Source organism: Uloborus diversus, chromosome 10 (genome assembly GCF_026930045.1).
Source record: "Uloborus diversus isolate 005 chromosome 10, Udiv.v.3.1, whole genome shotgun sequence".
NCBI lineage: Eukaryota > Metazoa > Arthropoda > Arachnida > Araneae > Uloboridae > Uloborus > Uloborus diversus.
The window spans coordinates 113,965,038-114,037,126 of NC_072740.1; the positions used below are offsets into that span (position 1 = coordinate 113,965,038).

General features: G+C 33.7%; 1 protein-coding gene across 1 annotated transcript; it reads right to left on the reverse strand.

Annotated features, from left to right (window-relative positions):
- Window positions 1–5,675: 5,675 nt before the first annotated feature.
- Window positions 5,676–48,693, reverse strand: LOC129231786 (uncharacterized). The gene is made up of 5 exons (XM_054866152.1): window positions 48,607–48,693; window positions 27,971–28,077; window positions 19,245–19,438; window positions 8,006–8,376; window positions 5,676–5,840 (listed from the first exon to the last, which is right to left on the reverse strand). The coding sequence occupies exons 3-5, from the start codon at window positions 19,380–19,382 to the stop codon at window positions 5,729–5,731; spliced, it is 621 nt and encodes a 206-aa protein (XP_054722127.1). The 5' UTR covers window positions 19,383–19,438; window positions 27,971–28,077; window positions 48,607–48,693; the 3' UTR covers window positions 5,676–5,728.
- Between the last annotated feature and the right edge of the window lie 23,396 nt (window positions 48,694–72,089).

The window sequence follows — 72,089 nt, forward strand, 5'->3', positions numbered from 1 at the left end:
TGTACTTGGCAGGCATCTTTGATCCACCATTTTGGATGGAAGCTCACATACAAACTTAGGAGACTTTTTAGGATTTACTCCACATGCTATGAGAAACTCAATTCTGAAAATATTTTTTAAATACAAATTTGTGGTGCAAAGAATCTTAAATTTACGCAGAATTCTATTCATTTTCAATTTTGAACTATTCAAAAAAGAAAAAAGGGAGACAAATCATGATTTTTGTTTTAAGAAGTGTTAGGAAAGTGTTTTGTTACCATATAAAGTCCTGAAAAAACTGGGGGGAGGGGGGGGGTGCATCGCAGCTATAAATCCACTCATGTGGGTAGACTATAAGTTTTATTTTGGATAAAATTAATTATTGGTACAACCCAAAGAATATCTTTACAGATAACACATTTTTTAACATTTTTGAATGCATCTTAAAATATCATAAATTTGTATATCATAGGCCTAATTTTTCTCTCTTGAATTCAATTTGTATTGCTTTTAAATGTCTTTTTGTCCTTAAGCAGATTATTTGAGTCATCCAGAAAATGAAGGCTACTTTTTCAAGTTTTGCCAAAATTTGAAGTTTCTGAAAGATTAGTCAATCTGCATTAAGAACCACTATTGTAAATACATTGTTCCCCTCACCCCTTACACAAGCTGATAAGCAAAGAAACAAGTTGAAGGGGAAACAAAACTTTTTCTTTTTTGGTGTGGCTGCATTTTTATGCATAAAATGGAAACGAAACTCTTGTAAAAACTTCGATTTCAAAGGAATACATTCAAGATATAGGCAACTTTGTATTGAAAATACTAAATTATTTTGGGACCAAATGAAAACTTCAAGATAAAGGAATATTCAAGTTATAAAGCTTCGAGTTATTGAGAGTAGACTGCATATGGATCATTCGCCAGTGATATATTTATCATAATTACTATATCATGTCAATCAAATTTAAAATGAAATAGGGATTTTTCTGATATGTAAATATGTAAGCTAATTGGTAGCTGCAAGGAATATACAAAACTCTGCAAAAGAAAAAGCAAATAAAAATGAGCGCATTCACTTAAAATTTCGTCCATTCCCTAGTCCCCACCAAAAAAAGTAACTGCAAACATTTCTTACTAAAATACGGAAAAAACATAAATAAGTTATTAAAATAAGTTGATATACGGTAGCATATATTAAAATAACTTCCAACCTTCAAAACAACTGAAATCTGCTGCAATTTTCGGCAAGGCACGTGCTCATTGAGCATGTGATGTGGAAAGTTTCCAAAAAAAGATTCTTACCAAAAGAGTTATTAATTAGAAAAATTCTTTTAAGTAAAACTTTTGAGCAAGCCAACAACTTCAGTACACTAAATTTAACACCAATTTAAAAAAAAAATGATTTTTTTGCAGCACACAAATAAATACAGGGAAAATGGAGTATTTTGCAGCTGCCCTTTTCTGGCATCAGGGACGTAGCCAGGGGGGGGGGGTCCCAGGGGGTCCGGACCCCCCCCTTTCCTGATAGGTCACTGTTCCCCTGCACTTACATAAACAGAATTTTCCAAAAAAAAAATTAAATAAAAAATTCTTTTGTCTTAAATATTTTCAGTAAGCGACAACTTTCTCACGTTCAGTTTAGTTCAGAACAACAGAACCTCTGGAAGTAGGGGGGGGGGGTGCGACAGAAGTCTTCAACCCGTGGTACTAGTCCTGCGTGGTACGCGTCGCAGACCTGCCCGAAGAAGATATTTTATCTTAGTCCCCTGCCTCGCAAGAAAATCGCCAGCAACTATCCGAAAAAGGAGACATTATCGTAGTACCCCTCCCCGCAAGGAAATCGCCGGCAGCTCGTAAGCAAACATTTATTGTTAACGAAAGCTTGATGAGAGTCATCAATGATGAAAATGTCGGAGACAGGAAATTTGTAGGAATGTTTTTGCCGGGAAGGTCATACAAAGAGGAAAGCGACAGTGGGGTCAGCCGCCCTTGTAATATAGCACCGTCTTTTTAGAAGGTGCCTAAGGCTCCTAGAGTCGTGGATAGTGCAGAACTCTGTTAGGTCGCAAATTCATTTTCTCTATCACTGCCATTGGTTGCACGAATGTTTTCCTCCAAAGTTAAAGGGAAAAATCAGGAGCAAAATCATAAACACATAAGAAAAAATTAGCCAACTCCCACTGGGTAAGTTGTATTGCAGTTTTTTTTTTCTTTTTTTTTCAACAATAGGAGCAATTTTATGCATTCTCATTTATGCGTTTCTCATTTATTTAAAAATTTATTCAGACAAAAATAGCATCGAATATCATTTCATTTTTTAACCAATCAATTCAATTTATTTCATTTATAATTTTCATTCGTAACAATGATGAATTACTTATATCATTGTGTCCCGGAAGCTCGCAACTTTTAGCATTCATCTAATGCTCTAAACCTAGTTATTTTACTAACAATACGGAAATATAAAAATTTTAAATTTCTACCCTTTTTCTTTGGAGGTAATATTTGCCCTATTTGTGATAATACGGCAGCACTAAAATTAGATCCCAAATTAGATATACTGTAAAAAAGCTAATCATCCTTCGGGGACAAATATAAAACGTTTAGAGGTAGTTTGAAGCCTCAATTAGCAAACATTTTGCTCTAAGTCATCAGATGTTATAATCTAAAGGTTTAAAAGAAGACAAATCTCTTGTAAAACCTCTAAGAAAAGTTGTAAATGCCTTTCTACAACATGGTTGTAGATTGCCTTTCTACAACCATGAAACTAATGTCTGGAAATTCGTTCTGAATATTAGTTCATTTTCATCACAAGGTAAAGGATTTTTTTTCTTTCACTCTTTCTGAGCAAATATGTACCGAAAAGAACTAGAATTTTTGCGAATGTGTTATCTCTTGCGTTTTTATATATGATTTATAAAAAAGGAAAAAAAAATATGTATCTGGAGGTAGTAAAAAAAAGATGAATAAATAAAGGTTAATACTAATATAACAGAATTGATTTCAGTGATATCAAAGTTTAAAAAAACAAAGAAATTGAATTTAAAAAAAAAGTTTGGATGTGTTTGATTTTTTTAGTTTTAAGTTTGGAATAATTAACATATGTGTAAAGATGTTATAAGTTTAAAGATACATATATATTTCACAATGAAATTATTTTAAATCATTATTTTAAAATACTAACTGAATTGTGTTCACGAGGTCAAAAGGAAAAGTTATTAATTAGTTTAACTGAAAATATATATTTTCTTCTATCTTCTAGTTCCATTTTTCGAATAAAATACTATATAATATTCATGCATATGCTTCATTTAGCAAATTTTTTGATAGCTATTTACTGACTTCTTTGTATTTAAGAATAATTTAATAAGTATCTGTACATTCATGGTTAAAAAGCACAGTAGACTCCGAATGCAAGAATAATAGTTGTTGTTCTTATCCTCATATATATAAGAGCCAATGATCGAGTAACGCTCTTGACCTCATCAACAATGAAACTCCCTCCACGCCGTGATAATTTGATAACATGTTTTGGTAATGTTTAAAATGCAGGGAAAGGCTTTATTGTAACAAGGCTGAACTGGATCCAGTAACTTAACTGTTTTACTGGTGAGACTGTCATTTCACGGCACTAAAGAAGCGAAAAAGTGGTCAACAATGAACGTTATCTACTGAAGCTTAGGGTTAATCCACTGGAGTTAGGGTTTAAAATATCAACTATCAAAATGTCACCAAACAGGCAATTTCTTTGTTCAAATGTGGAATCAATTTTCATCCATCATATCTTGACGGGCGATTTTCTAGTTATTATATAATTTCAAAATATCAATTTAAATCATATCTAGATTTTTATTTTACAACTTTTCTTAGAGTTTTTACAAGAGATTTGTCTTCTTTTAAACATTTAGATTATAACATTTGAAGACTTAGAGCAAAATGTTTGCTAATTGAGTTTTCAAACTACCTAAATATAAACCTTTTATATTTGTCACCGAAATATGATTAGCTTTTTACAGTATATCTAATTTTGGTGCTGCCGTATTATCACAAATAGGGCAAAGATTACCTCTTAAAGGATCGAAATCGGATGACTACCGCCAAATGTAGAAATTTAAAATTTTTATATTTCCATATTGTTAGTAAAATAACTAGGTTTAGAGTGTCAAATTTTGTTGTGATGATTCATTACTGTTACTATCGGTCATTTCCCTACAGTTGTTGTTTAAATTGAAATTTTAAATTTAGAATGGAACATTTTGCACATAAGTTGTTTTGAATCAGCTTAATAAACTAAATCAAATTCATAGTTCTGTTCATTTGTTTTCCTGAAGAGGGGTAAAGACTATACATAAAAATACTATGTATATACAATGTGTTTGTAAGTGTATTTATTCATTTTCCTAAGTTCTAAAAGTAATACTTCCTCTTATCATCTTTAAATGACTCTGCATGCGAAACTCCTAAAATAGAAAATGTCCGAGAAAAATGTTTAATATCTTTGATGGCCTAAAAAATAGTATTTATAAACAAATTATCATTCAAATTTTCTTCAAAATTTTGACAAAGAAATTTTATTGTTTAACTTAATTCACCGTAAATACCATAACTGATCCTTAGATATCAATTTTAGCAATACATCACAAGAAAATACTTATTAACGAGCAACGACACTTTCTATGTATTTTAGTTGTTTGAACAGCTTTAATAATGTTTTCCTAAGCTTTTATATGAAAATACTATAAAAAAAGATGAAGATTAGAAGTATCATTCCATTTCTTATCATTGAATGAATTCTAAAAATTTAAATGGATTAAGAAACATTTCGAGCTTTTCTTTAATGAGCCTTGGCGATATTTTCATTCATAGAGGCATTAAATGCAGTCCAAAATCCAATCCGAAACAGTCAGGAGTGGGGAATTATGGAGCATTTATTGAGTTAGACAGTTGATAATGTAGTTAAAATAAATATGAGCGTTTTTTTTTTTTTTTTTTTGAAAGCAAATATATTGCAAAGCTTTAATTATCATATTTATATTACATCATTACTTAATTAATCTAATTATCATACTTATTAATTGTAGTTTTGATTGGAATAGTATCAATTTATACAATTAACAGTTAATGCTTCTGATTTAGCATGCTTCCATTTTTAAAGTTCGTGCAACCTTGGCCCCCCCCCCCCCCTTAACAAAATCCTAGCTACGTGCCGGCTGGCATACTTACATGCTTAGGAAAAAAAAGACACAGAATCGCCCATAAATGTAGCTTTGTCACAAATTGGTGCAGAAAACCGATTTTGGCACTCTCTAGCATAATTGTCATAGAATTCCTATCCATGGGAAGAAAATTGGTTTCAGTCTATATTCTTATGCACTATACTGTGTTCCACTTTCCCCTGCCATTGGTGGATGACTATAAACGGACACTATCTATTGAGGAAAAAACATAACTTTTTGACAGTCGATTGAAAAAACTAAAAAGGAGATGGACGTAAAAAACGAGTCTCCAGTTTAAAACAGTAGAGTTGGCAAATGTGTAACAGATATCTTCCTAGTTCTTGCATGCTTAAAACTTTTTTTAATTTAATTTTATGTAACTGAAAATATCAAGTTCTGTAAAAGGAGAAGTAATGTAAAAGATACACATTTCATGCTTGCAAAAATTACAAATTTATTATCAAACATACATTTCTTTCTTATGATAAATAAAACTGAAGTAGGAACAAGATGAATGAAATATCACATTTAAATCAGAAACGTGTTGCAACAACCACCAGATCTGATGAACAATACTTCACAAAATATGGTGAAGTAGTAAGCTTTATGGCACTTAGTTGAGAAGATTTGCACCTTTCCTCTTTACTGCAAATTTAAAAAAAAAGTTTAATAGCATCAAAAGAAAATCAGAAAGAAAGAAAAAAGAAACCTTTTTTAAAAAGCTACCCTGAAACAAACATTACAGTATTGTATAGGGCAATTTTATTGCTATTTAAGTAGAAAAAAAGGGGCGGGGGATTTTTGCAAACATTTTTTTTTATTTCTTTGTTTTTGGAAAAATATTATCAATTTTTCAGACAAAAAGTGTCCCTACTATTAAATAGTTTTCTTCGTGTCATGGAATTTAAAAAGTAATATCATTATTTTATGGGAAAAAAGTGTCTTCAATTGTTCACGTGTGACACTATAGGGGGACACATATGAACAAGATTTTTAAAAGAAGGACAATTATCATAAAACCCAACCATTTGTCAATAGTTTCTAGCTTTTGCAAATCATCGAACTTAAAATAATCCAAACGTTTGTTTACTTACAAAGGGATGATGGGAAGGAAATCTATGCTTAAACTGTCAAAGGCGAGCTCACAAGATGAGCTTGGAAGAAAGTATGGTGTGACTGAGTTTATTGCCAAACCCGAATGGAGAATACGGATGGTCTTTTGCTTTGCGTCTTGAGCCTTGATTTGAGTTAAATCGCTGCTGATACAGAGTGGAGAATACCAGTGTTAGAACAGTGGGTGAGTTAATTTTATCAAAATTACACCCAAACACGCAGTGGTGCAGCCAGAAGAATTTTCTGGGAGAAGTTTTTAAAATCAAAAATTCTTGCTTTCTTCTGCATTCATTTATAATACGAAAATATGTAATATATTTAATCAAAGAGTTTCTATGGATTAGCAGACATTCATTTATAACACTCACTTAAAAACAACTAATAATTTGTATTGATATAATTATGACTTTAAATCAAAGAGTGGAAAAAAGCTCACCTACATCTGTAGAGATGCTCATCATTAAATATTATTTATATACTTAAGATTTGGCAAGTAACTTGTGACTGCATCCAGATCATTGAAATCAGTAAGATATTTTGTTGAAACTTTTGTCACTTGGAAAAGATTAAATACTGTTTTCCTCCTTGATTTATATAGGAGAAATGAATGTGGTTGAATTCTTGGAGGGGTTCTAACCCCAAAACCCACTCCTGTGGCTGCGCCACTGCAATCAAACTTAAGAATGCACTTCATTTTTGTTTTCAATTACGTATACAATGTTTTTGCATGGAGAGAAATTTTGTAAGTATTATAAATTTTTAGATGTGATACATATTAGTAGTATAGTCCCTATTTTAACAACATGAACTTTCTATCTAGTATAAACTACTCATTCATGTACAAATACTTTTAAGTTATCAAATTGAAATAGTTTTCAAACAAACAATATGTTTTTTCAGTTTCTGTTACATACTTAATTTAAGAATGCGCAATGATGTTTTCATACTTTTTATTTCTGTTCTAGTATGTACATTAACTAGCAAAATTACTCAATTTCAAACAACTGCATTTTTTTACAAACCAAATATACGAAACAATGCACACAACATGTATAGTGGTACTTAAAAGGAATAATCAATTGTCCAAGAAATTTTTTTTTAATTTCATCCCCTTTTGGTTTACAGGGTTCTAAAAATCCATTTTTCTAATATTTGAGGAGCTGCAAACTGTTAAAGGTAAACAAACACACAATTACAGATAGATTTTTACATTAGTGTGATTCCAGTGATTATATATTTTCTATATTCCATTTTGTGTTTTGCCCCTAGGCAAGTAATTACTTTTTGGAATGAGAAACCATTTTACATTTGATCTTGAACTTGGGCCTCTTGCCAATATTTTCATTATTAAGTTTCAGCCAGATAATTTATCATGTAAAACAATGTACTTTAACACTAAAATATAAAATTAATTGCCATAAATGTAATTCAAATGGATTTGGACAAAAATAAAAAGGTCTAAAAATCCCATTTTTTGACCACAAAAATGACTTTTGATGACCTAGAAAAATCAAAGGTCAATTTTAGAGAAAAATAAAAGTGGTTTTAAGCATCTTTCCTATGCAATTTTAGGGATATGAGTTTCAAGGACAATAAATGTGCTCGAGCAGCACTTTTCTAAAACATTCCATGAAATTTTACGGATTGATACATAGGACAGTTGAAAGAATTTTATAATGCTGCTTCAAAAATACTACCTTTTTTTCTTCTTTCTTTGATATTTTCCAGTTAGTTTTTTATAATCATATGTTCTTACGCATCGATCATAACCAACAGATGCTAGTAAGGAGCCAGTAGAATCACATGATAGAGACAAAACACGTTCCTTGTGATCATGCAGTATTGCCATTCTCCTTCCGTTTGAAACATTCCAAACAAAAATCTGTCCTGACATATCACCTGATAATAAGCCTTCGCCATCAGCAGAAAAATTTATAGCAGTTATTTTAAAATCATGTCCCACAAATAATCTGACTGGCTGAGCATCATCTGTGTGAAACAAACGCACAGTTTTATCTAGTGATGATGCTGTGGCTACATACAAGTTGTTAGGGTGAAAGCGACAATGCTGTAAGAAAGAACATGCTATCATAAGAGATATTATTTCAAAACAAAATAAATGTACAAATAATAACAATAATTCAAGTGTAAAACACTGCCTAGATGCTAAGAAAAGCAACTAAAGAAACTTTTTTTTACATATTACTGAGTATTTTTGAACAAAAAGTGCAACTTCATAAATTAACAAAAAAGATTGTTTTGCCTCATCCATTGTGCAAAACTATCATTTAGCAAAGGCTGACAAAAAAAAAAAAAAAACCTTTGCACATAAATACATTCTAACTTTTGTCCTTGACATTGTTTAAATAATTCTCCAGTGGCATCACTACAAGGGGGGAGGGGGTTGCCCCTGGTGTTTCCCATCTAGGGAGTGACACCCAGAGTGGAATTGCAAGTTTCTAAAAAATATGAAGCTAAAATGCATTTTTAAAACTGCAAGTTTGAAAATTTTTGGGATGGGGGGGGGAGGAGAACCGTCCAGACCCCCTCCCTTCCACCTCAAATCATGGAGCTTATACTACACTCAGGATTAGGTTCATATTCTCAGAACTTAAACTGAAAATTGAATTAATTTCACGCTTACATAGAATAATAAAATCTTTTTTTATTGTTTGTTGGGAAGAGGGGGGGGGGGTCACCCCCAAACTACTGCCCCAGGTGACACCCATGCTAGATATGCCACTGGTTTCTCACATTTACTCCAAAGCTTAAAGGGGTTGTTTTGACCTGTTAATCCTAAATAATCCATTTAATTTTTTTAAATGAAAATGCTTTTTAATTTGGGAAATAGAACTTTCTAATAATTGAGGAATTTAATTATAATATTCAGCTCAATTCTATGTATTTTACAGATTCACAAAGAACATCAGATGACCAGGGATGAGAGTAGAAAAAAAAGTCAACCTGCAAGTGTCAAATGTACCAATTTAAATGATACAACGAAAGCTCTCATGCTTATTTGCTTCAAATATTTGGGACAATCAGGGTCATCCAAAGAAAAGAGGGATCACCCCAGATTCATCAAGATATGAGAAGGTGCCATAAACTAAGTTTTTATTGCATTACATTATAATTTTCTGAAATATTATTATTACAGTAAAGCCTGTAAAGTTGACCACCTGACTAATTTGACCTTCATTGTCAGGTAACATATAAGCTACCTTTGCTCTTGTTCTGACTAAGTGACATTTCTGGTCCTCTGATTGGTTGTTAGGAACGTCACTCAATGCTGAATACGTTCATTGTGATATTGCTAGCCGTGTTTCACAGTATATTTTTAGTTTGTCTTCAAATACAAATCAGCATTTGCAAATAACATATTTGATTGAATGTTGCAAATGAAAACAGCTGCCTTGTTTCCAATCAATTTCATTCTTTGCCAGGTAAATGAACTCAACTTTTGAGAAACTATGCATCAAGTAAAAATTAGGTGGCACGATCTTTAAGCAAAAAAAAAAAAGCATTTTTAATGAACTATTGTAATTTAAAGTTAAAATCACTTTTTAATTAATTCTCAAGGTGAATTATTTTATAAATTAAAAAACAAATTATACAAGTTTTCATATCAAAAAAAAAAACACAATTTCAATTGCTCTTTTGCTCTTTGTAATGAAATGTGTGTTACATAAGACAGTACCAATACTTCTTAAAATGAATAATTTTATAACTAATTTCTAATATTATCAGCACTTTGTATAGTTTATTTCTAATAAGCATACAAGAATAAGACCTTTAACTAAATATTGAGTACATCTGGTAAAACTAGCCTTCTTGTTTCAAATTCATTTTATAACTCATAAAAGAAACTATTGCTCAGTTTGAAAAATTTATGTAAAAAAAAACTATATAAATGAATAGCATCACTTTTAAGTAGAAAATGGCACTTTTTAAAGAAGGTAGTGTTGGAATTTAAATTAAAACCACTTGTGAAATAATTCTCAAAAACAAGTAGGCATTAACTTATTCATACTCAAAAGTATTAGTTATTAATTTAAATGGCAATCATTTCATTTTTAAAAAAGCTGCTTAAATTGCATTAAATATTTTAAAGAACATGAAAAATTGAATAATTTGCTTTTTAATTTACAAAATTGTTTACTTTGAGAATTATTCAAAAAGTAATTTTAATTACAATAGTATAGTAAAACAAGTATTTTTTCTTAAAAATGGAGCCAACCATTTTTAATTCCAAGCATAGTTTCTCAAAGATAGCATTTATTTAATTTGCCAAGGATGAAAGTGATTGGAAACAAGACAGCTGTTTTCCGGTGCTACAGTCAATTAAAGATCTCATTTGAAAATGCTAATGGCAAGCAATATCACAGTGAGCATATTCAACTTCGAGTGACGTTCCAAGCAGCCAATCAGGGGGCTAGAAATGTTCCTTGGTCCGAATAGGAGTAAAGGTAGCTTATATTAAGGCCCCTATAGAGGAGGAGCCGAGGCATCCACCATTTTGGAGCAAACTCCACCCAATGCTTTGCAGCGATAGCATTGCTACTGATGTTTACATTTATTATGTTAAATTGAGTCAAATGGGTGGTTGTTCAGCTGTTAATTGTGCAAACAGCTCCAAAAAAGGATTTCAGCTTTTCAGCAGATGCAGAAAGAAAAAAGAAATGGATAAATACAGCCAACAAAGTGACTGGCAGCCTGGAAATGGAGTGTCTGTGTGAGTTCAATATATGGATTTATTTTTCATGATTTTACTATCATTACGTTATAAGTGTTCTGTAATCATTGCTAATATGTTGCAGTGTTCTACAGAATGTCTTTTATTCTGTATTTCCCTCAAATTTAAGAAAGGCAAATCTTTTGAATAGGGTTACCATTGCGACATGTATTTATACATAAATACTGTATGATTAAAAAAAAAACAACATTTCTGTAGCAATTATAACATGTAAAACTGTTTTGAAACAATTTATAAAGACTGCAATGAGTACAATGAAGCCAATTCAATCACAAAGCTGGTTGGATGCCTGGTTGTCAATAGTTTCCAAAGTTTTGCCAATGTTTACCTTCGTTCTTAGGCTCTCTTGTGAATCTCTCATTTTGAAAAAACTGTTCTGAAGTTGAAATAAGATTTTTTTATCACTCAATTTGTATTCCTTGGAAAAGATGTTTTTATGAAATTTTGATATTGCCTTTTTTTGTCTGCCAAATCCGAGCATAATTAAGCAAGATTTTCACATGTATGCAATTACAATTAGCTGCTTGATTTATAGAAAGCAAGAATCTTTTTAAACACCTAACAAACTGATTCTAAGAATGCGTTTTGAAATTGCCATAAATTACAAAGGTGCCCATCCCTCTTGTGACTAAATATTTTGTATTACTTTCCCTTTTATTTTAGCAAAAAATAAAAGCTCTTGCATGGGGAAATTTATAAGGGGATACTGCCTTCCCAGTCAATTTAGGATGCAACCAAGAAATATATTAGAGTGTGCTCACCCCCCCTCCCATTTTCTCACCTAATCATGCCAGACCCATAAATTGAAGGTTTTGTGGGGCTTTATGATTACTTGGAGGTAATAATTAGTATTAAGAATTTAACATTTAGTATTAATAGATTTAAATCATTTTTTTATTGGCATGAAAAAAAATTCGAGTTGATTCCATTGAAAAAAGAAAAAGAAGCAGTTGATTCGATTAAAAACAAATACACTGGTGTGCAAAAATTAAGGACGAGACAGTTTTTTCAATATAACTTTGTACAAAAGCATTCCAAATCAACACATTTAATACCGTAAGATCCCCAATATGTAAGGACATGTGTAATGTAAGCAACACTTACTAAAAGAGAAATCAGAGGGATAAAAAGAAGCTTTATTGAAAAAGTAGCATGGAGCGCAATGCGACTGAAGGCCGAAACATCCCTGTCATGAGTGTCCAGCAAGAAACATCCGGTCTTTAGTAGGGGATATGATCTCCCATGACTGCTAGGCAAGTTTCACAGCGTCTGCCCATGCTGAGAATGAGAGTGTCAATGAGTTGCTGAGGCATTGCTGCCCATTCGTCTTGCAGCACTAATCGAAGCTCCCGAATCGTTACTGGTGGTAAGGTACGAGCTGCCAAGCGTCTGCCTAGAAAATTCCATACATGCTCGATGGGATTGAGATCCGGAGATCGTGCCGGCCAATCCATACTTTCAATATCCTCACTCTCTAAGAGCTGTTCAGCAGCTACTGTGCGATGACATGGTGCATTGTCGTCCATGAAAAGGAACTGAGGACCCATAGTGCCTCTAAAAAGATGCACATATGGAAAAAGAATATCGTTACAATAACGGGTCCCGTTGACTGAAACTGCGTCGAAGATGTGAAGGTCTGTACGACTACCAGGCACAATGCCTCCCCAAACAAGAACACCGCGACCTCCATACCTGTCCCTTTCAATGATGTTCGAGGGATGATTGCGGCTTCCCCGCTCTCTCCAGATGAGTATGCGATGAGAATCGCTACTCAGACTGAATCTGCTCTCATCTGTAAAGAGTACTCGTCCCCATTCATTGTCTCTCCAATTCCGGTGTTCCCAGCACCACAGAGAACGCCTTCTCCGATGGGCAGGCGTTAGAGGTACACACCGTATAGGGCATCGTGCAAACAGACCACCACCGTGCAGTCTTCTGGCCACGGAATAACACGATATCGGTCGTCCAGTCGCCTGTGTCGTGTGTCTAGCGATTTCTCCCGCTGTCTGCCGCCTGTTTCTTCTGGCATGTAAGACAATATACCGGTCATCTGCGGGTGTGGTTCCTCGTGGACGACCACTACTGAACCCCCAGATAGCTGTTCCTGTAGTTTGAAATTGTCTCCAAAGTCGTGAAACGATGCTGTGAGCAATTCCGAACTCTGCAGCCACACTTGTCACACTGCGGCCTTCCTCCAACTTCCCAATGATTCGACCTCGGGTAAAAGCATCCAGATGTCGTCTAACAGATTGATTATTCGCCATTTCTCGCTGAGGCAGCAACTCGGTGTGATTTTAACTGCTATATGGCGTGAAATCTCTTTGCCAGAAATACTGATCTTACACCGACAACATGCTTTATACTACTCAGACACTCCCCTATTAAGTCTGCCTGCATATCTGCGCATGTGCTACCGTACATCACCTTACTTAATCTCCTGATTGGTCTTTCTGTCCGCTCTGCCTCTTCGTTCAGCTGATATGCTAATTTTTCGACTTCGTCCTTAATTTTTGCACACCAGTGTGTGTGTATATATATATATATCTTTTCATACAAATACTAGGGTCTGGTGGGGGAAAGGGGTCAATGGGGTAAAGTGGTCATTCGTCAAATAAATGTCTATAGCTTGGAAATAAATGTTTGAATGAATGTGAAAATTTTATTTTAGAGTAAGGCAGTTAGAAACTACATTTTGAACACAAAATTTTACAACTGGCAAAACTTTATTTGGTAAAAAAAAAATATGTGTGAATTTTTGAAAAATTTAAAAATCTAAACACCTTTTTTAACTTGCTTGGGAAATTTTGTTTGCTGGAATTATGAACAGATTAACCGCACAGGTCGTTTCCTACATGTCTCAAGAACTCTTACTCATTAGCAGTTCTTCTGAATCCATTTTAGATAATTTTTTAGAACAATTTAAGTAAGATGGGGTAAAGTGGTCATAATGTTAGGCTTAACGAATATTGTTCTTTTAATGTCATTTAATCTTTAAGTATAAGGCAGATATAAATTAATTATTAATTTCACTTAATGTATTGTTTTTACAGTAAATGGGGTTAAATATACGAGTATATGCTTATGCATAGGTTTATATACTCGTGTAGGCACGTATGTAAACGTATTCACATAAATGCACCAATAAATATGTATAAGAGCATCTGCAAATATTTTTATCTATAGATATATACATTCTATACATATATACACGTATATCCTCGCTTACACTCATACAGATATGAACACTTATATACTCAGGTAGACACGTATATATGCGTACATACTCGAGTAGACACTTACATACAAGCATATGATATAAAAGTATACAGGGTGAGTTTACATTATTGAGCAAATTATTAAAAGGTGTTAGAGGGGATGATAAGAATCAAGAACCATAAGGAACATATGGTCACAAACACAATGCTGACGCGCTACATGCACGCAAAGCCAGGAACTGATGGATGCAAAACCAGGTCAGAAATTTATTACACAACTAGTGGGACCCGCACGGCTTTGCCCGTAATGGTCTTTTGGTTCGCCTGTATATTTAAATAATGTATGGTGAATTTTCTCGCCAATTGGCTTGTACCCATGTTACGGTTCCACGTTATGATAATTTCATATCTCGCCAATTGGCTTGTGCCCATGTTACGGTTCCACGTTATGACAATTTCGTAATTTACTCGTCCATCTTATGATAGTTTTGTTCTTAAAATTGGAATAGAAAAAGAACCACATCGAATTTTCGAAAAATCGCTTTGAGGTGCATACCCCCATGCTACAAACTAACTTTTGTGCCAAATTTCATGAAAATCGGCCGAACAGTCTAGGCGCTATGTGCGTCACAGAGATCCTGACAGACCGAGACTTTCAGATTTATTATTAGTAAAGATAAAGATAAAGAAGACAATTTTACACAACATTTCAGGTCTTAAAAAAGTTTTAAAGCTATTGATGAAAATTTGGGGCCTTCAGCTGTTTTTTACATCCGACGCAATCACAAATCACTCTCTGTTGCAATAACAAAACTTATGAAAAACTTTCATCAGTAGCTGCATCTTTGTTGCAATGCTTATACTACAGACCGTAACTTTTAAGAACTGCTCTAAATATTTCTTAAAAACTAAAGCTTTGGGTAAAATCATCTTTGTGCAACAAATTCGTGACCTATTTTGCATCCATCAGTTTTTGGCTTTGTGTGCATGTAGAGCGTCAGCGACCATAAGTTCCTTATGATTCTTTGCTTCTTATCCTCCCCTCTCACACCCTTAGATTTTTGCCCAAGAGCTTGGATGCACTCTGTAGGCATACATGTATGTAAGGGTATATACTTGTGTATACATATATGTACTGGTGCATGCACGTAATAGTACGTATATGCGTCTATACAGGTATATAATCGTGTTTACATGGATACATACGTATGTCCTTGTGCTCCCATATACATATATATGCGTGAGTAGACACGTACAAAGATGCAGTGGATGTATCCACAAATTAACTCATGTATACCCGTTTATGTATGCATGTATACTTATATTTGCGTATATACGTCTACTATACACATATATACTCAAGTATGCACGTATTTTCTCGAGATACAAGTGCATACGCGCATATGATGTTCGTTTATACTCGTATATACACGTGACACGTGTGCACTCATGTAGACACGTATACACTCCTGTAGGTAATCACGTATTCATGCTTATATACTCGTGTATACATACTTGAGTAGGAACACGCGTATACATGTATCCGATACATGTATCCGATACATGTATCCCCTCATATATGAATGTGTTTACTCATGTTTACACGACACATATATACTCGTGTATACACACATATACTTGTGCATATACTTGTAACTATAAAAATAACCGAAATATGTAAATATTAAGGTTATTCATGATGGTTTGGCATCCATTTTTAACTATGTCCGCTGTACCCCATGCTATGACCACTTTCCCCCACCCCATGGGGTAAAGTGGTCATAAATACATAGGGAAATAAAAGTGTTATAAAACTATTTAAATCAGTATTTTTTTTCCTGAAATTCAATGTACCATGTTCTTTAATAATGCAATGTAAAATAACAACAAAAAAAGTTGAAGTGTTTAAAGAATTAATTGTATTTATTATCCACCTAAGTTGAAAACCTGCGATTTTATGACCACTTTACCCCACCAGACCCTATATGTTTTTGAACCCTACTTTAATGCCCAACTGCTTGAATATTTTGTAAAAAGCAACCTTGGATTGCTTATTTTTTTCATTCGACCACAGTTTAACATCTGCTTCTTTATCTAAAGGTAGGGGGAGGTAATAAAGAGAAAGGCTATCATTTTTTTAATACAAACGATACAATAAATCATCTAAAAGATTTACAATCCTCTATTTGGAAATTTTATGTATGTCAGAAACAAATTGAAATGGCTTTATCTTACTTTAAAGTTTAAATTTATTTGCCATTTCGACTGTATTCAATATCCAATGAGTATATAAGTTTAAAATGGGTACTTTTATTAGCGTAAATTAAGTAATTAAATTTTTCTTTTTTCAGAAAGAATCAGTCAAACAAACTCTGTAAGCAATTTTGTCTTAGAACATACGCACAACGCGAGAAAGAAACGCCACGCAAAAATTTCCTGCTTGGCGAATGATTGCCAATAAAGGTAGCTTTTCCTGTTATGCAATGAGTGCGCTTGCTCCCCCTTGCTCCAACATGGCGGATGCATTAGCCTCTCCAGTTATAGGTGTTCTAGCTTATGTGGGTAATTTTAAAATGCATTGACACATTAAATTCGACACAATTTGAAAAATTTTGTTGTTATAATCATTAAAACTTTCCTAGGTATCAATTCCTCACAATTTATAGGTTTCAAACCTTTGTTAGTTAAGTTCCTTAGATTTTAGAAATTCTAAAAAACGACTTGGTTAGTCTGTTTTTCTAATGAATTTTACTTTTATAAAAACATTCTGCAATTTCTTTGCTAAAAATAAATACTCTAATAAATCAAGATAAAACTACCTTAAACACACAGTAATAAGGCAAAATGGTATAAATATTTTTTTAAAAAATATTTCAAGTATTTAGATAGTTGTTTTTTCTCATGAGTGTCATTAAAGAAAATATTTGAATTCATTAATAAAAATATGTGTGAAATATTAATCAATGTATATGTGCTCCGTTATTTGTTACAACTTGTTGCCATCTTTCAGGTAACCTGTGAATTCCTGTTTTGTAGAAGTTCTTGTCCTTGGAGTTAAAATAGTCAGCAACTGCCTTAGAAATACTTTCAAAAGACTTGAATTTTTTTCCCTTTAGATAATTTTGCAGAGATCTGAACAGGTAATAACCAGATATGGTGCAATGTCAAGTGAATATTCAGGGGTGCCAACCCCCCGCCCCCGAAGAGCAAGGGCGCACGCCCTAAATATCAGAAAGACCCCTTAAAAAGTAAAAAATACCCCTCAAAACACTCACCTAAAAATTTCAATGGCACAGTCAGCCCCATGACCCCCCTAGGTGGTCACCCCTGGAATATGGTGGCTGAATAAGGACTTCCCATCTTAACGCATTCAGTTTTTGTTGCATCACCATTGCAGTATGAAGTCGAGCATTATCGTGGTGGAACACTATTCCTTTTCTGGACACCAATGCTAGCCATTTTAATTTGATAACTGCATTCAATTAATCCTGCTGTTGCAGTACAGATCTGCGTTGATGGTTTTTCCCTGTTTCAGCAACTCATAGCACACTGGGCCTTTCCTGTCCACCACAAACAAAGCAGTACTTTTTGTTGATGGATACTTGGTTTTGGAACTGTTCCTAAATTCAAATGTTTTCTTTAAAATAGGACAGCACTTTTCTTTCTTTAAAAAATATGACAGAACTTTCCCTCCAACCCAATATTTGGGTTCTAACTTTTTATTTTATTTCAACTAGCAATGATACCTTTAATCCCCTCCTCTCTCTTTCTGGCACAGAACTGCAATTTGAGAAAAGGAGGTAATACTCCCCCCCTCCCTGGTTCACATATTTTTTGTTTATTTTCAAATGGGGGAAAAAAATCAAAAACAACAGATCATATTCCTTTCCTATAATTCTTTTTCTGCAAAATTTGCTGCACAGCTTTTTTTATTTTCTTTATTTTTTTTATTTCGATATATTTTTTGCAGAAAAGGAATAATTTCAAGAGTTACAAAGTATAGATAAAACAAACAGCTTCATATTGAGTATATGTTTCGGTTAACTGCATCCCCCTCTCCTTTTCTAGGAAAAAGCATCAGCAGCATAGGTTTTTCTCTGTTTCTTTTTCAGAGAAAATTTCTTAAGGTCTACAGCTACTAAGTTGATTTTATTCTAAAATATAGGCATATCATCATGAAAAGTTTCATTTTTAGGTTGAATTTTATTTTTCAGCGTAAGTAGGGAATAAATAATGAAAATTTTAGGATTTTTAGGACAACTCCAACCCCTGCAGTGCTTAACTCTACGGAGGTTTCATGCTTTAAAATAGTTTGCAAAGTTGAATAAGCAATGCTTAAAGATTTCGCAAGTTCAACTTTAGTGCAATGAAACACTTTAGCTTTTTCAGCAATTTCAGAATTTTTGGCGAGAGAGAAACATTTTCGTTTAGACATCTTACCTTCATGTGAAAAACGCAGTGAATAAGCTTTTGCAAATAAGAAAAATAGCTATGTAGCTTAAACAAACTCTTTATACTCAATTATAACCTAAAATCCAGAATATTTTAACATTATCAGTACTACAATTTTCAAAAACCAACAGAAAATGATGTTGGAAGCAGAATCATGTACGAATTGGACAATGTAAAATCGAGGTTCTATGGTATAACACTTCCTTCTTCTCCAAGTAAAAAAAAAAAATGGCAATGAAAGTGTCAAAAATTGAAAAAATTGGGCGGGGGGGGCACAAGTTTGAAAAAGTGGGACACGTAGGGGGAAAACCATGATCATATTTGGGTTCAGGGGTCATTTTAGATAAAAATCAGCAAGAATTATGTCAGAAGCATTTTGAAGGGTTTTTTTTTTTTTTTTTTTTTTGCCGCACATTGATCATTGATAGAGTTATTGTTTGCTACATCATGGTAAATAAATTAAAAAAATTGTGAAATATGAGACAAAAACACATGAAGATTGAGGTATATACATACATCGACTGCCTTATCATGACCCTTGTATATTTTAATTGGACTTTTAGGATGTCCAATGTCCCACAGTTCAGCAACCTTTTCTTTTGAAGCTACCACAAAATATCTAGAACAACTGCTTACATCAATGCTGAAATACATTGATGAAGATTGAAATGTTCCAATTAATTGAAAATTCTCAGTGCTCCATAACTTTACTGAAAAATAGAAGTACAAACATATCATTAAAAAAGTAAGGAAATAACTTAATACAGATGAACTCATTTAAAGAATTAAATGAAAATTTAACACAAAGTGTTCCCGACTCTGAAATAAATAAAAATACAGTCTATTGGCGATAACTTGAAGTCTAATAACATGAATATTGCTATAACTCGAGGTTTTTATCAAGTCCCGATCCCTTTGTCTTATTATTCCATGCTAATTGTTCTCAAAATCTCGCAGTTAACTTCCTTTAACTCTAAATTTTTTTCAAAGATGACTCCAAATTTATTTCGGAAGAATGAAAAAAAAAAACTCTTTATTATTAAAGATGTTTAAGCGAAAGCCAAAAAACTTAGATTTAGATAGTAAAGTAAATCTTATTTCTGACATTGAAAGGAATTCAACAATCAAAAAGAAAGATTCTTAAAAAGCGGCAAGAATCCATGAATCTGAATTTGAAACGAATGAAGGTGTGCACCTTTCCTGAAGTAAAATCAGCTCAATTCAAATGGCTCAAGCAATATCAAAATCAAGATCATTACATTCCTATAAGTGGGTCTTTGCTGCATGAGAAATCAATGAATTTTTCTACATTACTGAACATAGAAAATTTCCAAGCCAGTGCTGGACAGCGGGAGAAGTTAAAGATCAGACACAACTTCATCTTCAGAACTCTTCACGGAGAAACTACATATTGTGTGAAAAACTTTTAAGTTCTGTAATTTTGTCTGTTATATGTATATATTAATTAAAATATTTGACGGTTTTTAACATTAAAATGTTGAAAACCAAAACTAGCGGTAAGTCGAAATTCGAAGTTTTTCGCCAGTCCCTTTAGATTTGAGTTATTGGGAATTGAATGTAGTTTAAATTGCTTAAAAAAGATTATGATGTGCTTGTTGGCATTTTTCAACATGAAAATAAAATTCTATTACTCAAATTTGCTGTTATTACAATTCTATAGTTTTGCTATAAATAAAATGAACTATATTAAATACCATGCAGATGGATTGTTGGTTCTTGCGATAATTAAGAACAAAATGTCAGCAAGACCTCATTTAGGTGCCTATGATCCCGGACGAGCAGTTGAATGACTGTAATGACTATCACCACTTTAGCTGATGCAATGGGTGTATCAAAGAGTGTCATCTCGCTAATCAAGAAAACTGTTGAAGGTGGAAATGTTTTGCAATAGCACGCCAAGGGGTCAAGGAAGGAACACCACACCTTAATAGTATTTATAAGTAGCCTTCATAGGTGCAAGTTTGGTGATATGTTCCAGACGGAAAATATTTCGAACTCCATCCCTGCCCAATACACACACACACACACACATACGTGTATAGGAAAAAATTCTATAAATAAATGTTTATTTTAACTATGCCACAGTTTTGGAATCTGTGCTTCGTTTGAATTTTAAGCTTTTGATTTTTTCTGTCAATATGAACCTAGTTTAAATGTAATAATCAAACATGTTCTTCTTTTTTTTTTGTCTCCTCCACACTTTTTTTCCAATTTGTAATTCTGAAAATGCAATTTTAGACTGACTGCTGATAATAATAGAGGGTTAAACTACCAATCTGAGGCACTCCTTGGACCAGTAGTTCGAAGCGAAAAAACTGCCAATTTAAAAAATATAAATCACTTTTTGAACCTTTTTTCTTTGGTTTTTAATTTAGCATGTTGTTCATATTTCGAACAATTCAGCCTTTTATGCTCGTCAATAATTTTCAGTTGCTGTGAAGACATAATTTCAACAGATTTTTTTTAAATGTAATAATACAGTAAATTCCGATTATATGTAGAATAGGGTGGAACGGCAACTGCGGAAGGCGAAAACCGTGGATAATCCGAATAATACTCACTTATACATTTAAATTACAGCTAAAAACATTCCTACATTGCATCTACTAACATTGAATGTCAAAAATATATGTAACAGCTAACAACAACAAAATCATTTTTTTTAAACATTTACTGACCGCTAAGAAAAAAATTGTGAAAAGACTCGCAGATAATCCTACCGCCGATAGTTGGGAGTTTACTGTATCATTATACAGTAAAGAGAGCAAAATATGAGAGCATATATAGCTCATTCATTCAATTGAATGACCTCTAGTATCAGAGTTTATACCACGGAGAGAAAAATTCAAGCACTTTTCAAGAAAAAAAAATATTTTTCAAGGCAATATCGTAAATTTGTACTAAACATATTGCATGCAGATTTCAGTTAATGTAAACACATATAAGTATAAGGCATTATAAAAAGTATAAGAAATCAAAATTGCATTTTTTACAAGAGACACAATGCTAGAAGATCTATTTTTTAAAAAGCTTTTCTGAAAAATGTCTGAAAAGCTTGGTCATAAAGAGGAGCAGATCACATGAGGTTGAGTTTTGAAATATTCACATTCAAAGCAGTATAGCTTCAAAAATTAGCAAGCTAAAATTTAAAAAAAAAAGAAAAATATAACCCCTTTCACATGAAGTTTTTAAACTTTTATGGGAAGAAACCAAAATACCTAAGTTCAGTGGCATAGCCACAGAGGAGGTTTTGATCATGGGTACATAATTAAACAAAACAAAAGTAATTCATTTTTTAGCTATTAAAAAAATCCTAAAACAAGCTAATCTGATGTAGCATGCGCTGAAATAACTTCTAATTGCCAAAAATATAAAAATATTTACAATGTTGGCAAGTTTCCCGTAAAATATGTTAATCTAATCCAGCATATGTAAAAATAACATTCAATTAGCCAAAAGATTAAAATTTTTGCAGGAGAAAAGATTGAAATTTCAAACAAAAGAAGCAATTTTCCCCGAGGTCGGAGTAAGTTCAATGTTGTCAAGCAGTAAGAAACTTTTTCAAAGATTTAAAAACTTTCTCAAGGTATTCAAGCACTCGAGGCTGTAACCAGGATTTTTTTTTGGGGGGGGGAGTTCTTAAATTTTCCACAAAAAGACAAAAAAGTCACGTGCTGCTATGATTTTTGGAACATTATTACGCATTGGTAATGGGGGAGGGGGGGGGGACAAAACAGAAAAAATTTAAAAAAATTCAGAAGACTGGGGAACGGAGGCAGGCAGAATTATAGGATCTTTTAATTTTTTCTTTTGAACAGTAATTTTACTGAATTACCAAGAGTTAAAGTTACTTTACCAAAATGTTTAAACGTGAGTTAAACATTTTGGTAAAGTAACTTAAAACAGAAATTTAAATTTATTATTATAATATCATTTAATCAAAATTCAATAACATTCAAATTTTGTTGGTACAGAAAATGGTGTGTGGTGTCGTAAATGTGGCAACTGCGAAAGATACCAATGACATGAGCCCTCAAGTTGGAACATGAAATAGTAATATGTTCCACCGATCACTTTTCATGAGCTTTGAAGGTAAGGAGCGCCCAAATTATTGTTTGTAAGGCAGGAGCAGACCTAGGAGTATTTTTAATATTTCGAAATACATGCCAAACTGACACCGGGTTCGGTATCTCATTTTAGATACAATTTCGAAAGACCTTTTTTTAAATGCAATTTCAGGCTATATTTGGTAGTAACAGAAGGAAAAGGGTTTGATTTGTGGATGCTCCCCTGGAAATTGTTGAGGCCTTAAAAACGCATTTGGGGCTAACCCCGGGAAAATTTTGTTATTGAAGTTTTAGAAACGCAATTTTGGGACACATGTTGACATCTAACGCAGAAATTTTTCGAAGTTATAAGGTCTACGATTGATGATGCTGGGGGGAGAAGAGGTTCGGAGGGGATCTCAAATTTTTGAGAATAAGACTTTAAAAATGCCATTACAAATTTTCTTTGGATGAGTTTACTGGAAGCAGATGGAAATTTAGGAGCTTTCCCAGGCCCGGACTGGCTCCTTCTGAGGTGGTGGAGGTGGGCCCCCTGAGGGTGGGGTCCGGGGCACTCTACCTGAAAATATTTGACAAATTTTAGCTTAAAAGCTACCTTATTCCCCCCCCCCCTTCACAACATCTTTAAAAGACACGTTTTTGTGTAATACATTTGTTTTTGAACTGAAATCTTTTTTTTTTTCCTGGTTGAACAGGTAGGGGGGATGAGGGTTCTGATCCAGGTACAAACAAAACTGTAGGGGATCCGGGGGAGATCTCCCCGGGGAAATTTTTTGAAAAATAAATATAAAATTCTGCATTTTTAGGCTTACGGGAAGAGGAAGGCATTAGGCTATCTGAGGGGGGGGGGATTAAGTTCCAAAATTCAAAGTTTAGATGATCTTTGATTATAAGGTTAGGAGATTCAAAGATTCTCCAGAGGAATTTTCCCAAAATGAAAGAAATTAAGAATTCAAGAAAAAAACTAGCACTATGACTCATTAACATTGCAAGTATACACTGTTGGTCTCTGGGGAGGGACCCCTCATATTTTGTTACAGCGGGGCCCAAAATTTATAGATCCAGTGCCGGAAAGTATAATACTCCAGGCACGAGGAGCATCAAAACCAGAAATATCAAACAACCCTTTTAACAATGACACATAAAAATTATCATACCTTTCCTGTTTCATTTTTTTTAGTATTTTGTCCCAATGTATTTTCCTTTAATTCTCCATAATAGAAATTGTAGTTTACTTGCATGCAAGTCAAGCACAGAACTTCAACTATCAATGCAGTTTAGGTTGCAGAGTTAAAAACTCCACGTGGAACAGTTTCATGGTCAATATCTGGTGATTAAAACCCTATCGGAAGGGTTTCCATGTGCATTCAATTTTCCCACTTATTTACTGGTTTGAACAAAAGATAGTGTGGCACTAAAGCAATATGTGAATCCATTGAGTCTTGTACAAATCATTAAGTTCGATTACTCCTAATTTTAGACCTGCATTTTTCTTTTGTCCGAGTTTTTTTCACACGCCATCCGTACCCAAATTCCAGGTCTTATCTTATCTCATCTATTTGATTCTACAAGAACTTGGAAAAACGCACTCAGGCAGTATTGTAAAGACTGTCCACCTGTGTAAGTACACCCATGGGACACTGGGGTGTAAAGCCTTTCGGCAACAATCAAGGAGGATAGAAGAGAGGGGAGACGCCACAAGCCGCAAAGTTGCCGTATGCACTTGTCGCCGTGCGGACAGAGGCGGGCAAGAGAAGGGGGAAGGAGAATAGTCTACCAAAGAAAGCAATGGTATCCAATGTAGAACACTAGGGAAAATGTTCAAAAAGAGAAAGAAATGTGTCGCACTTCCATAGTTTTATTTATCGCATTCAACAATGTAAAAAACTATACATTTAAGGGTTTTTTTCTTACTTTTATTCGTTTTTGTTGCTAGTGAATGCATATTTAAAATGTCAAGTAGTTATTCATTTCCCCCTGTTATGCACAATAAATGTTGACAAATTGGAGGCAAAACAAATGTATGACAAATTTTATTTCTCAAAAAAATACCCTTAAAATTGCCAAATTTAAACAATTTTTCTGTTATTTTCTTCGTCAAGAGCTCTCTTCAACAAGTTTTGTTCAAAAAGGAAAAAAAGCTGCCTTTTAGTTCAAAATTTATTTTGCTCAAGCCATTAGCGCAAATGAGGAATTTTTACGCATATACTAGCACTGTATTTCTCGAATTTTAAGGTTTGACAAACAAAAACAGAAAAATTGCCAGTTATAAAAAGTTACAAAAGAGAGAAAATAACAGTATAATTTTGTACATAATTTAATTGAAACTTAAATCAAAGCAGACAAGTATGACTTAGCTCGGTTTTTCATTAATACAAATTTATAATTAAAACAATTTAAAGCAATGCTAGGGCAATTAGGTAATGTTTTAAAACTTGCATATTGTAATGCAATGTTTTTTAAAAAAATATCCTGCTGAACAGAATTCAATTGAATCTGAATGAGCTTGAACAATTTTATGAGTAATTTTCAATAAGGAAATTTTTCTCTAATATGAGTTATACCTTTTATTCATATTTATGTTTCATACTAGATACAATCATAGTTTACCTCTTTTTTTTTTACTCTGATGGCATCACGAAATTCACACTAGGTACTTCTCTGCCAAAAATTAAGTACAAACAATAAGAATTTCTTATTTAATAGTTAGGACAGTTTAATATTTTAAACCAAAGTTAGCGAGGTATTTTATTGTTATTTATTCTCCACTTTCTTTGTTCTGCATTCAAAGTATTAATTAGAAAAGCATTTCATTACAACAGTACAAACTTAACATGTGGATTACTGTTTCACTGATGCAATTTAATATTTTAGGCGTAAAAACATAAAAATTATTAGAGTTCAGTTAAAATTACTATAACACTTTAACTAGTTACATCCAATCCCCATAAATAAAGCACATCTAGCTTTGCCACTTTGGCAAAAATATTTTTGCCATTTTTGCCAGTACAGTTTTTACCCTTTCCTTTCTACCTTTGGCTTAATATGATAAGCCTAATTTTTAAAAAAATTACTTATCTCAATTTTTATTTTTAAAAGAATTAGACTTTTAAACATTTTACAACGTTATATTGCAACATGTTGCAGTGATGATTTAAAATAACTGCGTTTGTTATTAAATACAAATTTTGCAATTTATAAATAAACATAATTAATAATGAAATTGATATCTAAAATTTACATTCTATTTATATCATTCCAACACCTTAATTAACATAATTCAATTCAACTTTCTTTGTAATTCTGTTTTTGCCATTTTTCCCACTGTCCTGGCAAAAATACTTTTTTTGCCTGCAAAATGTCCAGCCTTGTGTGTTCCCCACCATTGCCCCTTAAAGTGCAATAATTTTGAATACAATTTTTGGAGTGAATTGCTTTTTTTTCCATATTTTCCCCTCAATATTTGAACCTTGCATTTAAATATTCTTTTATAACTGCATGAATTAAATAGGTCGCATGGTTTTCTAATGGACCTTGATCATAATAATGACTCTTCAAATTTTGAAACAAGGATGCATTCAACTGAGCGCAATAGGTCCATTCCATGGAAAACGGACATTTTGTCCCCCATGGGACGCCTCATGTATTTTATTAAAAATAATATTTTAAAATATTAATGAACAACTCTCTTCTATCCTCCTTGTCAGCAATAGCAATAGAAGTGGGATGGGGGAAAAAACAGTTGGGTGTAAAATTATACCAGAGTTTAACCTCCATATAATGAAGTAGCAAATTGTCGAAAAACAAATTCGATTCTCAATTTCTATTTCTATATCTTCATTCTTAATTTCTAATTTATTCGAAAATCGGATTAAATGAAAGTTAGTTCGAATTTGGAAATGAGCACTTTTTTCAACTTTAGGATTACACGAGTGGGTCCCCTTCAGGTAGGGCCTAATTACTGAATAGACCAACTAGGCAGTGGCCTAGGGTCCCTGCTTTTTAGTCGCCCCTAAATTGCTAAAATTGTTTTAGTCAATAATCTAATAAGGCTAAAATTGTAAAGTTTAACTACAGGGGGGAGCCCCGAATATAGGGATCGAACACCTGTAGGGTCTTCGAAGATCTTAATCGGGCCCTGCCTTCAGGCCTGGATCTACGTACCTGCAGACCCCACAGTGGGGGCAACGTCCTTAAAGGCCCAACGACCCAAGAAATTTAGAAGAAAAAAAACCCTAGCTTTAAGACTTCTTAATGTTTCAAATATACACTGCTGGCTTGTGGCCTCTGTGGAGAGGCATTACAGATTTTGTTGCAAGGGGGTCCAAAATTTTTAGATTCGGGCCTGGATTATGTAGAGAGACACCTAACTTGCCTATTTTGTAGCTCTGAGGTTGGCCCTTGGCCAAGACATTTTTTGAAACCCCATGCTGTTAGTTAAACCATCTTACACATTTAGTCTTTGGCTAAAATAATTTTAGCTATTTGGGGGCCCCGAAAAAACAGGGGCTCTAGGCCACAGCATAGTTGGCCCATTCAGTAATCAGACCCTGATCCTCGCAAAAGGCATAAGAAAGCAGATCGACAGAGTTACAAGGAAATCAAAACACTGTTTTATCATTTTTCCCTTAAGAAAAAAAAAACACTTTGTTTGGGTGCCCTTCCCAGCTTGGGGGCCCTCGGCGATCGCTGACCTGGCCAGTCCCGGCCTTAGCTTTCCATTCTTAAAACACATTCTTAAGTTCTCTTTGGTAACATTAGCTGAGAGGAAAAGGTTCCCTACCGATGATTGTTTGCAATCGAAGTCCAAGAAATATGATTTTTGATAGATTCGAGTGATAGTAAGAAAATGCTGTCATGATGGAAATTGAAAAAAATACCAACATTTTCCTTGAAGACTAATTTGTTTTTAAAACTGTGGCTAAAACAAAATTTGTTGCCCCTGAAAATGTGCCGTTCTAGGCAGCAACCTACTCTGGCTTTTGGGAAATTTGTCCCTGGACATAGGAATTTAAACTGAGCATAATCATAACTGAGCAATAAAAAAGAAAAAAAAAATCCAACTTTCTCCCTTTCAAATGTAAAAAAAAAATTTGATTAAAGACACAATTAAAAAAAAAACAGCAAACATGCAATTAAAATCCAAAGTAATACCTGCATCATAACCCGCAGAAAACAACAGAAGGTTGGAAACAATTTCGGTAACCGTAAAACGTAGGCCATATACAGGATGGTGATGACCTCTAAGTAGCTTCAAAAGTCTATGATAAAGAAAATAAAATATTAAAAAAAGTCTAACATACTTTAGCATTTGAGTACAGTATAACTGGGATTTAATGATACCCGATTTAACAATTTCCTCAATTTAATACCTTTTTCGAGTCCGGATTTGGTTGCATTGAATGTCCATGCTCCGTTATTTAACAGTATCTGTAATTTAAAGATAACATTTTCCAGTCCCTTGACAATTGTTATATCGGGTTTATACTGTAGTTTGAAATACAATTGATAAAAAGAAACAATTTGTTTAAATGCAGTCAAGCTCTAATAAATAACAAGCACATCAAAAAAAAAAAAAGAAAACCTTCAAAATGCTTCTCACAGCTCATTCTTATGAATGTTTGAATTGCCCTAATGAATTAAACGACCCATTAAATTTGAATATAATCATCATTTTCCCTTATGTTATTTTTTTTGGAAATGTTTTGAGTCCCCCCCCCCCCCCAATTTTTTCAGTTTTCCACAGTTTCATAGCCATTATTTTTGTTTGGAGGAAAAGGGAGCAATACATTAACAGTCTTCTGAGAATATTGCCCCTTAAAATACATTGAAAATCATCAAAATCAATTTCTTTTCCAATGGATTTTTTTTAATAATTTTTCACTTATGTTTTCGGCACAAAACTAGAGTAAAAGATTCCTTCCTATGAGCTCCATGTTTGGAAGATTTTTCATGATGTAAAAAAAATTAAATATTGGAAGCATCACATTTTGCATAGTCACAGTTGCATTGCAGATCTTCAGTAAAAGAAAAAAAAACCCTTTCCATGTTATTCATCTTACATTTTTCAGCTATAATTAAGATTAAAATGAACTTAAGTATGCTTATAAAGTAGCACTAAAGTATATTTATATTTTTGAGGATGCGCTGCCCCCATTGTTTTTCACTATATCAAGAAGTGATAAAGAATGAAACCGGTGCATCCTCAGAAATATTAATATAAATATTAAGGCTACTTCATAAGCATACCCAAGTTCACTTTTATTCATTATTTTATATGGGAATGTAAGATGAATAATATGGGACGGTTCATTACTGAAGCTCTGCAATGCAACTCTAATGGTGCAACATGCGATGCTTCCAATATTTTTTATAAAAAATTTTACAATTTAAACCATTTGACAGACATGGAGCTCATAGGAGAGTCCTACACTCTGGTTTTATTCCAAAAAAAATGAGTGAAAAAAATTGTAAAACAAGCCTCTTGGGGAAAAAAAAAGATTGGTTTTGATGATTTGAGAAACATTTTATGGGGAAATACTCCCATGGGTCTCCCAACTTGCTCCAAATGTTAGTGCTTTTAAACTTCCCACCTCTCTAGCTCCTCAGAAGACTATTAATGACTAATATAATGCTCCCTTTCCTTCCAAATAAAAAGAATAGCTATGAGAATGTCAAAAACTGAAAACAAAACAAAAAAAAAATGAGGAGCACCATTCCCAAAAAACTGGGACATGTTGGGGGAAAATAAAGGGGAACATTTGGATTTAAGGGTATATTTACATAAAAATCAACAAGAAAAAATAGAGCTTGAATAGCAAAAAAAAAAAAAAAATAATAATAATAATAATAATAATAATAACAACAACAACAATGAGCACACAGTAAAATGAATATTTCGTAATCTAAATGTAAAAAGGCATTTTAAATACATCACACTTTCTTGATTTATTTAAAAAATGAATCTAAAATTATTCACTTTTAGACTAAGCTGCATCAGAATGGTATGGGTTGAGATAGAAAGCAAAAATCCCAAAAAAAACAGCCCATTGACTCAGTAGGCCAGGGGCAAAAGTTCCATATTTGCAGAGGGGGGAAAAAATATTTGAGCTACTTTGAATTAAGTGGAGCTCAGATTAGCAGAACTCTACTCAACAGTTGTTTCTATATCATCATCACTGTAACAATTGCTAATCTGAAACTGAATGAAGATCTTCTTTAGTTTTCAATATACTCTACAATTGTTGACATTTGATTTCGAATTAGTTAACGCAAAATTCTAATTCATTAGATCAGCGTTTCCCAAAGTGTGTTCCGCGAAACCCTTGGGTTCTGTATAAGAAGGGTTCTGCCGCAACTTCGCCGTTGCATAAATTTATTTTCCACTAGTTTCAAGAAAACTGAAATAATCAATATCAAGGATCTGAAATATCGCTCCAAATTGAAGTAGTAGTCGTCACAGTGTTTTGCATTGCGATGCTAGCCTAATAAAGTAACTACCATCCGACTTCTTGGAAAGTTCTTGATGAAGCTTCAGAAGTACTTTATTTTTTATTTTGTCAAATCTTGTTTTCTCCAGTCAAGACATTTTAGCAAGAATGGGTAGGCAGCAGAAGTCACTACTTTTGCATGTGAAATATGCTTTATATCTAAAATAAAAAGTGTTTAAAAGGGTGTATGAACTTATAAAATGAGGGTTTTTAACTGGAGCAAAAGGCATCAATATTTTCATCTCTTTTCAATGTTATTCATGAGAAATGACGGCTGATAAATTTTTTGTCGACATTTTTGGCAAACTGAATGAAGTGGCTATTTTTACTAAAAGGGAAACAGTTATCACATTTGTTGTGAAAGCAAAATAATAGCATTAAAATTTTAACTGAAATTTTGTGTTCCCAGCCTAAAAAGAACAACATAGAATTTTTTGCTCTCTTAAAGGGAATTTCTGCCAGAAACAATCTCTATGAAGAAAACGCTCTAAGGGTATTCTATCAGAGCTGAATAAAACATTTCTCATGTGCATTTTTGTATTCCCTTCAGGGCCCTTATGGTCATGGGGAGCCTTTTCAATTTGCGACATGATAAACCCATCATTGCAGAGGACCTCTGTATTTCATATGAGCAATTGATACTTACGTATTATCGCATTTACTAAAATTCAGTTCTATGACGACATTTGAACTTTACGGTTTATATCAGCCAGGTTGCCGCAATTTTTGCTGTCTTAAAACAACTTCAAATTTATCCATCATCGCAACCAAGTTGGTTAGATAAAGTGCCTTGGCTACAGTTCTAATAATGCACTGAATCATGAGAGTGAATTTCAGTCATGCTCATGCTGGACGATAAAAGCATTCAAAGTCCTTTTCTTGAACACTAGGCTCCAAAGACAAAGGTGAATCCACAAATGTGTCAATTGAGGCCCTCTAGTATTTAAGTTTTTGTTTGAATTCTTGTATTATTTTCTGAGATATACATGTAAGTAGCAATGCTTGTCGAGAAAATCCTTCTGTTGTGTCACTCCTTTGAAATGATTGGGGAAAAAATTATCTGCATCTCTCCCATTGAGATACATATGTGACCAATTTTTATGTGAATCCCTGTGATATTGTTTGACAGACAGCAGTCACGCTAAAAGTGAAAATCATTCGATTGGGTCAACCTCTGAGGAGATTAGTGCCAAACTGAATCACGGGGGGGGGGGGGGGGGGGGGGGGGACATGTGTCAAGATTCCTTAAATTCTATGCATTACGTTTTGAGTTAGATCGCCCTCAAAAAATCGGTCAAATACATGCTAAACATAAAAGGACGGCCAGACAGCTTCCAAAAATGGTTAAGATAGGTTCAGCACTCCTTAAAACTTGTTAATCTTTCGAAATACAAAAAGTCTATCGAAATTAATAGTTCCTTCTATGCAGAAGAAAGCTTTTCTTTCTGGACTGAACTATCTTTTTGATGTTGCTCATGTCGATGGCTTAACTAGTAAATTGGTATAGAGAGAAAGAAAATACTTTTCAATAGTACATAGGAAGTAGGGTGGGTATGAATGAATGAAAGAAGTTGATAATTTAACTGGATATAAGAAAGAAAAAGGTTGTTAAAAGGGAAAAAAAGGCAAATGACCGAAAGCAACAAGAGAAAACTTGGGTTAGAAAAAAAAGCTTAGTCGGAAGCTGTTTATGTCCTAGCGAAAATCGCAAAAACTTTAGGACGCAATATTGATTAACTTTTTATAAGTAGGGACTCAAGTTGCTGCCATAGAATAAAGCAAAGAGTTCAAAAATACACAGATATAATGACTAAATTTCAACCTAATGTTCCTCCTGTTATCTACTGTGAGAGAAAATGAAAACTTATTGGAAAGGATGAAATGCCTGCCAGTTTTAATTACTGAGAAAATAATTCACTAACTAATTCCAATTGCCAAGCTTTCAACAGAAACAAGAGAGGTGCAGGCAGAGCAGCAGTGTTTGAAGCTATTGAAAACTAGGGAATTTGGAGGCCCTATTTCTGAAAAATTGAGCTGGTGTAGCACTCTCGTGGCCACCTTAGCGACGGCCTTGCACCCTCCATCTGCGAGCTTGAGCCCATGTGTAAAGAGGGATTGAAGCTAGAGAATTTACTTAGCGTGTTGGATATAATTTGAGGTTAATGGCCTACAGCTAGGCTGAAAATTAGGCAACTCATTTCCAACTAAAAATTTGAGGGAGTGGTCTGCCCGAAGAAAATAAAACATGAATCATTCTTTACACTGAAAAACATTTATTTAACATATATTGAGAAAATGATTACAACACAATGATTTGGTTCTCCGAAGAAAAATTAAAAAAGAGATCTTACAATAAGTCCATGCAGGTATCAAAAGTCCTGTCGATGTTCCATAGTGACACCTCACAGGTAGATGGACGGCATAGCAATTTCCACCAGAATTGCAGGCTGGTCAGTTCATACCATGTGAGCAAAGTTCACCACATCAGGAAAAAAACATATTGAAGATGGACACGATCCTCTTTCCTCGGAGACCAAACGACCCACATCAGGGAAAATTATAACTTTTCACTTTGATAGACGTCATAACAGCACGCGCTTTCCAAACTGAAGACATCAGCAGTGAATTATTCAGAAAAGATCAGACCTCACCTGAGAGGCCAGTAGCAAAAAACTTATGATGACATTGACAAACACATTTACAAACACCAACAACACAAGACGAGGAGACGAGTAAAAGAAAAGTAGCGATCGAGCTACGGCAGGTCAGAGTATTTATAGCCAGATCCGACTTGCACGTAACAATGTGACGTTACATTATTTGCATATTGCAAGAACAACACAACTCGGAGAAAACACAGCTTGCTGGTTGCACAATTCTTATTTAATTTGACATTCAGCACTTAACACCTCAACATGGTTTCCTCATGTGATCGACATGTGCTCTGTCGGAAGTTTACCGACGTCTGCCGAATGACGGCAACCAATCATAGCGTGCCACATATTTTTCCGAACACTTCCGATTCAAACTCGGACATTTGAGTGTCGGTGGCAGGTGGATGGGATTTCCGGCGCAAGGTTTTTCCCCGGAATGGCAAAAGGTAAGTCACAAAATGTTTTTTTTTTTTAAACAATATTGGTGAAATCCTTCAAGAAACAAAAATAAAGGCATTTAGCCCAACAAGTTCCCCCCTCTTGAAGGAATTTCATCAAAAACCACATTATATACATTAAAAACATTTAACTACATTCATATTATATTTACAAAAGATACATTTGAAAAACAGTTCAAAAATTTGATACGCCCCCCTCATTTAATCCCAATTAAATATTATTTTACAAAGTTTATTTAAGCAATTCTTAGATAGGGGTTTAGTGAAAATGTCCGCGATGTTTACATTTGTCCTCACATATTTAATCAAAAAAATCTTTTGCTCAATTAAATTTCTTAAAAAATGGTACCTTACATCAATGTGTTTTGTACGGGAATTCTCAATGGGAGACTTAGAAAAATCAATTGTTGCAGTGTTATCACAATAAATGACTGTAACCCTAAGTTGGAGGTTTTCAATATTTAATTCACTTATTTCTGTAATTATCCTCTTCAGCCAGGCCATTTCTTTTGCAGTTTCACCAAGTGAAATATATTCTGCTTCCATTGTGGATAACGCAACACATTTATGTTTAAATGTCCTCCAATTAATTGGGACCCGATCAATACACAAAATTGATCCTCCCATTGAGACTCGATCCTCCCAATTAGCGGCATAATCGGAGTCGGAAAATCCCCATAGATCTACAGTATTGATTGAGCTTAAATTTAGTTCGTATGATATTGTATACTTTAAATATCCTAGCAATCTTAATAGAAAATCCCAATGCTTTCTTCCGGGATTTGCTTGAAATTGGGAAAAAATGTTCACAGCATAAGAAATGTCAGGCCGGGTCTTTCCCGCTATGTATGCCATACAACCCAACAAATTTCTGTATGGGAGCTTTTCTGCTTCCCTTTTTTCTTCCTCAGTTTTCGGGCAGTCGTCCTTCGACAAAACTGTACCCTTTGAGATTGGGAGGGTTGAATTTGGCACATAGTAATCGGAGAATAACCCCAAGACCTTCGAAATGTAAGAACTTTGGTGAATGAAAAAATTATTTTTATCTTCCACAAATTCAATCCCCAGGAGCTTTCTGGTTTTCCCCATTTCATTAATATCATACATACTTTTAATTTCATTAATTACCTTTTTAATTAAATTTTCATTTTTTGCTAGAATTATTATATCATCTACATAAATAAGAAGAAAAGTGTTTCTATCTCTATGATATACACAATTACATCCTTTTAATTTTTGAAAACCAAAACCACGAAGAACACTGTCTATTTCTAAGAACCAGTTTCTTCCGGACTGGTGTAGTCCATAGAGAGACTTTTTCAATTTACAGACAAAATTAGGGTGGCTTTTACTGACAAAACCCTCTGGTTGTCTCATGTAGATTTGTTCCTCTAAATCAGCATACAGGTAAGCATTTTTTACATCAATTTGTGAGTGACACCATTTTAAAAGACACATAAAAATAGAAAAGAAAACTCTTACAAGTGAAAACTCAATTACTGGACTGAAAACTTCAGAATATGACTCAATTGACTGACGGTCCCCCCTTACAACTAATCTGGCCTTGTATCTTACAATTTCACCCCTGTCATTTACCTTGAGGTCGTAGACCCACCTGTTTCCCAAAATTGGTTTCCCCTCTGGTGGGGGTACAAGGTCCCACACCTCTCTTTGGTTAATGACATCTAATTCAGACTCCATGGCCAGTTTCCAGTTGTCCACCTCGGGGGTAGCCATACATTGCCTATACGAATTCGGTATAGAAATTTCTACTAAACTTGCTTCTTCACTTTCTCCAGAACTTTCACTGTCGTCACAGATTTCCCCTACTGTTGGATTTTTAGATGAAAAGTCAAAAAGTTTTGGTTTATACTCTATTTTATTTTCACTACAATATTTTAAAACCTGTTTTAGTGAATTTAATCTTACTTTATTTTTACCGGCAATTGTATAATAAATATCAGTCCTGTCCCCGGTCTTTCTCTGTTTAGCTTCTCTAACCCATTTAATTTTTTCACAGGGAGTTTGCTCAACACTCTCCTGGATTTCCTGTTCAAGTTGAACTTCACTTATAGGCCTGATAAAGTTAAATTTTCTCTCATTTTTATTTTGGACTTTTAATTCCCCCCATTTTTCATTTTCATTGAACTTTACATTAATAGTTCTGTGACTGTTCTGGTTTCAGGATCCCAGATTCTGTACCCTTTGGTACGTAAGGCGTATCCGACCATGATCCCCTTGGTAGCACTCATATCTAACTTTTTTAGTTTAGACTTAGGCTGACCTACATAGGCAGTACACCCAAAAATACGTAGGTGCCTCACTGAAGGTTTACGCCCAGAAAACAGCTCAAAAGGGCTCTTGTCCATATTTCCTATTACTGTCCGATTCCTTACATAATTAAAACAAAGAGCGGCTTCAGCCCAAAACTCATCCCCCAATCCAGAATCCTTGAGCATAGACCTCACACCATTCACTATGGTTAAATTGTATCTTTCTACTACCCCGTTCATTTGCGGGGTGTAGGAGTTGGTCCGCTCTATCTTTATTCCCTGATTGGTGAGATAGTTCTCAAAATCTTTGTTAACGAATTCTGTTCCATTATCGGAACGGATAGCCAAAATTTTTGAGTTCAGGAATCTTTCAGTCCTTTTTTGAAAATTTACAAAAACATTAAATGCCTCACTTTTTGCTCTTAGAAAGAAAACATATGATTTTCTTGAGAAATCATCTATAATTATAAAAATATATTTCTTTCCCCCCAAGGACTCGGTCTGAAGGGGTCCCATCAGGTCCATGTAGAGCAATTGAAGTGCAGAATTAGTACGCCTTTCTGGCATAGATTTAAACGAGCACTTCCTCATTTTTCCCAATTGACAAGGGTCACAATTGGGTTTTTGCCCCTTCTTAATCTCTAGTCCTTGGACTGCACCAAGTTTACTCGTTTTGGTGATACTTTCCATATTTATATGGCAAAACCTTCTATGCCATTTTTCCATATCAATACTGACCATATTGGCCCCTTCAGACGGGTCCTTGGTCTTAAAAACTTTTGTATAATTAACATTTTCACAATTAATATAAAAATTTGGTTTAACATGATAAAGTTTATTTATTAAATTTGCTGTAAATAGTTTAACATTTTCTTGATTAAAAACACAGATCTTTCCGGGCAACCATTTGAGCTTATAGCCCTGTCTGTCTATACAAGAACCAGAAATTAGGTTGCGTCGCAGTGTTGGAGCATAGAAAACGTTATTGAGGGTGATGGTAACCAATTTTCCATCTGATTCAATTTTAAAAATCACTTTCCCAATGCCCTCTACTTGGCTCTTCACGTTTCCTACAGCTACCTCCATTTGTGTTTTGTACAGGCTCTAGCTCGGCAAACAATGACTTATCTCAACAAAAATGAGATGTGCTGCCGCTATCCAATAGCCATGTATCCTCACATTTTGAGTAGGTAGTGTTTGCAGAAATTTCATTTTCATTTACTGAACAAAACATTCCTGCCTGAGGGTCTTCTTTGGTTTTGAATTTAAAATTCTTATCCTGTTTTACTTTGTTACGGCTCCAACACTTCGACGCAATATGCCCTTTCTTTTTGCAAATGTAACAAACTTTATTTCTAGCAAGAAATTTACTCCCACCATTTGCCATTCCGGAGTTTCCGGGTTTTGAAAACATTGCCGAATTTTCTACATTAGGCTCTTCGGCCAAATACCTAATCCTACCTTCCTCAGCCAGTAGTTCGTCTTTTACTTTCGAGAAAGTAAATCTCTCTTTTTCCCACCTGTAGATGGCTTGAACAATACTGCTGAAATTTGGAGGTAAATGCCGTATCAATTGAAAAGTCCTGAGTTTTTCTTCCATAATATATCCATTTTCGACTAATTGGTTAAAAATTCCCCCCAACCTTGCAGCGAATAATCCCACCGTTTCACCTTCTTGCATTTTGCAAGAGAAGTAGGATTCCCATAGTGCGGCCACTCTGGCCAAAGATGGGGGTTCAAAATTTGCCTTAAGGGCTTTCCAAGCTTCACTAGATCTTCCAAATTATCAATTAACCTTTTTATGTCCTTTTCTAAGTTTAAATAGATGATGGCTTAAAGCTTGGCCACATCTTTTTCTGTCAGCACTAGTTAACTCCCCTTCTGGTTTCTTTTGGGTAATCTCCCATAAATCCCTTTCTATGAGCACCATTTTTATATCTTTGGACCAGGTAGCCCAATTATGGGAGCCCAACTTCTCAACATTTCTATAATCTTTCTCCATAATAAAAAAATGATTCAATTTTCTCCGGGCAGGTCAACCACACGACTCTGCTACCACTTGTTGGATATAATTTGAGGTTAATGGCCTACAGGTAGGCTGAAAATTAGGCAACTCATTTCCAACTAAAAATTTGAGGGAGTGGTCTGCCCGAAGAAAATAAAACATGAATCATTCTTTACACTGAAAAACATTTATTTAACATATATTGAGAAAATGATTACAACACAATGATTTGGTTCTCCGAAGAAAAATTAAAAAAGAGATCTTACAATAAGTCCATGCAGGTATCAAAAGTCCTGTCGATGTTCCATAGTGACACCTCACAGGTAGATGGACGGCATAGCAATTTCCACCAGAATTGCAGGCTGGTCAGTTCATACCATGTGAGCAAAGTTCACCACATCAGGAAAAAAACATATTGAAGATGGACACGATCCTCTTTCCTCGGAGACCAAACGACCCACATCAGGGAAAATTATAACTTTTCATTTTGATAGACGTCATAACAGCACGCGCTTTCCAAACTGAAGACATCAGCAGTGAATTATTCAGAAAAGATCAGACCTCACCTGAGAGGCCAGTAGCAAAAAACTTATGATGACATTGACAAACACATTTACAAACACCAACAACACAAGACGAGGAGACGAGTAAAAGAAAAGTAGCGATCGAGCTACGGCAGGTCAGAGTATTTATAGCCAGATCCGACTTGCACGTAACAATGTGACGTTACATTATTTGCATATTGCAAGAACAACACAACTCGGAGAAAACACAGCTTGCCGGTTGCACAATTCTTATTTAATTTGACATTCAGCACTTAACACCTCAACATGGTTTCCTCATGTGATCGACATGTGCTCTGTCGGAAGTTTACCGACGTCTGCCGAATGACGGCAACCAATCATAGTGTGCCACATATTTTTCCGAACACTTCCGATTCAAACTCGGAAATTTGAGTGTCGGTGGCAGGTGGATGGGATTTCCCGCGCAAGGTTTTTCCCCGGAATGGCAAAAGGTAAGTCACAAAATGTTTTTTTTTAAACAATATTGGTGAAATCCTTCAAGAAACAAAAATAAAGGCATTTAGCCCAACTTAGCGGTATTTACATTTTACTGTTTGTAGAGAGGGCAACTAGAACTGATCGGCCCACCGGGCAAATGCCGGATTGCCCGCCAGGTGTATCCGCCACTGCATGTGTAACATTTGGCGTCACATTGAGTTCATTTATTCTTATATAAGTAAATAATAGTTAATATTAATGAAGAGTGAAAAATTAATTAAATCCTTTTATAATTTTCTTGTTGCAATGAATTGCACGTGAGCGCCATTTTTTTTTTTTTTTTTTGAAAGAATGGATTTTACACCTTAGGTTGTTAAAACCTCTATAATTTATCGCTTGAAAATTCATCATGGGCTGATGCATTCTTGCATAATATAGACGAATGCACGAACGGCGTTCACAGAAAATTTTTGGCTCTGCAAAAATTTTTTTCAAACTGCTAACGTTAATAAAATTAAAGAAATATTTTTTTAAGGGAATTTTTAAAACATTCCCAATTTATTTCTCTTAAACCTTTCTTCAAAAGTTTTTTAAAACACATGTGTGAAAAAATAATGGTTTTGGCAGTTTTCTTCAACTCGGCAGCTTTGGTGAAAAATAAACACAAACTATTATGTTATTGTAAAAAAAATTAAATGATTTAAAGCACTTTTTTTTGTCTTTTTCATATTTGAATATAAATTTAATTTTTTATTCAAGGGTGAGCTAGGCAAAATATTTATTTGCAGAAAATTTTCCAGTTTGGCAGTGGTGTAGCTAAAGTGTTAGACGCTCGGGGCAGTTCCTCAATTTGCCGCCCTTTGGTTGTGAAATAGCTAATACATAAAACTGTCAAAGGTACTTAAATTAAAACTAGAAATTTAATTGAAGAAAAAATAAGACTTAATTATTCTCTATATTTTTCAAAAGAAAAAAAAAGTTAAGGGGGATAAGGGCCCACACTTGGAGAAAATTGCTAAATTTAAGTCAAAAACTGCAATTTTAGTAAAGTTATTAGAATGAGCGCTTCGCGTTTGCTACAGATTTTTTTTTAAATTAGTCTCTTTTAGTGTTTCATTGTTGACATTAGGGGATCAGTGGGCAACAAAAGGAAATTTTACGAAATTTTAAAATGCAGCTTAGGCCACTTAGGAAAAGTCAAGGAAATCAGGAATGGTCGGATACTCAATGTGGCATGCATATTCTAATGCAGTTGTAGGCATTAAGGGAGAGAGGGGTGCTGAGGTTTCTTACTGAAATGTTTTTAAAATTGAAATCAATTTTTGGGTATCTTTGGTGGTTTGGTTGAAAGGGAAGGTTTGGGTTCTTTCTTTGGAAATTTGTCGGCACTGAAGTCTCGAAAGCGCAATTCTAGGCTGTCTTTGGTGATGTCGTTGAGGGGTTCCCTAATGGCATAAAAAATGTTGTGAAGCCAGGCTGTTCTCTCTTGAAAAATTTCCGTAACTGACGTCTGACTTTGGGCTTTGTTTTATGATGTTAGGAGGAAGAGAGGACAGAGGGAGGTTTCCCTCTCAAAATCATTTTTAAAGCTGAAGTTCATTTTAGACTTTCTGTCAGAAGGAAGGGTTAATGAGCTCCTCTACTCACGCAAATTTCTATGAAAGAAAATTTTGGGCTACCTTTGGGGAAGTTAGGAAAAGGGGTGAAGAGTTCTTCCCTACGAAATTTTTCAAAATTGAGGTTTTCGAAACGCAGTTTTAATTTTTGGAGGAGTTAGGCGAGAGGGGAAAGGAGATTAAGATATCTTGCTCAGAAAATTTCCAAAATTAAAGTACTAAAAACGTATTTTAGGCTATATTTGATCACGTGGGGGATCAAAGACACTCAGGGTTCAAATGCTGTTTTAACAAATTGATATTGAAATATCGAAGCTTTCAAAACATAATTTTAGGCTAGATGTTGAGACTTTAGAAGTGAGAGTGAGAGTTTTCTCCAGGAAAGTTTTCAGAATTAAAGGCCTTAATATATACTTTTTAGCTGTATTTGCTACATTAGAGGAAATGGCAGGAGAATGGACTCTGTCCAGAAATTTTTCATCGTTGAGGTCTAAAAACGTATTTCTAAACTATCTTTGGAGATATAAGGAAAAAGGGATGAGACATTAAAGCGCTCTACCGCCTAAAAACATTTTTGTACTATTAGACTACAGAGTGTGGGTGGGAGAGGTTTCCAACCGGAATTATTTGAAACTGAATTCTTTAAAATGCATTTTGGACTATGTATAAGTAGAGGGTTCAAACCAACTATGTATAAGTAGAGGGTTCAAACCAAACATTAAAAAATGAAATTCGCTTACCTTCCATATCCAAAATTGTCAGATAGATTATCTACTCTCAAAAGCGAGAAAACGGAAATCCCTTATACTTCGTTTGAAGAAGAGATTTCTTGTAAAGAGTGGGAAATTAAATCAAACTCTAAAACATTTAAAGTGTGATGAGTAACAAATTGTTTAGTGTAACATTTTACACCTTCTTACTCTTGTCGTCATTTTTCTGAAGTAAAAAAAAAATTTGTTTTACGAGTAGGCTTTCAAGAAACTCTCTTGAAATCCTGTTTTAGCTTTTTCTTATAACAAAAATTGGAAAAGTTCATTGTTTTCGTCTTCCTAAAGTAAACGTCTACAACAGTATAAGTAACAGATTTTTTAAAAAATACTATGCACTTTTCATAATGCACTCAAAGAGACAAAATAACTTTTCTGGATTAGAGTGGAATATTTAAGTATTCCTTTAGTTTTCAATTCTTCCAATAAAATGACACCACAAACAAAGAAAAGTGTGGCTCAAGTCAGGTAGAGCATTTCTTATTATTATCAAGCTTTCATTCATTAATTTGAGTGTTTGAACACACATATTTTTCTCGAAAAGTTTGCTTTGAAATGACTTGAACTGCACTTTTCTTCGTTTGTGGTGTCACTTTTTTGGAATTATTGAAAACTACAGGAATACTTATGCCCCAGAAAAGTTATTTTGTCCTTTTGAGTGCTTTAAGATTCTTTTTGCCTGCAGTAACAGATTAAAACCATAATTTCCTTATCTGGAAAATAAATTTATTTTTTCCATATCAAAAGGGTCAATTTACCACCCCTAGAAAAGTGCCACCCCGGGCGGATCGCTCCCTCCGCCTCCCCCCCCCCCATAGCTACGCACTACAGTTAGGATTTGTGTTCGCAGAAAGCTTTTCATTTTATTTAAGTCTGGGCTGATGATCTAATAAGGTTACAGTAAAAGAAGCAAAATCTTAATGTTCTTGTTTCAAAATAGAAGCAAAAATCACAATCACGACCGCAAATTTGTAACGAAAATCGTTATTTCAAAAACTGCACTTTACAAAATTCACGAACGTAAAGACAGACAAATCTCTTGCTCGATTTAGTAAAATATACATTTCTGATCTCATTCAAGTATTTTATTTTCCCTTTAAAAAAGGTTATTTTTAAGTTCGCGCTAATTTTTAAACAACACGTTTCCAAAATGGCGCCGTGTTTTCAAAATAGCATCGTGTTGAAGATTGTTTATTTTTACAAGTCAGAACAAAAATGCTCCTTTCAAAATGAATAAAAAGCAGTACAATTGCATACATTTCGTTTGTAATACATATGAACAAAAAAAAAAAAAAAGACGTCCCTGCATCAAAAAAGAGTAGACATTTTCGAATACACTGTGCAGACCTTTTTTTTTTTAAATCATCGTGTTTTCTTTTCTTTCTTTTTTTAGGTAAGAAAACCTGCACATGGAGGGGAAACTAAACCTCTGTAAAGGCTTTCTAAGTAAAGCAGAAAATGTTCTTTTTTTTTTGGAGGGAGTGGCAAATACAGATCATTGGAAAATTTTTAGGTGAAAAGGGAAGGGGGTAAATTCGGGATTACAAAATGATTTCACTTTCCACAAAAAGGGGGGCTATAATCGATAGGGGGTTACATTCAGGATTTTACGGTAGTTTGAAAAATTCATGGGAAAAACATGGAATATTTAATGAGGATGAAAATGTAAACAGTTCTTTAAAGGTTTGAGGACTACGTTGGGACACGGATCAAGATAACTTGCAAGTCGATGCTAAACCACTTTTAGATTCAATACAGAACTGAAAGATAACGAAAAGAAGTGTATTACAAATTACAGCAAAGGTATATGATCTAGCCGGTTTTAATTCCCCCATTGTAATTCATATTAAAATTTTAATGCAAGAGTTATGGAAACTTGGAATCGATTGGGATGAGAAATTGCCCTTTGATCTAGAAAATAAATTCAATCAATGGTGCTCAGAAATTGAAGACTTGTTAGCTGTGAATATTCCACGGCTATATCCCATCATGGATAACTGATGGAGAATAGCTTATCACCATGAAATTTACAAAAAGTATGGTGAACCTAACATCTTAAAGGTTATAAAGGCATCTCGCATTAGGTGGCTGGGCCACATATTTCGATATGAAGATGCATTTCCCACAAAGACTCATCTTCTCGGCCATTGAAGGAAAACGCTGAAGAGGGAGGTCCCCTGTCAGATGGCTGGATGGGGTAGAAAAGGACTTAAAGGTAGTAGGAGTGAACCGGCGGAGGGCCATTGCAGGGGATAAGGTTAGGTGGGAAAGACTTCAAGAGACGGTCTTCGCCTGCAACAGGCAGTAGCACCAGTGAAGAAGAAGAAGATATCCCGTCATGGATAAAATTACAAATCCTGAAGATCTTCAAATTTTCGTATTTTACGATGCAAGTCTCAGAAAATATGGAGCAGTGTCCTATTTTAGGGATCCAGAATCTGGATCAACCTCCCTCATATTATCAAAGAGTCATGTATCTCCTCTATAAAGGATAACTTTGCCACATTTGGAGCTTATGGGTGCAATTCTATCATCGAGAATAGTAAAATATTTGAAAGGAGTATTCGGAGTTCCAGATAGACATATCTTTTGCTTTAGTGATTCACAAATAGTTCTACATTAGATTAAGGGCTCAGCAAATAACTGGAAACCTTTTGTTGCTAATAGGGTGAGTGAAATTCAGCATGTTGTTGCGCCTTCCCAGTGTTCTGCAAAAGTGAAGAAAATTCAGCTGATTTGGTGTCACGTAGATGCAAGGCTGCACAGCTTCAGGATAATAAATTTTGGTTTCATGGATCAAAATGGATGTGAGGTGAATTTAAGCTTAACCGAACCAGAGAAAATATCGGAAACAATGACAGATGATAGATGATATGCTTAAAGAGCAACAAAAAGTAGTAATAAAGAGGTGCATCAGCAACAGGAATTCGACCTACTAAGCAAATTTTCAACCTGGACGAAATTGAAATGAGTTGTAGCATATTGTATTAGATTTGCACATAACACCTGGTCACCTTCATCAAGATTGAGTGGATTTTTGTCAATCAACAAATTGGAGAGTGCAACAAAAATAATTATACAGATAGTTCAAGAAAGAAGTTTTGAAGAAGAAATTAAATGTATAAAAGGGAGAAGGCAGCTTAATTTGCGCAACAAAATTTTATCGCTGAACCCATTTCTTGATGAGGATGAAATCTTACAAGTTGGAAGAAGGCTTAGACATGCAAGTATTTCCGAGGAGAAAAACATCAAATTATTCTTCCTAGAAAACATAGTATCACAAATTTGATTGTTAAGAGCTTTCATGAATCCTTCATGGAGCATTCATATATCACTGACTGTTTCAGCAATCAAACAAAAGTCTTGGATAATCAATTGCAGAAAAGTTGTTCAGAGAATAATTTGGAAATGCATTAAATGCTTTAAGAATTGCTCCAGTATTGCAACGCAAATTATGGCCAACCTTCCTTTTGCTCGTGTAACACCAGCTAGAGTTTTTGCAAGAATTGGACTAGATTTCATGGGTACTTTTATGACCAAGTTCAGAAAAGTTAGGGGAATCCGACCATTAAAGACATACATTTGTTTATTTATTTGCTCAACTAAGACCATTCACTTGGAAATTGTAAGTGCTTGTAAGTGCTTAAATCTTACTTTGGAAACATTTCTGGCATCACTAAAAAGGTTTACCGCTGGCCGGGGAAAGCTGCAAGATATATTTTCGGATAGAAGGAACCAACTTCATAAAAGCGGAAAAAGAGTTAAAGGAATTTCACAAAAAAATTTCATCAAATGAAAACTTAAATAAATATCTTACAGAGGAAGCAATACAATGGAAATTCAACCCTCCATTCGCCCCTCATTTTGGAGGCCTATGGGAAGCCGAAGTAAAGCAAATGAAAGCTCACTTGAAAAGAACTGTTGGTGAACAAGTGCTAACACAGGAAGGATTCCTTACTCTTATAACTCAAATTGAATCATGTCAAAATTCAAGACCGATCATTGTAATTACAAGCGATAATGATGATCTTAGTCCTTTGAAGCCTGAACATTTTATTATTGGAGCTCCTCTGACAGCCATTCCGGAACCTGATACTACTGATGAGAGACTGAGTTATACAAACAGGTAGAAGTAAACATAGCAACTTTTTCAAAGTTTCTGGAAGCGTTGGCATAAGGACTATCTTTGCGAGTTGCAAGTACATTCAAAGTGGACTAGAGCTCATTCCCACATTGGATTTAAAAAAAAAAAAAAAAAAAACACTCACTATTCTTGTATCCCTTTTGAAAATTTATTTAGTTCGTTGTATCATGTATGCCTTTCAAATTGTTTATCATTTTGATGTCATTCTATTCGCAACGTTTTATGTTAAAGTTAATGATTAAGATTTTCATATGCTTAATATAGAGGTAACGTGTGTTAGTATAATGTTAATAATTGTCTGCTGAGCTGAAATTTTGACTTTTGATTTGATGTGTATGATTTCTTATTATTTAGTTCTTTAAATTGTTGATTTTTATTAAGTCTGATTTGCAAAGTTTAAAATTAAAAGTTGAAAAAAGAGTTAAGTACCTTTGAGTGAGTAATGTAAAACTGTGCATCACATTTAAAAAAAAAATTAAAGGTGAAAAGCACGGATTATTAATTTTATGAACTGTAGTTAATCGTGGGGGAGGATGTTTGTATGGGTTCGTTAAGAGGGCGCTGCCACATCCCTTGCAACTGAAATTTGACCTTCCGGGGTCAGTTGGTTTACTACTCTGTGATGAGGAAGGTGTTGTTCTTGGGCGCTGAGGCGGAATATGCATGTTACTCATATTAATAATATAATCGTGTAACTAAGTTCAAATTAAATAACATGAAGACTAATGATCTAACATTATTTACTGCTACGTGAATTATTTTTAGCAGGAAGGGAGAGTGCTGTGAAGAAAGCTGCTAGCAAACTCTTAAACATATGAAGATGAACGTTAAATCATTTGAGGATAAAACCTTGGAGTATTTTGTGACAATTAAGTCCTTAGCACTGTTCCAAATGATAGGCCTCTTAGTAGGTTTTCTTTCAGTTGATCCAGTATTGTAGGAGGAATGAGAAGGTTACAAACATGCTGAAAAAGCAATTAAAGTTTCAAATGTAGTGAATGTGTTGTGTGGAGTAGAACAAAATTAGGCTACGGGTTTTAAGTTAATCAGGAGAACAGTGGTTCTATCATGCATGATTAAATAACAAATGATTAAATGCAGCTAACTTCTGTTACTTATTCTAGTGAATCACTGACAGGAGGAAAACAAACAAGTTGTAGGACTCCATAAAAATTATAAAAAAAATTCTTTAAATGCTGAAAAGTCTATTAAATGAACCCAAAATCAAACTTATTTTCTAGTATCAGCTAATTTATATATGCTGCAGAAATAAATGCACAACCCATACTTTACATCTACATTTTCTCATAGCAGGAAACTTGAGCTCTCTATAAATATCAGAATTTTCACTTGAAAACTCATATTTAAGAGTTTTTTTCATAAAAAGGAACAAATTAAAAAGGAAGACCTACAAAAATTAGAGCTTTTTTTAAAGCATGTAAATATGAACCATCCTATTCCTCATATCAAAAAGAGTTAAAGGATTAACTGAGAGATAAGTAAACTCCATAGCAACAGAAAAAACTAAACACTCAAAGTTTTCAATGGCTTAGACCAGCATTTCTTAAATTGTGCTCTGCCGAAGTCCAGGGATACACAAAGCTCTCTCAGGGGTTCCACGAGACTTGCATACTTTCATTCCAATCTTTCAAATTTGTCACTCAAAAATCGATAAAAAAAAGCTTTCCCAAAATTAAAAATAAATTTACTTTTACTTTTGTTACTAATCTGAGCTTTATTACCCATCAGGGTTTGCCACTATAGGAATAATTTTATTTGTCGCCTGATATTGTGCCTTTAAAATTCCACTTCGAAATTTTTCCAAGATCAGTCATAAAGCACCTCTTTCTCACTTTTAAACACTTCAATTTCGAAAAAATTCCAGAAGAAGCCAGACCCCCTAACATCACCAAAAATAGTTTAAAAGTGACTTCAATGTTGAAAAACTTATGGAAGGACAACCCAAATTTCCTTTCCTGCATCATAACCAAATATTACCTAAAATTACGATTTTTGACGTAAATTTCAAATATTCTACTATTAATACTAGCCACTCTCCCAGTATATATGGCAGCAGTTGCAAGAACAATTTTAACATTTAACGAGTGCAGACCAATTTAAGTCAACATAACATACAGTGATATCAAAGTCTCTGGTTTATAAATAACTTTAAAAAATGTTGTAAAATAAGAGACATTTTAGTTTTTAAGTTTTAAAAGCTTCTTCTTTGTAAATTTTAGTGAATTATTAACACTATTGTAGGTAAAACACATCAGTATTTCTTTTCCTAACTAAGAAAATATTTTAATCATATAACTCATGCATAAATTCTGAGGTTATTTATCCCTCTTAAAAATACTCAGAATCACAAATAGGCACAGGTGGCTTGCACAAGGGGGCCAATTGCTGTCTCACTTTCAACAGTAAAGGGACTTTGCCCCTCCACTTTTCTAAGTTCAAAACTGATGATCGAATGAAAAATGATAGTGATGATCTATTCACTTGTTTAAAGAAAGAACTGACTTAATAAGAACTTGTTTTATGCTTTTTTCATGTTATTATTTCATAAAAATTAAAATGGAAGTTTGATTTTGTAGGAGGGAATCTTCTGTGGCCGTTTGGTCCCCCTTTTTTGAGTCCGTTTCTCGAATTTTTGGAAGATATTTTCATTAATAATGACGTAAAAATTCAATTGCCCAATTTTTGAAGAAAAAAATTTAGCTTTAAGGGTGTGTCGCCCACCAAACTTGTCCCCCCCCCCTGTATCTCCTTTGACTGCCCACTTTTTTGGGGCTGCAAATAGGAGTGTTTTGGTGTTTTATAATAATAAATAATAACTAGCAGTAATTACCATGATGTGTAATGAAGTCTATTTAATTATCAATTTAATGACAAATAGTTGTGATAGTCTCTTTGAGATAAGAACCTGGCTCCCTCTCCAACAGAACCTTCCACTGCAAACTATTGACAAAAAGCTAAGAGTTCCATGAGAAAAGTGAGCATTTAAAAGGGTTCCACTGATCAAACAAATTAACAAACGCTGGTTTAGACCATCTATCCTACATTATTCTCTACATTCCTTTTTTTTATTAAATATATTTTTTACTAACCACAAAATAAATCATATTTTCTTTTTTTTTTTTTTTTGCAAGTGACAGTCGGCACTTATGATGATTTAAGAACTTTTTATACAAAAACCAGTCAAGTTATTCATAGAAATGTAAAATGCTATTTCATAGAAACCTCTCTCATCTAGATAAATTTAAAGGTAGTCTAAAAATTTACTAAATATGAATAATCAAGGCATATTTCCACAAATGAACAAGAAAACTTTTCAAAAGCGAAAAATATTTTGCACAGATGTATAATAAGAAATACTTACTCATAGCCATTTGCTTCACTATCATTAGCTGAATACACAGCAGCCTCAAAGTCAGCTAAAGATGGGTTGTCACTTGTAAGTTTTATAAGTTCCATTCTTCTAAATATATAAATCAAGGAATCATCAAAGGAGCAGGCAATGTGTTTGCGGTCTGATGTGATATCTACAGCACTAATGCTACAGAGAAAATAATATTAAAACATTTCATACCATGATTAAACAAAACTTTAGAAATTAAATTCCTATATTTTTACTAACAAGAAACAAATTTTAATTTCACATAAATTGTTAGTAGTCTTTCTATACACATACTACACAAACAATAATAAAATTGTATCATTGAAAAAATACTTTTAGTAGTTACACTATTGTATTTGCTTCTATTATATGCTAATGGTACATAAACAGCATTGCTTATCACTGAAAATTATTAGGCCCTTTAGCTCACCTTTTTAGTGTAGAGTAGAGCTGATTACCCTGTGTGTGTATGAACATTTTTATTTTCCCTTATTATTATTATTATTTTTAAAGGCAAAAAAAAAAAAAAAAGAAATATGCTTGCATGTACTCATGTAGGCACATCACTGAGTTTGGCAGGTTATTTTAGGTTTGAAATTTTGCAAGTTATCACCATATTGTTCTAATGTTTACCAGTCTATCTCACTTATCTCATTACTTCGGTGACTTAACTTATGTTTTCAGTTGAAATTTTACCATCATCAGATCAAAGATTTAGGTACTATAAAAAATGCATGTATTGTTTATTCGATTAAAATTGTAAGAACAGTATGGTACAAAAACAAATATAATATTTAAAGTTCAAGTCAAAATATTCTATTAGCAATACATCAAAAACCAAACAAAACACCCAATAAACTCAAAAAGAAAAATGAAGTAAACTGTCTGTCTGCTTCATATAAATAGAAAGTTTTTATTCTTTCCAACGAAATAAGAATATTATAAAGTAGAATTAGAGAAGGAATAAACTGAAGTAAGAGTATGAGAACACACTAAATGAATACTTACGCAGTGATTCAAGTAAAATACAGCCGATCACAATGCACCCATGCGATCGCTATTTCCCCAATTTGAATTCAAGTGTAACATTGTGATTGTCTTCAGTCCCAATTTTCTCACAAAAATTGCAACTGCTGAAGAGCTGTCATAAGTTTGGAAAATCTCTCGCAAGTGCAGAAAAACATTGTAATTAATGAAATGTTATTGCCTAAAATTTTCAATTCTAATTTGGCAACTCAATTCAGGACTCATTTTTGTTTACAGTAACAGTAGCATATATGCAGGCAGTAGCCTTCAATTTAAATTGGAAGTATAATTGGTTTTATTTACTTAAAATATGCAATAATTGCCTTAATTTTACTTTTTTTTTCATCCACAAATGCAGTACTTGTTTTAATTATGACTTAATACTTGATGGCATAATAATATTCTGCATAGTTATTATACTACTTCCTCGTTTTGAAGGAACCAGGAACATCAGTACAAGTTGAATTATGACTCTGATGAGAAATTATAATTAAATTCTCTTCATTGTTGTAATTTTGCTAGTTAGTACTACACGAGTTGAGAAAGAAAAAGAAAAGTGGCTGTTGAAAGTGAGTAAATTTGTCTAAAGTTCCCTATCTTACTAATCTAAAATCTCAATTCTATGCTAGTATTTTTTAATTTTTTACTAACATTGCATCTACTAGTGAAAAATGGTACAGTTACAAAATGCAGCAAACTTAGCTACAGGGTCCCTGCATAAGTTACTACAATGACATGCATTGTACTCCCATTAAAAGTTAAACTATGAAAGTCTGGAAATCTGGTAAATGTCGACATTAGCCAGTGCATATCAACATACATATACTAAAGACATCAGTGATATACTTAATATTTCTGTTAAATCACCAGTAAAAGTCAGCATTCTTTAATATTGGTGTTTTACAGTAACATATATACAGTCGGACCTCCATATATCGAAGTAGCAAATTGCCGGAAAAAAATTCTATATATAGAAATTTCGATATATAGAAACGATCTTATTTTATCATAAAAATCTCCTAAAACATTAAAATTAAAGTTAATTTTTGTGATTGAAACCCAATTTCTCATTTATACGAGCATCGGATTAAACGTAAGTTAATAACTGAAAAATTAACAGAAATTGCATTTTTGTACCTTCGTACAGCTTCATTCTTCGGCAGTTCAACTTGATTCGCAACATGAGGGGATCGTCGTTTTGACAATGTAATCGAGGGAAAAGTAAAAAATCAATCTACTTAACTTGAATGATTTTTACTGAAGCTAAAAAGACTAGGAATGATAATCAACAGACAAAAAGGATAACTTGAAACTGATTTTACAGTGTTACTGGTTACAACTAAGATTTGAAACAAACTTGAGGAAATTTAGGAACACCAGAACGGAACAACGACCTACACACCCCTCAAACCCAGATTTCTTATGAGTTTCTTAGCAACCTTTAGTAAACATAATTTTCTCCCCTAACCTTCATTTTTCATGAGACAAACAGTCTAAAGTGGAAAAAAAAAATCTACGAATGTCTCGAAATTTTTTTCGATATATAGAGATTTTTTCGATATATAGAAACAATTTTTCTATGTAATGAACATTGAAATTTGTTGTGATTTCGATATATAGAAAATTTCGATATGTGGAAGTTCGATATATGGAGGCTCGACTGTATATACTGCATAAAAAGTAATTGGCAGAAACGTTTCGCTGTAAATAAATACGGTCCAAATCTCGTTGCTTTTTTTTTTCAATGAAGAAAAAAAAAGTGGTAGTACTACACAAAGGTGCATGCACACAACATAGTCAGACAAAGGTTATAAGACAAGTTATGAGTTCAGTCATTTAATATTGATTTGGGGGGGGGGGCAGAATAGGCAGCTGTCTAAGGCAGCAAATTTTTCAGGCGGCTGCAAATTTTGCTTTAACCATATATATATATATATATTTATATATATATATATATATATATATATATATATATATATATATATATATATATATATATATATATATATATGCATATTTTTAATTATTATTCCTTAAAGTGCAATGTTAGCATTCTTTTATTTTCCATACCCACATCCTTTTCTTTTAATTTAAGAATGTTAACTTTCACACATCTTATGAAAATAAAATATTTTTTAAGCATGAAAAATATTTCATTCAAGCATATTAAAATTTTTGGAAGGGAGAAAATTCTCAATATGTCAAATGCTGATGGATATAATCCTAGCAGGCACGCATATTGTACATACGTAACATTTAATGAGAAGGAACATTAGGCATCATTAAAAAAAACAATTTTCAAAATTAAAAAAAAGAAAAAATATGTCTCAATATTGCAATATTATCTCCAAATTTGAAGAATAAGGATAATTTTGGAGGTAACAGTGACTTCTCATTGAGGCACCCCTGAATATAAAAAGTCATAATTTCTTTATAAGCTTGACAGTTTAAACTTTGGGGACACTATTTTTGTTTTGTTTTTTTTGAGTCAAGCCAATTTTTTTTTTTGGGGGGGGGGAGCGGCAGATTTTAAATTTGCTAAGAGAGGGCATGGAGCTAAATTCAGCTCTGGCTAAGCGAGCAGTGCTAGATCTGTAATTTTTCTGAGCTCTGGCAAATGTTGAAACTGATGCCCTCCTAGTGATATTTTGAAATCAAAAACTCGAGCTGTGATAATTAAGAATTCGATTTCAGTCAATCAATAATCGAGAACTTGTGATAATAGAGTTCTCGAGTGATTTGATTATACCTATCACTAGCCCTTCCCCACCTACTTTCAAGTTTTTATATCAAGTTTGAATGAAGAAAATAATTATAATGGGCACCCATATAGGGGGCAAGTGGGGGCTCAAGCCCACCTTTAGAAATTAGAACTTCCTTGCTTTTAGTACTTTTTTCATTGCAAAAATATTTCTTCTCCAGCCATTAATGAATAAATTATTAAAAATGTCAAACTTTAATAACTCTAATCTGTACTGAAATCAGGTTCCATGGGGAAAATATCTCAGCCCCCCTTTTAAAATTTGCATATGGGCACATATGATAATTATGGTGAATTTGCCACCTTTCAGAAGCTAGGGCTTGCTCCCATAAATGTAGTATAGTCCAACTCACTAAAAACAAGTGCAAAGAGACTGCAACATTTGCTTGTTATGTCAGAGTGCTCATAAAAAAAGAACTTGTGGAAAAATCGTGAAAATTTATACAAGCTTTGTTATTTTTATATTTCAGTACAACACCAAAGAAGTTAGTAACTTGCTTTGAACTGTATTATTTTTTTCTTTCTTGTCATTGTTTTCAAGGAATGCGAGTTCCAAAAAACATTGCCATTGGCATCAGAGGCTTAAAATAGTTTGAATTTTTTCTGCACTTGAGAAACCAACACTTGCCTGCAAACATTCACTGTAATTTATAATAAACACAGATTATTTGCGATTGCTCCCTCACGATTTGTCGCCTATCCAGGAATTATTGAAATCCAGCCGATTACATTGCTGATATCTTTCTAAATATTTAAGATATTGAACTGGAATTTCATTATGAGTTGAGCATTCAGTTTAATGAGAACCTTTGCCCATGTTGTCTTAGCAAATACGGGACAATCTTGCTTCTATCTCTCAGCATTCAGTTCGATGAGAACCTTTACTCATTCTGTCTTTGCAAATGTGGGACAATTGGTGTTTGGTTTTTACATATATAAGAATAAAATCACACGAAACATAAACTAGTAGCAAAGACAAACTTTTGGTCTAAAAAACTAGTATAAATACATATATGCATAATTTATATCCTATGTCACTCAGTACGAATTCATCTTTCATATTGTGAAAGAATTTTTTAAATAGCTGCAATGGTTCCGGAGATTACCTCAGTCATATAAACATACAGAAATCTGCTCTCTCTCTTTATAGTATTAGTATGGATTAAAAAACTAAATTAAAAGAAATATGAAATTTTGAGCATAAAAATGACATTACAAGAAAGATATGGAAAGATTCAAGTGGATATAATAAAACTTCATTAATACTTCAATGTTCCATATGGTTCCTTGTTTGCTGATTCCAGTAGTTTGTCTTTATAGTTACAATGCATCTTGAATGAATCTTCAGAGCCAAGCACATTTGATGGGAGCCTTTTGAAAAATTTGCTAGACATCAAGGCTTTAGATATTGAATTCTTGAAATAGAAAAAAAATATATATTAAAAAACTAAGGTTACAGTTTAGGATGTAAAAAAAAAAAATTAAGACATACATATAATTACTTTTTCAAAATAGTGGAAGATCATAAAGTTATCATTGTTGCTAAAAAATGTTGCACAAGACATAGGTGGTTTGTACAAGGGTGCAAGGAGGGGGGGCAACTGCCCCCTCCCTTTCAAAGCATGCCAGTATTGGTGACCCTTCCAAGAAATGCTAGCAGTCATCCCCACTTAATCGGGTAACGGATAATCGAATATCCCGCTTATAAGAATATAAATCTATGGAACAAAAAAATCCCATAGCACTAATGTAAAATTTCCCCACTTTAAGAAATATTTTTTTGATCCATACCCTGCTTAATCGCATACATATTCAAAGTTTTTTGAGCGAAAGTCTTTGTTTCAAGTCGAATTTTACATCTCTTTCTTGCAAAAGGTCACTTTTAACGACAAGAGTATAATCTTACTAGTTTGCTTCTAGCTGTAATCTTATCTAAGGTTGTAAAATGCATCAGGGGGTTGGGTAGGAGTGTTGGAAGAATTGGACCATATGCAATGAGCGGGACTTAAAATGTTTCTTTGATTGGCTCTGGTTCAGTAACTTCCCGTCTAATGCCTCTAGGAACTCGCCTCCTGTGTAGAAAGTGGTTCCCACGGCTATTTAGTCTTGTTCTGAGAAGAGACATTTGTCAATGACATTGTCAGACTTGGTTTGATATGTGACGAGGTTCTGTAGCTGGAGAATACGGAAGGCTTTTGCCAAATCGGTTGATTGTTTATTTTCAGCTCTGCTTCGCAGTGATTGTGGGGTAAAATGAACGCAGCAGCAGCAAGGAACGAGGTAGGTTTACATGTTTTAAAAGTCTTGGGAGCAATTAAAAATAAGAAAAAATGCAGAGGGATAGCTGCGAAAGAATTTGGGATTTCTAAACTCAGGATTCGAGAATAAACTGAAATGCTGAAAAAATTGAAGAAGAGTTCTTTAAGAAAAAATAAAATAAAGAAAATGTAGTTTTTTATGTATTCACATATCTTAGCACATATTTTTTTTTTTTTATCTTTTACATAAAAACATTAAATGCCTTAATTTTGATGAAATTCATGACTTTATTTCAGTAACGAAGAATCATTTATGATTTACCGTCAGTAATAATGAATATAATACCAGCAAAATACTTCAAAATATATTTCTTGTACTCCCCGTATAATCGAATACCTCGCTTAATCGAATAAGGCAGGTTGGAATCGTTGATATTTGTTTAAGCTGGGCTGACTGTATTGGTGAATTCACATGTTGAAACAAAAAAGAATCGATTTATAAGTGTGTGTTTTATATTTTTCTCACTTTATTATTTTCATAAAAATTAAAATGTAACTTTGATTTGGAAGGAGGTAGTCTACTGTTGCTATTAGTCCCAATTTTTGAGAAGATCATTTAGTCAACAATAGCATTAAAACCTATTGATATAGCCAAATTTTTCAAAAAAAAAAAAAAATCAACTGTAAATACATTATTCACCTAAACTCCCCCCTCCCCGCTGCATCTTACTTGACCCCCCCCCCCCCCCCGCACTTTTTTGGTTCACCAGCTGCCTATGGTACAAGAGTTATATTATAGAAATAATTGAAAGTTTTCAATTCATATTTACAAAGTAATAACAAAATTTAAACCTCCATCAAGCAGATTATGCTTCATTTAAAAGCATTATTTTCTCTCCTATTTATACACTCAACTTCATTAACGTACTTAAGTATACGTGAGTTACGGCCCATAGCCAAAAATGTGACACATTTAAAGCTCTAAATTAAGAATAAAGGTAGCCACTCTCTAAATTTGTAAATATATCAGACGAAATAATGTACAGTAAAACCTGTAAAGTTGACCACCCTTGTAAGTTTTCCACCTGTCTAAGTTGACTGCTTTTGTCACATACAGAACCAGAACTATATCATAAATAGCAACCAGTCACCCTGTAGTTAACAGTAAAAACAACATATTAAAAATTTAAGATTTGAATGAATAATTCAAAAAACAGAAAAAATATTTAATATATTAGTTTTAATTATCGAAACTTCGAATAGCGACAAGTAGAACAAGTGGAAACTCGATGGACCACTTTTGCTTGGGCAACACTACACCATCAGATTTGTAATATGTTATCTACATTTTTTTATATAACTTATTTAAAAACTCGATGAGGGTAAATTGCTCATTTTTGGACAACTTTTAGCCTTTGCCAACACTGCTTGGGGACCGGTAAAAGGTAGGCAACCTTACTTAGCTTTTTATTTACAGCTTTCACACTTCATTTAAGAAAACTATTTTTCTGAAACTCAGGGAGTTGTAAATTATCTCATCTTTGAGCACTTTTTAGCCCCTGACAACCATGATTAGGGGTATGAAAAAGGTAGGCAACCTTACTTAAGATTTTTATTCCCATCTTTTACTCTTGTATGCGTTGCATATAAAACTCAATTATGAGACAATGTTCTGCATTCTCCCTGAATGAGTGCTTTATATTTTGAAGAGATATTTATAGTTTTCTTTCCATATTTTGAACTGTGGAACCAGGTTCATTTATGTTTAATTATTTGTAGTCTGCCACTTTTATTGGTTACGTTATATTCTCTTCTAGTCACTTTTTTTTTCTTTGGTTGAGAGAGAATGAACTTTACTTGCCATTTTTCAAATCCACGTTTTGAATAAATTTCAGCCTTCTAAAAAATTTTCCATTTATTTCATTATGTAAAACCTAGAAACAGATTACAGCAAGGTATGAAATACAAGCGGCCAGTTCCAAACTTGTTTCGGTGGAAAAACTATTTGTCTTAAATAAACATTTTGCAGGTTTTTCATGTTTTAAAAAAGCATGGTATATAACATTTTTTGCAGGGTTGGCAAGTTTTTGTCAAAGTGGCAAAAATAGATTTTGTGTTAACAACTTACGGACAGTTTTTTTTTCCTTTTATATAAAAGTAAAAGCATGAAAAGATCTTGATAAAATTTTAATTTAATTATATTTATAGTTTAAAAAAAATTTAAGGGTTAACTTACTTTTATGGAGCATTTTTAATTCTAAATTTTTAAACATTAACATAAAATTTCAGTTTGTAACATCTAAGACAAATAATAAACTTAAAATGAAAATGTAATTAGCTTGTTTATTATAGCATTTTTTACAGAATACTAAATATCTATATAAAGTATACTTAATCAAGATACAACTATAAAATAAAAATAATAAAAGTAATTAAAAAGCAAAAAAGCAAAATACACATTTCTTTAGATTGAAATATCACTTAAATCATCATAGGCTATACCATCTTCATCAAAACCTATTTGTTGTTTAAGCATGGCATAGCAATAAACTAGTTTCGTGAGAGAAGCAACTGACAAACGGTTTCGTATTTTTGATTGTACAAAAGAAAAATTTGAGAAATTTCTCTCTATGGTAGCAGAACTTACAGGACACATTGAAGAGTTGCGACTAGTGTGCAGAAATCTTTAGGTACTGTACTGCATTTAAATGCATTATTTCTTTTGTGAGGAAAAGTTAATATTTTTCTGTATTCAAGTAAATATTCTGTTATTAATTAAATAGCTTAAAAATATTAGTGGGACAAAAAAAAGTGATTAATTAAAAATATGTATATATATATATATATATATATATATATATATATATATATATATAATTAGAATTTAATCTTTTTATTAATTTACTAAGCTTAAGTAAACATTCTTTGTTTTAGCATTGAAGAAATTGGCTCATTCTAAAGAAATTGTTTGAGCAAACATTTAAAATCTTAAGTTTTGCAATCCCAACATTTCTTTTTTATTTATTTTTCACCTTATAAATTAGAAGTAACATGGAGGGACATAACTAAAATATTAAAGTGCATTATTTATATTATATTGTCACTATTTCTTGATTAACAATATAATGCTACTTTATTTGCAATTAGGTTTTGCCATTTTTTTTATTTTTGCCGTTTTTTTCCATTTTTGCCATGGTTTTTTCCATTGTCCCGGCAAAAATACCTTTTTGCCGGCAAAAAACATAACCCTGATTTTTTTTTTTTTTTTTTTTATGAGCTTTTGAAAGAAATTTATTTACTTTATTTCCTAATCAAGAGAGACCAACTTTAACTTCCCCGTGAACAATATAATCATCCCATATGTAATGTTGTAAGTTTGACCTTTAGTGATGGTGATGGTATAAGAAATTTTCATTGGAATTAGCGATTACTTTTATTGGAAATGTGCAAGGACCATGGGATTTCAAAGAATATTCCTTACTGACCTGCTGGGAAACCAGTAAGGATAACCCCGTAAATCATATTGGTCCATATTGATTTTACTTGGTGTCCAGCTTTATTGCAAAAGTTCCTATTAGAGAGACATCCCTTTCTTCACCTAACTTTAAAGGTTATTGCCGTTTCCTTTTGAAAAATTTTTTGCGTATGTGTATCTTTTTTTTGGAATATTTATATTTTATAATATAATTAACATCAAGTATTGTGATGTAAAGGACCAGAAGTTGTTAGAGAGAGATCAATGCCAAGGTAATATTTACTTGCAGTCTAAAATCTAAATCTTCTTCATTAACAGGCAAAAACACATCTTCACTACTCAAAATCAACACAATTTCGTTACTCTTGTCAGCTTTTGAATCATTTTCAGAAAACTATTTTAAATATTCAAAAGCTTCCTGAACAGTTCAGACTGCAGCGTCGTGATTTTTCATACATACACAAAATAAAAGTAACTTAAAAATGTCTTACAGCTTTTCACAGTAATTTTTCTATTGAATACAATCAATTGTAGTTAGTGTTTCAACTCAATTATAATGATCTTGACTGAAAACTCACTATTTGCAAGAATGAGGACAGGTCTATCAGTTTGAATATTTTCAGGGTGGGGGGGGGGGGTGTCAAAAGATATATACTTGATGCAAATTATACCAAGAAACAACAAAACCATAAACACTTATACGTAAATACATTAATTTTTCAAAGCCAGGAAGTCAATTGCCATCTCCTAACCCCACTAAGTGATGGGCCTGAATGAGGAGAAAAGTGTTCAAGAGTTCTTTCCATAAAAATGCATCTACTTTTCATCACTTGCACACAAAACTTCTTATGAGCCAAATTGACCCGATCCGCAGGTCTAGGTGTTGATAATTTAAAAAATATTTAAGTAACAGATTTTTAAATTTGGCAAATCATAAATGATTAAAGGTCATAAAAGGATTTTCTTCTCCAATTGAAACTTTTCATGCAGTTGTAAATTAAACATGGTTTTAGGTAAAATTGATCTGCTCCGGTTCTAGTGTTAAAGACTTATGTAGAAAATTATTGAATGTTTTTAATTTTATATAATCAACTATTTTGAATAGAAAAAGGATGAAATTTACCCAAAGCATGGACAATTAATTTCATTGATATGAGCAAAAAGGAAATTTTATATCCAACAGGTGACATTAAAATGTCACTAGAGTAAAGCCAAAATAAAAACAAAGTTACATTGGCTGAACTAAGAGCTTTCAGGTCAAGAGTGCACTAATGAAGTTGGTCAGAGTAAATCATTATACAATTTTTTTAAGCATTTACCTTGTTTCAAGATCTATGAAAGTCAGAAAAAGATCGAAGAAAACATGAGTTTATATTTCAATACTGTAAATGCTTTCAGTGAAAGATCACATACATGCATGCAGGTAAGCATGAAGCAAAAAAAAAAAAAAAATTGTTATTACAAACCTGCCAGCTACGATCAGCTAGTTTATAACATGAATAATGTGCTGCTATATATTTACAAATTTCTGAAGGAGTCATTTCCATATTTTTGACTGATGAAAGAGCTTGCACAATCAATTGTTCGTACTGAAAGCGGAGTTTCGTCTCTTCATCACGAGAAAACATTGCAACGAGTTTCTTTGCACATAAAACTTGCTCACTGTCATCAAACAACTTTGAGAAAGCATCTTCCTTGGACTCACTGAAAAAAAAAATTGTGGAGATGAAATAACAAAATGATAGAACCACAAAATGCCTGTTTTAAAATAAAACAGAGTAACTGAGTATATATAATTGAAAATAATATAAATTTAGACAGTTTATATTGCAGTTATATTCAATTCAAGTATTTACTATTCCCTTTTAACCTGGCACCTAACCTGGCTTGCCATCTTATATTTTTAATGGAGAAAAATATTAATACAATACAGCTAAACTGGCCAAAAACTACAGGGCGGGGTCAACATATGTTATTAAATTTGCTCCATGTTTCATATTGAGAGCCTATATTTTATCAATGGTAACATTTAAAAAATCTCTTTCTAAAAAAAACATTCAAATCTCTTAGGACCAGTAGCACAATTTCCAATGACCTTAAAGATTTCATTCACCCAAGCAGACCAAACCACACTCTGCTACCATATGTTGGGAATTTAAACTGATAGCTCAATCAAAACCCGAAGTTCAAAGAACTAAAAGCAGGTTTTAAGCAAGCAAGCCCAACTGAAAATTTGTGGAATGATCTGCTCGGAAAGAAAGGATTTACAGACACATATTTAACAATTAAATAAACATTTTATTGAACAATAAATATATTAAAACATGGAAATATTAAAAAGTGCAAATAAAAATTCACATTCCCCAACAACTGACTAAAAAATCCCCTCAAAAATATCAGTAGGAAACATTTCTTAAAATAGTATTGTTAAAGTTAAATTTTCACATGACTTGTTTGATAGAAGTACCACCTTGAGTCCTATGCCAAAAACAGAATAGTTCAGACGAACGAGTTAAAAGTTCATACCAAACAAGCTATTCCTTCCTTAAAAGCAGGCACAGCATGTGAAGGCGTGATCCACCAATTTGGATCCAATATCAAAATCGTCCGCGGCCATTCCATGCCACCATGCTGAATTCATAAAAAGAAACCTGTCCTCCCGGACAACAGGAAACATCTATCCAATGAAAAAATCTAACGGACATCCAATCCAGCTCTTGAGCGTGAATCTTCAATGGTCCGTCCTATTTGTTAGGCCTTTTCTCAGCAAAAACGACTTGATTTAAACTCTCATTTTTAGAGAGAAAATCCCTCACTTAAAAAGATAATCTCAAGGCAACAACTGGAACATGCCCGCATTTCTAGCTGGGCTCAACGAAAGCTTCCTACATCTTTCAAAAAGAATCCACTATACAACGTTGAACTATGGAGCACACAACTCCCAGGCACAATCTCAGCACCTCTGCAAAACATCGGACAGCAGTCACAACATGGTAAAACAGTAAGAGATTGATTGATTGAGAGTTCACACTTAAATAGCATTTCCAATCTTCCTACGCAATGGCGTGACGCATATCAAAAAGCATGCATAAATTATATTGATGAAACTCAAAACAGTCAACAATTTAAAATGCAAATCTTTAAAATTGTTTCCCACATGCATACAGCAAAAATCTACTCAACATCTTTACTATGATGTCACATCATTGTGGCAGGTCAACAAACGCATGCAGGGAATATTGGCTCTAGGGAACGATTTGAGGGCCAAAAAAATAACAGGATGACATTCTAAGTTCGAAAAAAGAAGGAAGTAAGTTTTGGAAACTTTTATAAATCTTCTAAAACTTTAGAAATTCTCTCCAAGAACAAAATATAAGGGCCCTAGGCGAACACTTTCGCACAACACACTGCCCGCACCGTTGGAATAATGGTCTAGGGGGCCCTAGTCTATGATAGCCGGTCCACTTTAGCTGTGGTACGTGGAGCCTTAACGAGTCAGCATTACTTTAATGAAATTCTGCAACCACATGTAGGAGCATTCCTAAATGGTCTCCCAGGGGCAATTTTTCAGCAAAATAATGCTCGGCCGCATACAGCTAGTGTTGTCAAGACTTCTTATGTTCTTTTTAGACTCTTCCATGGCCAGCCTGCTCCCCCGACTTGTCTCCTCTAGAGCAGGTATGGGATCAGCTGAAACGCCAGATGCCGCCGTGTTAGCTATGTGCAAGATTTAGAAGTGATCATTCAAAATTTGTGGGTCCATCTGCCTCAGGATAACACCAGACGTTTAATTAGCTCAATGCCGGACCGTATTGCGGCTTGTATTGCAGCAAAAGGGGGCCCAACCATTATTGAAATAGCACTGTATTTATCTCATTTCTTAGCCTGTATTTGTTCAATTGTCTAGATTTGGGGAAATCACGTGTATCTCTCACCTATATTATGCCGTACATTAAATTTTACTTCAATCCAATGTTTCCTTCTTGGGGTGCTATTTTCAATGTTCCTGAGTGTATTTAAGATATTGAACTGAAATTTCATCATGAGTTGGGCATTGGGCATCAATGAGACCTTGGCCCATTTTGTCTTTAGCAAATGTGGGACTATTCTGCTTCCTTCCCTCAGCATTCAGTTCGATGAGAACCTTTACTCATTCTGTCTTTGCAAATGTGGGACAATCGGTGTTTGGTTTTTACGTATATATGAATAAAACCGTACGCAATATAAACTAGTAGCGAAGACAAACTTTTGGTCTAAAAAACTAGTATAAATATATATGTGCATAGTTTATAGCCTACGTCACTCAGTACGAATTCATCTTTCATACTATGAAAGAATTTTTTAAATAGCTGCAATAGTTCCGGGGATTACCTCGGTCATATAAACATACAAAAATCCGCTCTCTCTCTTTATAGTATTTGTTTAGATTAAAAAACTAAATTAAAAGAAATCTGAAATTTTGAGCATAAAAATGACATTACAAGAAAGATATGGAAAGAGTCAAGTGGATAGAAAAAAACTTCATTAATACTTCACTATTCCAAAAGATTCCTTGCTAACTGATTCCAGTAGTTTGTCTTTATAGTTACAATGTATCTTGAATGAATCTTCAGAGCCAAGCTCATTTGATGGGAGTCTTTTGAAAAATTTGCTAGACATCAAGGCTTTAGATATTGAATTCTTGAAAAAGAAAATAAAATATTAAAAAACTAAAATTACAATTTAAGATATAACAAATATTTAAGACTTAATTACTTTTTAAAATAGCGGAAGATCATAAAGTTATTGTTGTTGTTAAAAAATGTTGCACAAGGCATAGTTGGTTTGTACAAGGGTGCAAGGGGGGCAACTGCCTCCTCTCTTTCAAAGAATGTCAGTATTGGTGACCCTCCCAAGAAATGCTAGCACAGTCATGCCCACTTAATTGGGTAACGGATAATCAAATATCCCGCTTATCGGAATGTAAATCTGTGGAACAAAAAAAAATCCCACAGCACTAATGTAAAATTTCCCCGCAATATGAAATCTTTTTTTTCATCCATACCCTGCCTAATTGCATACACATTCAAAGTTTCGTCAGCAAAACCCTTTGTTTCAAGTCAAATTTTACATCTCTTTCTTGCGAAAGGTCACTTTTAATAGAGCACAATAGAGCGTAATCTTACTAGTTGGCTTCTAGCTGTAATCTTATCTAAGGTAGTAAAATACATCAGGGGTTGGGTAGGAGTGTTGGAAGAATTGGACCATATGCAGTGAGCGGGGTTTAAAATGCTTCTTTGATCGTCTCTGGTTTGATAATGTTCCATCTAATGCCTCTAGGAACGTGCCTCTCTGTGGAAAGTGGTTCCCATGGCTATTTAGTTATTGTTCTCAGAAGAGACATTCTTCAATGACATTGTTAGACTTGGTTTGACGTGTGACAAGATTCTGTAACTGGAGAATACCGAAAGGCTTTTGCCAAATCAGTTGATTGTTTATTTTCAGTTCTGCTTGGAACTGATTGCGGGGTAAAATGAACGCAGCGGCTGCAAGGAACGAGGTAGGCTTACACGTTCAGTCAAAAGTTTTGGGAGCAATTAAAAATAAGAAAAAACGCAGAGGGATAGCTGCAAAAGAATTTGGGATTTCTAAACTCGGGATTTGAGAATAAATAGTACAGTAAAATTAGGCCGAAAAATGGCCAAACCCAAACATCTGAAAAAAAAAAGTTGAAACCTGTTGCAAATTACTTCTTACCCTTCTAGCAAGAAGGGGTAAAAAGACTCAGCACTTTGTGCGTTGGGTTTTGGGGGAAAGGGGGGGGGGGGTCGAAATAATACTCTTTTGAAATAAAAATAAATTCTTTTACTTAAAAAAATACTCAAAAGTCGCAGAAATCACTCTATAACAGTAAAATAATAAACTCTCATAGAAAAAATGCTAATTAATCGAGGTGCACAGACTGGGGGGGGGGGGGCATGGTGCAGATTGCATCATTGGAATTTTTAAGGTAGATTTTTCATATTTTTCAAGGGGAATTTCCTTCTATTTTGAGGGCTTTTATTCTGGATGGTTACTCCGTCACACTTCAGGGATGTGCCATTGCTTTGGGGGGGGGGGGGGGGGGGGGGGCATGAAATTGCATTCTAAATTCAACAATTGCAGTGAAGTTCATGAAAAAATTCCATTGATTTTAAACTTTTCCGAAGCACAAAATGCCACACAATGATATAGTAATGTCAGAAGGACAATTCTAAAAGATCTAAGTGAGCTCAGTTACCAATTTAATTGTGACTGGAGTTTTTAAACTATTTAGAGTGCTTGGGTGATATTTTAAACAAAGGAGCCAAGACTGCTCTGGTTCTTCTCGGATTAGAAGACCTTTGTTCAGGACCAAAAGGTGAATTGCAAAAATAGATCATTGGCTGTGTAAAAGCACTGTTGAGGTGCCAGCAGTTTTGCATACCAAATTTCCAGCATCAGGGATGGTTCTTGGTGTGGGGAAAGACATGTGATGCTTCCTCTTTTTTTTTCTTTTCTTCAAGGTGCCAGAGTTGCTTACACAAAGGTATTAGTCAGAGTTTTTCAGCCCGGGATCTCTACTGTAGCACGTGGGAGACCATATGTTTTTCGACTCGGCACCAGTCCATAAAGTCAGAAAAACTCAAGATAGGTTAAGCAAAAATTTTCACAATTTTGTCGTGCCCCCCCCCCCTATCATTTGACCCCCCAGCTCCCCAGATCTCAATCCAATCGACTACAATGCATGGGGTGTAGTTGAGAGAGACTCCAATAGTTGTTCCCACATCACTGTTGCAACTCTTAGAGCTGTTATTTTTGAAACAATGACAAAAATTCCGAAGACTCATCTCAATATTGCACGCAGTCGGTTTTGTCTCATAGAAGCCATCATTGCCATTGTTGGTGGGTTTTTTGAATGATGTCGTCCTTTATGTATCGGACCACCTGAACAAAAACCAGAACCAGAACTATATCATAAATACCAACCTGTAACTCTGTAGTTAACAGAAATTTTCATTGGAAATTGCGATTACTTTTATTGGAAATATGCAAGGGCCATGGGATTTCGATGAATGTTCCTGACTGACCTGCTGAGAATCCAGTAAGGATAATAAGGTAAATGATATTGATCCGTATTGAATTTTACTTGGTGACCAGTCCAGAAGACAAAGTTTCGCAACGAAATCATTGGAATACCACCTTTAATTTTAATACAATTTGGCTCTTAAAGTATTTTTAAGACACAAAGATCATACAGAGTTCCTAAAAGGAGACGACTTTAAACATCTGCATGCATTCATCAAGGGAACCACAGGAATAGTTCGATAAGAGTTACCGGCAAATGGGAAGATGACACTTCTCTCAATGCTGTCTTAATCTTGTAGGCCTTTTAGAATGCAATGGATATCTATGTTGAAGAAGTTGCTCATCGAACATCTGTAATACATTATGGGGCATACCTTTTGAAGACGCTTTCCAAATGACCCATTTTTCTCTTATGAAACGTACTGAGTCTTTTTGAGGGGAGACATTCAAAGTAGTTTAAACCTGGAGTGGTCAGTTTTTCCACCACTAAGTAAAATTGCTGACATTTATTTTTTTAAAAACTGTACCCACATCCTCAGTTTGCTTGTTGATTTTAGTTAATCAGTAGGTTGCAATCATGTGTCAATCTTGTTCAAAACATATAAACATACAAAAACCGCTCTCTCTCTCATTATAATATTAGTATAATTGTCACTGTGAAACTTTGTGCCTTTTATACAAAGAAGAGATCTTTGATTAGGTGCAGTGGTTCTGGAGATTACTATTAACGTTTAATCATACAAAATAAATACTCTCTCGTTATAATATTAGTACAGATAAAAATCCTCAAAGGGTAGCCTGAAATGTAGGCATAATTACAACTTTTAAAAGCACAGATTAATATCATCTAGCTGCACTACTTGAATCCAAAAACTAATTTGCTTGAAGCGAATTCCAGTTATAATTCATTTGAATAAATTTTGCTGCATTGAAATTCTGCGACTCTAAATATTTTCGCAATGTCCAAGGCTATGCAATGCTAAAAACCTTATCCTCTGCAGTCTAAAATACATGTAAAAATGTTGGCGGATTTTATGCCGACATAGTGATTTTTTTTTCTCTTGTTTGTATGCTTAGCATTCAGTTCAAAGGGACACTTTCAACTATTTTGTCATTGCAAGTGCGAAACAATCACTGCTTGTGTTTACATATGTAAGAATAGATCATTATGAAACATAAACCAGTTGTGAAGACAAACTATTGGTTTAAAAAATTGGTATAAGAGTGCATATATGAATAATTTATAGCATATGTCATTCAGTAAGAAAGCACCTTTCAGAGAGTGAAAGGATTTTTCAAATAGCTGCAGTGGTTCCAGAGATTACCTTGAACATATAAACATACAAAAATCTGCCATCTCTAATTACAATAATATAATAGTATAGATCACGTAAAACCTGCATGGATTTAACATTGAAACGTAAAAGCCTCACATTTTAAGAACTTGGTCTCTTGACATTTCATTATGGCAGAATAGATTGATCCCAATAACTTGACTACAAACTATCCAATTGAAGTCCTTTTACGCAACATATTCCAAGTGTATATAAAATTGATATCAAAGCACAGTTTTCCTCTAATTTTATATTTCTTTGTCTTACATGAGTGAGGCAATACAATTCAGTTTCAGTAAGAACACTCCTTGCTTCAATATCAATTCTTTGATCAAGTTTTCAAGCACCTGAAGGACTGCTGTGGATATGATTGCGCTTAGTATGTGTTGTGTCTCCAATTTCTTTCAAAATATCACTTTGATTTTCTCCCTCCATAGTTAGTTCCCCTATTAGAGAGACATCCCTTTCTTTACCTAACTTTAAAGGTTATTGCCGTTTCCTTTTGAAAATTTCCTTGCGTATGTGTATCTTTTTTTGAAATATTTGTATTTTAAAAATATAATTAACATCAGTATTGTGATGAGAAGGACTTGTGGTTATCAGAGATAGATCAATGCCAAGGCAATGTTTATTTGCAGTTTACCATCTAAATCTTCTTCATTAGCAGGGAAAAACACATTTTTACTACTCAAAATCAAAACAATTCCGTTACTCTTGTCACATTCTGAATCATTTGTGGATAACTATTTTAAATACTCAAAAGCTTCCTGAACAGTTCAGACTGCAGTGTCGTGATTTTTCATACATACACAAAATAAAAAAAACTTCAAAATGTCTTGCATCTTTTCACAGTAATTTTTCTATTGAATACAATCAATTGTAGTTAGTGTTTCAACTCGATTATAATGATCTTGACTGAAAACTCACTATTTCTTCTTCTGGTGTAATCCATATCAGGAATGCAAGAATGAGGACAGGTCTATCAGTTGGAATATTTTCAGGGGGTGGAGGGTCAAAGGATATATACTCGATGAAAATTATACCAAAAAACAACAAAACCATAAACACTTATATGTAAATACATTAATTTCTCAAAGCCAGGGGGTAAATTGCCATCTCCTGACCCCACTAAATGACGGGTCTGAACGAGGAAAAAAGTATTCAAGAGTTCTTTCTATGAAAATGTATCTATTTTTCATCACTTGCACACAAAACTTCTTATGAGCCAAATTGACCTGCTCTGCTGGTCTAGGCATAAATTTTAATAATTTAAAAAATATTTAAGTAACAGATTTTTAAATTTGGCAAATTGTAAATGATTAAAAGTCATAAAAAGATTTTCTTCTCTAATTGAAACTTCACGCAGTTGTAAATTAAACATCGTTTTAGGTAAAATTGACCTGCTCCGGTTCTAGTGCTAAAGACTTATGTAGAAAATTATTGAATGTTTTTAATTTTACATAATCAACTATTTTGAATAGAAAAAGGATGAGATTTTCCTAAAACATGGACAATTAATTTCATTGATATGAGCAAAAAGCAAATTTTATATGCAACAGGTGACATTAAAATGTCACTAGAGTAAAGCCAAAATAAAAACAAAGTTACATTAGCTGAACTAAGAGCTTTCAGGTCAAGAGTGCACTAATGAAGTTGATCAGAGTAAATCATTATACAATTTTTTCAAGCATTTTCCTTGTTTCAAGATCTATGAAAGTCAGAGAAAGATCAAAGGAAACATGAATTAATATTTCAATATTGTAAATGCTTTCAGTGAAAAATCACATACATGCATGCAGGTATGCACAAAGCAAAAAAAAAAAATTTTTGTTATTACTAACCTGCCAGCTACGATCAGCTAGTTTATAACTTGAATAATGTGCTGCTATATATTTACAAATTTCTGAAGGAGTCATTTCCATATTTTTGACCGATGAAAGTGCTTGCACGATCAATTGTTCATACTGAAAGCGGAGTTTTGTCTCTTCATCACGAGAAAACATTGCAACGAGCTTCTTTGTGTATAAAACTTGCTCTCTATCATCAAACAACTTTGAGAAAGCATCTTCCTTGGACTCACTGAAAAAAAATTGCGGAGACTAAATAACAAAATAATAGAACCACAAAACACCTGTTTTAAAATAAAACAGAGTAACTGAGTATATATAATTGGCAAAAATATAAATTTAGACAGTTTATATTGCTCACTAATATTTAAGAAAAATTAAATTACTTTCATCATAAAAATAACTCATAATATATCTGCAAACTTTGCAAGAAACTTTTTCAAGGTGATGAAGTTCAACAGTATCAGAGAAAGCTATTTTTCTAGCATTAAGAAAAAATTAGTACAGTAGAAGCTTAATTTTACCAACCTACAGTTCACAAATACTCATGATTTTACAAACTGTTCAATAGTCCTGAAAAGTTTTGTGCGTGTGACTGTTGAAAACATTCTGCTACCAGCCTGAGCATTTTTCCTTTCTCTCTCTGTTTAGTTTTCTTGAAAGTGTTTTTTGAGTGCATATGAGGTAGTGAGAAGCAAAGGGATGCAAGTGGCAAAATTAAAAATTTGGAGATAACCAGTACAAATGGTAGGTGAACTTCTCCCCTGTCTTGTCGCAAGAGATTGTACTAGTAGTCCTGGTAGGAGCTGCTGTACAGCATGATTTAGAAAAAAATTTCAATGAAAGCCTACGTAGGATGCGATCTTCAAACGCGTTTTACTCGAAACTTAAAATAGTCCACTTGCATCCCTTGGCTTATCACTGCCTCATATGAAAGATTAGAAAAAGTTAAATAATAAAAAAAAAATAATAATAATGAATGAAAATAAATTAAAGTGAGAAAACTTAACTAAAACAAAATTCAGATTAAGGGAATTTAAAATGTGAAGGATTAAATTTGTAATTTAAATAAGCATAGGATTTCATTGCCATTTCTCTGTAGTTCAAATATTTCAAGTACTTAACTATATTAAAAACACCATCCATTCGTTTATATATGTTCAGCTATTCAAAAAGAAATAGGAATAAAGATAAGAAAAACCTAGAAAGTTATGCAAACATAAAATGTGCAAAATACAAGAAAAAAAAAACCCATAAAATGAAAATATAATCAACATCAAAATAAATTTTTATGGAATTGCAGCGACCTATCGCCGGACGCTGCGAGCAGAAGCCAAGTCCAGCGAACTGTTACCATTCTACTGCTAGTTGGTGACGAAGAAAAAAAACAAACCCAAGTTTAAACATGGGAAGAAAATAATTTTGAGTCAGTGAATTCTGAGATGTGATCCTTATCAACTGCTATTTACTTTGTACTTGTGAAGTAGTGTGTCATGTTTAGATTTTACAAGCTTTAATTTTAACCTTTTTACTGGTGTTTTAGATTTGAGAATGTTTTAATAAATTGTTTCATTTACCTTGCTATTTTATATTCGGAGTGCCACAAACTGCTGAACCGTTAAGAGCTAATTGAGAAATATGATATAGATTTGGAACTCTTACTAAAGAGGTACGTATGTAGTTGAGATTCTTTTTTGTTCGACTCTCTGTGGTTGGTCAACCCGTTTGGTACAATTAGAGGAAATGCAAGACTTTAGCAAGTGTTGTTTTAATTTTTGTCAATATTTTTGGCATCCAAAGTGTCAAGTAATAAATTCCCTATATTCAAACCTGTACAGCTCCCAGAAAGCACTAGCACTGCAAGTAGCCTGTTTTCGATTCTTGCTGATTCAGGGTTAAAATATGAAACAACGATTGGGTAGATCTGCGACTCAGAGTCGTTACTACTATCAGTAGCGATGGAGAATGCACAGCTTTGCAATAAATTTAGAAGAGATTTACTCCTTTCTTCAGCCATTTTTGATATTACAGCTGTGGTTTTTGTTCACGCACAACCATATCTCCAGTTTCACTTTTAAGAAACATTTTCCAGAGTAATGGACCAGCGTGGTCCGCAACTGCAATCGGCAAATTATGTTCTAAAACGAATGCAGTGAAGAGGCATTCGGCCGTTATTACATCAAATTCCTTATCTTCTTGGAAAAATGTCCCAATAATGGCGCTTTTAACAGCAGTTTTTGACAGGTCTTGGTGCTTTTTTGTGAACGAGACTTTGTATGGCCGCTCATAATAGCCGATGTCGACAAGCCAATCATTGGGATCAATTTTCTGGCAAACTTCAACCTTTTAATCGACAGCAAAAATCAAATGCTAATAGATGGAAATACAAAACTGTCAACAAGGGGGATGTTTTTTTCAACGAGAAGGCCAGTCATCACCATAATGGAAACGCAACAGCCATATATGTACATTAGGGTGGAACGAAAAAAAAAGTTTTTGATTTTCAGTTTGCTGTAGTGCGGAAAAGTTGCCTTTTCATGCAAACAAGATGTAAAACAAATATGAAAAATATTGAAGCACATCTTGAGGTGCCGCAAGGAGCATAAAGTTTTGCAAAATTGCAATTTTTGCTACATTTTAAAATTTTTTTAAAAAAATTCAAATTTATCTTCATACTTCAAATGCTGTCGGAAAGCAATTTTTATGTTCAACAGGTCGCACAATAACTTTTTTTTTTGAAGTTCGGATTATGTCTTGAGGTGCCGTAAGATCAAAGTAAGTTTCGCAAAAACGCATTTTTTGCCGAATGCACTGGCATCTGGGAGCTTGAGTCATTGCAGCAGCGGATGTTTAAATGGGGCGGGGCTGGTCAGCAGTGATTTGTGTGAGTGGGGCCAAGCTCAGATCAGCTGTCAATTTCTTTGTCGAGTTGAGTTAGTGAGTAACGTAAAATTTCGTTAGTTGGTAAGATACTTCATTGTTGTGAGTTGCAATGGGTCAGTCTAAACAAGTGCAGACGAGACAAACGTCAGAATGTCCTTTTTTGGAATCTTTAGCGATTTCAATGAAGTTTTACTACCTACTTACGAAGATGTAATGAAATGCTACTGTTTTATTAGACACGACCTAAAAAGTGCAGCTGGAAAAGATCTTTCTGTAAGTGAAATATATATGAGTTTTTAGTTTCCAGACTAGATTACATTTGGTCAAGAGCTTCTTTGAGACAACAGGAATAGAAGCCTAATGGATTCTTAGATGGTAAAACAAAAGAATCAAACGAATTTAAAGACAAAATAAGTCAACAGCTGGAAACCTGTTCTAATCTTCCGGTGGTCACTTCCTTGCTTATTGAAAATAACCTTCTTTTTGAGAACATGCAGGACATAAGTACCGATCACAAATATGCATCGGATATGTGTGTCACTATATCAAGGGGATTTGCTCACTAGATTTATCTTCAAGGAACCTCGGAAAACTTCCCCACTCCAGATGACTTACATTTGCAAACCGTATATTTCGATTGTACGTGGCAACTAAAAATCCGACTGAAAATCTCAAGACTCTGACTCAGTACATTGTTAAAGTGCAGTAAAGTATAGTTTCCTTTATATGGGCGTGGCATTTTGCTAAAATTGTTTTAAACAAATAGTACTGAAATATATTAATAGTAATCATTAT

What these genes read in the sequence shown, in the direction of transcription:
- LOC129231786 (XM_054866152.1), bottom strand. Translation starts at nt 19,382, where the DNA reads ATGTATTTCAGCATTGATGTAAGCAGTTGTTCTAGATATTTTGTGGTA. An exon ending in GTCATGATAAGGCAGTCGAT is followed by an intron (nt 8,377 to 19,244) that starts GTATGTATATAC and finishes TCTTTCTTACAG; the next exon opens with CATTGTCGCTTTCACCCTAA. An exon ending in CAAAGAAAGAAGAAAAAAAG is followed by an intron (nt 5,841 to 8,005) that starts GTAGTATTTTTG and finishes TTAAATTTGCAG; the next exon opens with TAAAGAGGAAAGGTGCAAAT.